The sequence below is a fragment of the Mesocricetus auratus genome, unplaced genomic scaffold (assembly GCF_017639785.1).
Source record: "Mesocricetus auratus isolate SY011 unplaced genomic scaffold, BCM_Maur_2.0 Super-Scaffold_100676, whole genome shotgun sequence".
Lineage (NCBI taxonomy): Eukaryota > Metazoa > Chordata > Mammalia > Rodentia > Cricetidae > Mesocricetus > Mesocricetus auratus.
This window is the reverse complement of record NW_024429266.1, coordinates 182,991,845-183,060,728: the sequence shown is the minus strand read 5'-3', so window position 1 is coordinate 183,060,728 and position 68,884 is coordinate 182,991,845. Positions and strand designations below refer to the sequence as shown.

At 47.8% G+C, this 68,884-nt stretch overlaps 3 protein-coding genes and 1 long non-coding RNA gene across 4 annotated transcripts in view; 2 read left to right on the top strand and 2 right to left on the bottom strand.

Annotated features, from left to right (window-relative positions):
• Positions 1 to 9,063: 9,063 nt before the first annotated feature.
• On the top strand, positions 9,064 to 19,988 carry C1s (complement C1s; the record flags this gene model as incomplete). The annotated part of the gene is given in 12 exon segments (NM_001281660.1): positions 9,064 to 9,208; positions 10,012 to 10,155; positions 10,525 to 10,732; positions 10,980 to 11,157; positions 11,853 to 11,978; positions 12,802 to 13,001; positions 14,039 to 14,192; positions 14,959 to 15,074; positions 16,323 to 16,401; positions 16,897 to 17,028; positions 17,697 to 17,771; positions 18,849 to 19,988. Coding segments are annotated over 11 exon segments (2,088 nt in total). The 3' UTR covers positions 19,646 to 19,988.
• Positions 19,989 to 30,669: 10,681 nt separating this feature from the next.
• Positions 30,670 to 41,142, bottom strand: C1r (complement C1r). Its single transcript, XM_021224708.2, is given in 12 exon segments — positions 30,670 to 31,460; positions 31,462 to 31,571; positions 32,286 to 32,360; positions 34,371 to 34,526; positions 34,841 to 34,919; positions 36,413 to 36,534; positions 36,738 to 36,885; positions 37,188 to 37,384; positions 37,483 to 37,629; positions 37,971 to 38,163; positions 40,090 to 40,318; positions 40,978 to 41,142. Coding segments are annotated over 12 exon segments (2,118 nt in total). The 5' UTR covers positions 40,980 to 41,142; the 3' UTR covers positions 30,670 to 30,800.
• A 1,433-nt stretch (positions 41,143 to 42,575) lies between these two features.
• C1rl (complement C1r subcomponent like) lies at positions 42,576 to 61,377 on the bottom strand. Its single transcript, XM_005066023.4, is given in 7 exon segments — positions 42,576 to 44,388; positions 45,524 to 45,598; positions 45,742 to 45,849; positions 47,673 to 47,862; positions 60,529 to 60,760; positions 61,299 to 61,344; positions 61,347 to 61,377. Coding segments are annotated over 7 exon segments (1,455 nt in total). The 3' UTR covers positions 42,576 to 43,615.
• Positions 61,378 to 65,764: 4,387 nt separating this feature from the next.
• The window catches only part of LOC121137110, a 9,456-nt gene continuing 6,336 nt past the window's right edge, over positions 65,765 to 68,884 (top strand). Inside the window, exon 1 of the long non-coding RNA XR_005874335.1 lies at positions 65,765 to 65,924. This is a non-coding gene — a long non-coding RNA (uncharacterized LOC121137110). The remainder of the gene's footprint in view (positions 65,925 to 68,884) is intronic.

The following is a 68,884-nucleotide window of genomic DNA, read 5'->3' as shown; positions in this document are numbered from 1 at the left end:
ATTTGGAGAGACGGCTACCCGTGATCTGATTCTGAGAACAGACTTTCAGAGACAGACTTGGACTGCCGACAAGGAAGATGCATTTTCAGCTGGGCGTTGGTGGCGCACGCCTTTAATCCCAGCACTCAGTAGGCAGAGGTAGGCAGATCTCTGCGAGTTCGAGGCCATCCTGGTCTAGAGAGTGAGTTCCAGGACAGCCTCCAAAACAGTAGAGAAACCCTGTCTGGAAAAAACAACAACAACAAAACAACAACAACAACAACAAAAAAGGAGATGCATTTTTCATCTGGTGTAGGATAAACCCAGGGATGATGAGAGAGGAACACGGGACAAGTTTGGGTCTGGGAAGGCGAGCATGAGGAGGTAACAGAGGGTTTGGTTCATCACTGAAACGCTGGCCGTTCTAAGTCCCTTACATTCTTTAGGGAGGTGGGAACCAGATACACCGGATAAGCAGCTTATAACTTTTGGCTCCTTGTCTCAGACTTCCGTCCACAGCCACGTCCTCCTGTTGCTTCTCACCAGTGACAGCACAGACCATAATGGCTACAGTGTGTGGTGCCAGAGGCAGCTCACTCCACGGGAAGCAAAGAAAGGAAGAGCAAGCCCCATGATCCAACTTTCTCTCGCAAGGTTCAGTCTAAAGGATGCAGTACCTCATAGCAGTGCTGTAATTTAGGAAAAGCAGCACTCGAGAGAAAGATGCCATGAGACAGGGTTCAAGCTGAGTTTCTTTTGGGGGGAAGGGATCATAAAGGGGGAAAGAGGAGGGGGAGATTGGCCTCCGGGGATGGAAGCAGCAGGAGAAAGGAAAGGGGCAACCAGGGGTGGACAGACAGAGGAAGAGAGAGGATGGGAGGTGGGCAGGGCTCTTTTAACAGGGAACAGTGAATGTGCACAGAAGGTGCTCTTAGTGACTGCAGCCGAGGGCATACCCTGTCAGTACCCCAAGGACAGGCCAGTACACATGCCTGCATACTAACAGGTAGTGCCATGGGCTGGTGACCAAGCCTGGAACAATGTTTAATTATAGAACTTAAACCTCCTGCGAGGTATCACGTGAGCATCGGAATCCTGGGGAGAGTCCAGCTTTACTCTGTGAGGACATGGCTTAAGTAGGGAGCGCTGGGATGGCAAATTCCATTCTATGCTCGGGACCTCGAAAGAAACTGTAGATGTTCTGACCTTGGATCCAAGTGACTTGTTCCTGAGTTTGAGTTTGGGAAATTCCAAATTCCTGGACACATTTCAAGATTACAGAGTTATTAGAGCTGGGTTTGCTGTTGTCAAAAAGAGTGAAAGTTGCTGGGCGTTGGTGGCACACGCCTTTAATCCCAGCACTTGGGAGGCAGAGGCAGCCGGATCTCTGTGAGTTAGAGACCAGCTTCTACAAGAGCTAGTTCCAGGACAGCCTCCAAAGCCACAGAGAAACCCTATCTCCAAAAACAAAACAAAAAAGAGTAAAAGTTAAGAAGTGGAAGAGAGACCAGTGTGATCCCAGCGATACCTGTGATCCTTGGAGGTGGAGGTAGGAGGATTAGGAGTTTGCTGCTATTGTTTTGGAGGCTGTCGGTCCAGCCCAGCCTCGAACTCACAGAGATCCGACTGCCTCTGCCTCCTGAGTGCTGGGATGAAAGGTGTGTGCCGCCACCGCCTAGCTAGGAGTTTGAGGCTAGCCTTTGCTACAAGTTGAAGTTAGCCAGGAATACATGTGAACGTGTCTCAGAACAGAACTAAAAAGTACCTGTTTGGTGACTTTTTGTATCAAAGCAAAAGAAAAACCTGGCCGGGCCTGGAGAGATGGCTCAGAGGCTGGGAGTGCTGGCTGCTTTTCCAGAGGACCCAGGTTTGATTCCCAGCACCCACCTGGCAGCTCACAATTGTCTGTAATCCTAAGATCTGACACCCTTGCATGGACATACATGCAGGTGAAACACTAAAGTGCATAAAATAAGAATAAATAAGTTATTAGCAGGCGTTGGTGGCGCACGCCTTTAATCCCAGCACTCGGGAGGCAGAGGCAGGTGGATCTCTGTGAGTTCGAGGCCAGCCTGGTCTACAGAGCCGATTCCAGGACAGCCTCCAAAACAATACAGAGAAACCCTGTCTCGAAAAAACCAAAAAAAAAAAAAAAAAGAATAAATAAATTATTAAAAGAAAGAGAAACCCGACCTCAGAGGAAAATATTTTGAAACAGTGATTTCGTGAAAGTCAGTAATAGGAGGCATAAAAGAGATGCATATCTGAAAACACCTGGAGAGATTTGAGGAAATACCTATCCAGGAGGCTGGAGAGATGTCTCAGCTGCTAAGAACACTGATTTCCCTACCAGAGGATCCGGGTTCAATTCCCAGCACCCACAAAGAGGTTCACAGTTGTCTGTAACTCTAGTCCCCAGGGATCTGATGTCCCCTTCTGGCATCTTCAGGCACTGCATGCACTTGGTGACTAGACATAATGCAGGCAGAACTATACATAAACAAAATAAAAAGATTTTTAAAAGTCAGTTTCTTTTTGTAGAGCTCATCCACCAACACAGCACTGGGATTCTGGAAGCTTGGGCTCCAGGGAGAAATAGGAACTAAAAAATTCCACAGAAGAGTGGCAGTGGAGGCAGGAATGGAGGTGCAACCCCCCCCAGGAGGAAAAGAATTTCAAAACAACATGGAACAGAGCTAGAGTTTTTAATTTTTTAATTTTTTAAAAGACAATCGAGGGGGCTGGAGAGATGGCTCAGAGGTTAAGAGCACTGACTGCTCTTCCAGGGGTCCTGAGTTCAATTCCCAGCAACCACATGGTGGCTCACAACCATCTACAATTCAATCTGGTGTCCTCTTCTGGCATGTAGGCAGAACACTGTATATGTAATAAATAAATAAATCTTAAAAAAAAGACAATTGAGGTTACACCCATAAACCCTATCTTGAAAAACCAAAAACCAAACCCAAACAAACAAAAAACCCCTGGTGTTGGTGGCACACACCTTTAATCCCAGCACTTGGGAGGAAGAGGCAGGTGGATCTCTGTGAGTTCAAGGCCAGCCTGGTCTACAGAGTGAGTGCCAAGGATAGCCAGGGCTTCATAGACAACCCTGTCTTGAAAACAACAATCCCCTAAAGGAAAAACAAAGATTATACACTTTTTAAACATAGATTTTTTTTTAAGTACAAGAGGCAGTGGGGAAGAAAATAAGACCTGCTGAGAGAATGGTGTGGGCTTCTCAAAGACGAGGCCCTGCTGAGCGTCTACAGCAGCTACCTCTGCTGTGCGTGGGGATAAGGACCTCAAATGAGGCACAGGGTTACAAAGGACCACAAACGAGACCATAGGGTGACTCCTATATACCGGGTAGAACTAGGGTGTGTGTGGCAAAACCCCGAGTCGCTAGGGCTGCAAGGGGACGCTAAGACGTTCTTCAGATTCTTTTTTAAAAACATGTTTTCATTTTCAACACTAGATGGCTACCTAGGGGCAGGAATATGCTTCCAGCCGTGAGGGAGGTGGGGCAAGTACTGGACTCTGTGGGTGGGGAAATGAAAATGTACCAACCCTGGCACTTTCACAGCAAAGAGAGCATCCCTCTATGTGCAGTGGGCTCCCAAAGTCCATTCGCGTACCAAGAATAAATACTGATCCACTGCCAGAGGCCCCATAGATTAACCAGACCTCCAAACTGAAACCCACATTCAGGGAGTCTGGGTCAGTCCTATGCTGGCCTCTCAGCCATCAGTCTGGGGTCCATGAGCTCCCCCTTGCTCAGGTCAGCTGTTTCTGTGGGTTTCTCTGGCCTGGTCTTAACCCCTTTGCTCATCACTCCTCCCTCTCTCTGCAATGGATTCCAAGAGTTCAGTTCAGTATTTAGCTGGGGGTGTTTGCTTCTGCTTCCATCAGCTACTGGATGAAGGCTCTAGGATGACATATAAGGTAGTCATCAATCTCATTATCAGGGAAAGGCATTTAAGTTAGCTTCTCCACTATTGCTTAGATTCCTAGTTGGGGGTCATCCTTGTAGATCTCTGGACATTTCCCTAGTGCCAGATTTTTCTTTAAACCTATAACGGCTCCCTCTATTACTTTGTGTAGCTTTGGAGGCTGTCCTGGAACTTGCTCCTTAGACCAGGCTGGCCTGCAACTCACAGAGATCCACCTGCTTCTGTTTCCCAAGCGCTGGGTTAGAGGTGTGCACCACCACTGCCCGGCTATTTTTCTTCCTGAGTAGTGGGATTAAAAGCGTGGGCCATTCCCATCTTAAGGTAATCTTTTAAAGTTAATGAATTTCCTTATTAGTGTGATGTGTGTGCATGTCCCTGTGTGAGTTTTTGTGGACCGTGTGTGTGAAGGAACCCTCAGAGGCCAGAGAAAGGCATTGGTTCCCCTGAACTAAAGTTACAGGAGATTATGAGCCCCTATGTGAGTGCTGGGAACAGAACCCTGGTTCTCTGGAAAAGCAGTCAGTGTTCTTGACCTCTTAGCCATCTCTCCAGCCCCAAGGTATTCTTACTATAAACAAAGGTTTGGAGTTGCCTTTGAGGTTTCCAGAAATGTACTCTGGGGGAGGAATGAGGCCATGCATTCAGGTCATACAGGCTTAGACCTGAAAGCAAGGTTCCTAGGCTGGCATGGTGGCACACAGCACTTGGGAAGTAGAGGCAGGCAGTCTCTGTGGGTCCAAGGTCAGCCGGGACGACACAGAAAGTTCTAGGTCAGCCATGGCTACACAGTGAGACCCAGTTGCAAAGAAGAGAGGAGGGGGTGCAAGAGGAAGGGGCTGGGCGGAGGAGGAAGAGCGTGCGTGGTTCATTTCCATTCAAACAATTTTTAAGATTTACTTATTTTATTTTATGTGTGTGGGTGTTTTCCCTGCATATGTGTATAAGCACCACATGCCTGCCTGGTGCTCATAGAGGCCAGAAGAAGGGGTCAAATCCCCTGGAACCAGAGTTACATGGAAGGTTGTGAGCCACTGTGTGGGTGCTGGGAATTGAACTGGGGTCCTCCGCAAGAACAACAAGAACTCCTTAACTGCTGAGCAACCACAGGCTCATGTGTTTAAATGCTTGGTCCCCAGCAAGTTTTGAGAGGATTAGGAGGGGTGACATTTTTGAAGGAAGTGTGTCACTGGAGGTAGACTTGATGTTTCAAAAGCCCACAACAAGCCCAGTCTCCCCAGCTCCCCAGTCTCTCTCTCTCTCTCTCTCTCTCTCTCTCTCTCTCTCTCTCTCTCTCTCTCTCTCTCTGTCTCTCTCTGTTTATGTCTCTGTCTCTCTGTCTGTCTCTATCTCTCTCTGTGTTTCTGTTTCTGTCTCTGTCTCTCTCTCTCTGTTTCTGTCTCTGTCTGTCTGTCTGTCTCTGTCTGTCTCTGTCTCTCTCTGCCTGTTGCCTGTGGATCAGGGTATAAAACTCTCAGCTACTGCTCCAGAGCCATTCCTGTCTGCTTCCCACCATGGTGTCCATGATCTAACCCTCTAACCCTGAAAGCAAGTCCCCAATCAAATGCTTCCTTTTAGATGAGTTGCCTTGGCTGTGTTGTTTCTTCACAGCAAGAGAACAGACAAATCTGTATGTCAGCAACTGTCACAACAGATGGTAATTGTGCTAGAGTTGTTAATTTCCAGTGGTCAAGAAGTTTCACTAGACTCTTGGGGGGTTAGGGTTTTCTTTTCCTTCCCATATTCCCATAATTTCTCCCGTTTCTATCCTACCCAATTTCTTCTAATTGTGATGAAATTCATAGCACATGGATCCTGAATAGCTGGCATAAACCGTAGTATCAAGGTGACTAGTGTTTGTTTTCTTTTTTTGGTTCCTTAATCTTTTTTTTAAAAGATTTTTTATTTTTGTTTTACATGTGTGTTGCCTGCATGTATGTCTGTGAACCTTGTGCATGCAGTTCCCAAGGAGGCCAGAAGAGGGCACTGGATTCCCCGGAACTGGAGTTACAGGTGGTTGTGAGCCACCATGTGGGTGCTGAGAATCTAACCTTGGTCCCCTGGAGAAGCAGCCAGTGCTCTTAGCCTCTGAGCCATCTTCTCTTCAGGTTCTTGTTAATAAAAGAATTTGGAAATGGACTCAGAAGGAAGCGTGATGGCAGTTTCATTAGAGTTTGAGAGAAAACAAGACCGGTAAGCCATAAACCCTGGCAGCTGCTGGGAGCAGAGAGAGGGAGAAGTGGGAAAGAGTCAGGGCCCAGGAAAGCTGGCATGCAGAGTAATGGGGGCCAGTAAGCAGCCTCATGTCCAAAAGAAGGCTGCGGTGGTTTGAATGAGAACAGACCTCGTAGGCTCATATATTTGAATACTTACTCAGCAGCTGGTGGAACTGTCTGGGAAGGAGTAGGAGGCGTGGCCTTCCTGGAGGAGGTGTGTCACTGGGGGTGGGCTTTGAGCTTTCATAAGCCTTCCCCAAGTAGCACTTTCTGCCTTGTGGTCGTGTCTCAAGATGTGAGCTCTCAACTACTGCTCCAGAGCCCTGCCTGCTTGCCTGCTGCCATGCTCTCCACCATGATAGTCATGGACTCTAACCCTCTGAAACTGTAAGCCCTAAATAAACTTTCTTCTATATGTTGCCTTGGTCTTTATGTCTTATCACAGTAATAGAAAAGTAACCAAGACAAGAGTCTTCAGAAAAAGGGAAAACAGCCAGGGGGTGGTGGCACATGCCTTTAATCCCAGCACTTGGGAGGCAGAGGCAGGCAGATCTCTGAGTTCCAGACCAGCCTGGTCTACAAGAGCGAGTTCCAGGACAGCCTCCAAAGTCACAGAGAAACCCTGTCTCAAAAGCAAAACAAAACAAAAAGGAAAAGAAGAAAAAGTGAAAACACCCAGATGGTCATGGGGAAAGGTAATTTATTAATGAAGGGAAAGGCACTCCCAAGCATAGTGTAGGCTAGTGAGCCAGGGACAAAGTTCAAAAAGAAAAAAAAACCCTATATAATACAGCCCTCTTCGTTGTTGCTTCCTTTTTACAACACGTTTGACCGTGTGTGTGTGTGTGTGTGTGTGTGTGTGTGTGTGTGTGTGTGTGTGTGTGTGTCACTTGGGGAAATAACTTGCAGGCTTTTCTTATGCATGCTCTCTTAGTTACATGAAGCCCAGGTGAAGTCAGGCTTCCAGTCTTTCTCCTATTTGCTTGTGAGCTGTTGACATGGGTGCTGGGAACCAAACTTGTCTCCTCTGGAAGAGCGGTGCACTCTCTTAACCACTGAGCCACGTTTGCAGCCCACGGCTTGTTTCGTTTTTATTCATGCGCAGGCGCACAACTGTGCGTGTGCCACAGGGATATCGGATCTCCTGGGGCTGGGGTGACAGGCAGTTCTGAGCCACCCGGCGTGGGGCTGGGGACTGAACTCTGGTTAAGTGCTGGGCCGTCTCAGTCCTATTCTTTTCTGAGAGCTTGTCTTCCACATCTATTCTTGTTGGTGTGTGAGCCAGGTCACTGTGTGTGGCCCTGGATGGGCTGACACTTGGGAGCCTGTGTCTCCCAGCTCTTCGGCATACACCACAGCCAGGTTCCCCTTCACTGCCAGCTGACGCCCTGTCTTGCCATCTGTTCTGTAATTCCAGAAGGGAAAAGGACCCCATGTGGGGCAAAACCTGGTAACACTAAGCTTGAGCTTGCCTTATAACTCCAGGTCTAGCTCTGGGTAACTGGAGGTAAGCCTTGTGCACAGATCCCTTGCTTCTTCGGGTCCCCATCTTACCACCCTGATGGAAGTGAGGACCAATGTGTTCAGAAATATTAAATCTTGATAGTAGGCTGTTATCTCAGCCCCCCTCCTGGGGGGAGCAGTACTACTTTGTGGTCCCTGTAGCTGTGTTACCTTTGTAAAATCATGCATCTGACCCAAGGGTTGTAGCTTAGTGACACTGGGTTGTATCTCTTTAGTAGCTGGACTTGAAATGGAATTTTTCTTTTTCCTCCCCCTTCTTTCTCTCCTGCCTCTCTCCCTCCCTGCTTCCTCTCTCCCTTGCTTTTTTAGTCCTGGGTAGCCCAGGCTGACCTTTTTTAATCCCACGCAGTCCAGGCAGACCTCCACATGACTATGTCAGGAAAGACTGGTTTGAACTTCTGATAGCTCCCGGCTTCACTTCCTAACTACCAGGATCACAGCTGTGCGTCAGATTGAACAAGAAACAAATGCATTATGATTTATTATGTAGCGCTAGTTGGCCAGCCACCTTGTCCAGCTTCGAGATAGTATTTTTAGGGCAAAGAAAATTCATGAGTCCACACCACCTGTGTTCTAAGTGTAAATTGTCATTCAACCACTAAATTTGTCTCTAAGGCAGGATAAGAATAAGGAGTTGCACCTATTTTTTGTTTGTTTGTTTGTTTGTTTTGTTTTTCGAGGCAGGGTTTTTCTGTGGCTTTGGAGGCTGTCCTGGAAACTAGCTCTTGTAGACCAGGCTGGCCTCGAACTCACAGAGATCCGCCTGCCTCTGCCTCACAAATGCTGGGATTAAAGGTGTGCACCACCACTGCCTGGCTGCACCTATTTTTTAATTTACAAACATTAATTGCATTTATACTGTCTCAGAGGACATCTTGCAGGAGTAGGTTTTCTCCTGATTCGGGCCCCAGAGAGGGTAGAACTCAGAGGCAGGCACCTTCTCACGCTGAGCCAACTTGCCTCCCGTTGCCTTCAGACAATGACTTCCCCTTACTTGGGATGACTCCCCATATTTGTGACTCACACTGACAGGGGGCTGGACTTTGTGAGTTTAGCTTTCCCCTCCTATCAACCCTGGGGCTGGACTTTGTGAGTTGAGCTTTCCCTCTCCTATCAACCCCTCCCCGCTTTTAAAATAAACCACCTGACTTCGCCGAAAGCTCCGAAACACACCCTTTGGCTGGAAGAGAGAATTGGGCAATGTCAGAATTCCCCACTGCTCCTTTCTCAGGAGAGCTGGGGATAGCGGGATCCCTCAGCCCAGGGAGGCCAATGCAGTTCTTTCTTGAAAGGCAGGGGGAGCTCTAAGATCAAGGCTGAGTCGCTCTGTCCTACATCGTGGTCTCCCAGCCCCCCTCTGTTTTGGAACAGGGAATTTCGGACATGCACACTAGGGTAGGGAATCTTAGGAGCCGTCAGGACAGGGAGGTCGGGCGGAGGTTCCTGCAGAGGCTGACTCCTCTGCAGTGGCAGGGTCTTCCCAGCATGACCAGTGGCGGGAGAGGAGACTGACCCGCTTGTTCCCATCAGCTCCTGAAGGTAACAACTTTGAAAGCCAACCTTGGAGAGCAAAGCTTTGATGGAGGAGCAGGGAAGGACAGGGAGCCGTGTAGAGCAAGGCTTGGAACACGGGGGCAGAGACGGAGGGTTGGAAGGAACTCAGAATAAGGACTGAACATTAGATGGTTTCTCATATGTTGAACTCCCATCCCAACACCAGCTTCGTCTTTCCACATAGCAGTGTTTTCAGGGCTGAAGGCAGCTTGTGAAAGACTTTTCGGGGAGCTAGGGGAAGACATCTTGCTTTTTAAAAAGGACAAAACAAACCAACCTCAGAAAATTAAAATAAGATATATCCGCTTGTCCTGACGTTTCTCAGTCAGCTGTCCTTTTCTCCCTTACTGGTGTCACCCTGTCACAGCAGGGCAACACTTTCCTTCTGATTGGGCTCCCCCCAAGGTCCCTTCCTGTCCCTATGGAAAGCAGTTCTTTCCTCCCTCAATGGCTACCGAGGCATCCACAGAAACACCTGCAATGAGCCTGTCAAAGAGGCCGGCTTGAAGGGTGGGGGTTGTCCTGAGAGAGGATGGGAGCTGTCCCAGGTGGGTGTGCAGGATGGACAGACCTGAGTGGGATACAGAGTGACTGAAGCTAGGTGGAGGACAACACAAAGGGTGGGAGAGGCTCCTCATTCGTCTGTAGAACAATTGGCAGATGCTCTTGGCAACAAAGGGAGTGCGTAAGATGCGCGGTCCAGGAGTTGAAATCGCACCAGGAGGGTGTGAGAGGCCAGGTGGTGACGGTTACTGACAGGAACTTATCTGTCTGGTATTCTTTCACAGGTGACACTGAGCCCTGGGTGGCCCCTCACCACCAAAACAGGTGCCTGTATTTGTTGGATAAAGACAACCAGGCCAGCCGCCCTTTAGTTCCAAGGTCAGAGGTCCTGAGAGCCAGAGAGCCATGGGCAAATCATCAGAGGCATGGTAAGTGGTCAGGTGTCTACAGGAATGTGCAGAACACCGTCCCCAGTTTCTTTCGCTCTTCCCTATTTTTGAGACAGGGTCTTACTTTGTAGCCCAGGCTGGTATGGAACTCATTTTATCCTTCCTCTGCCCCTAGAGGCTTACACACAGGCCTACCGTTTAAGTGCCTTCTCACTTTCTCAAGATAGAGCTGGGATCTGAAGCCCGAGTTTTAACTTTGTATATGTTTATTCCAAGCTTAGTCTATATCATGGCACATCAGCTGCCTATTCCTTTCCCTTTGGCCTCCTGCTGACAGGTGCCAGGCTTCTGCACGAAGCCACCGGTACCTGTGTTCCCCACTTCTCTGTGGTTTCCCCCCCCTTCCAGGTGCATTGTCTTGTTTTCTGTTTTCGCATCATTTTCTGCTGAGCCTACCATGCATGGGGAGATCCTGTCCCCTAACTATCCTCAGGCATACCCCAATGAGATGGAGAAAACGTGGGACATAGAAGTCCCAGAAGGGTTTGGGGTTCGCCTCTACTTCACCCATCTGGACATGGAGCTGTCAGAGAACTGCGAATATGACTCAGTGCAGGTATTTTCCAAGCATGGGAGAAAGAGAGCTGGAGGGTAGAGGGATGGAGGAATGAGGAGGATGTTGGGGGCAGTGCGGTATCAAGCTGTCCGCTGGGTTGGGGGCGTGACTCAGTGGTAGAGCACCTGCCTTACATGGGTTTGATGCACAGCACTGGGGGGTAGGGTGAGGGGTTGACACGGAGATTGGGAATAAAGATTCTATTCTCTCTGTACATTTTTACTTCTAAATTTGACTGTTCTCTTAGATAATCTCAGGAGGCGTCGAGGAAGGGAGACTCTGTGGGCAGAGGACCAGCAAGAATGCCAACTCCCCCATTGTGGAAGAGTTTCAAATCCCATACAATAAACTCCAGGTCATCTTTAGGTCAGACTTCTCCAACGAAGAGCGGTTTACTGGCTTTGCTGCATATTACGCTGCCATTGGTAAGACATCAACCTCAGGATATGACATATCTCTTTCCTCCAGCAACGAATTAGTTGTCTACAAATCCTCAGGGAGGGGTGGGGCCTCATAAGTTCCTCCCACTCCATGACAAATATTGACAGGCATGGTCTTATGCAGGTAACAATAGCTGTGGTGAGTCTAAGTGCAATGGCCCTGCCATGCGTGCAAAACAGCACCCAACAACATGTCCATCGCTTCCCCTGGCTCCTCCATTCTTTCTGCCTCCTCTTCCACGATGCTCTCTGAGCATTAGAGTCTTCCTTCATCCCCCCTCCCTCCTCACTCTCTCCCTTCCTCCTTCTCTCCCTCCCTCCTTCTCTCCCTCCCTCTCTCCCTCTCTCCCTCCCTCTCTCCTTCCATCCCTTCCTCCTTCTCTCCCTCCCTTACTCCCTCCCTCCATCCCTCCCTCCCTCTCTCCCACCCTCCCTCCCTCCCTCCTTCCCTCCCTCTTTCCTTCCCCTCTCTATCTTTATACACTGTAGCCCAGGCTGAACTTGAGTCAGTCCTCTGCTTCAGCCACCTGAATACTGGCATTACATGTCTGAGCAAGCATGCCTGGCTTTGAGAACATTTAAGTAACAAACCTTTTCCTCATCCTTATAGATTTGGCCTTAACATCATTCTTCCTTCTAGGTCTTTGTTTTTGACCTTGTATTTTCTCTCCTTTTTGCAGATGTAAATGAATGCACAGATTTTACAGATGTCCCTTGCAGCCACTTCTGCAACAATTTCATTGGTGGTTATTTCTGTTCCTGCCCCCCAGAATACTTCCTCCATGATGATATGAGGAATTGCGGAGGTGAGCTTGGCATCAGGAGGTCTTCATGTTCCCAAGGATCTGGAATGGATTGAGGGCTTAGTCCATCTTTCCAATTATTAGGCTTTCCCTTCAAAGGCTCCTTGATTTTCCCTATCCATAAATTGAGTGGGAGCTCAGGGGTGGGGTGGGAGTGGAGAGAAGATAAGGTGTATTAGCTTTACATTGCTGTAAAAGGTGAGAGAACAAAAGGAGGGAATGTTCATTTTGGTTCATGATTCGAGCAGTTTCAGTCTCTGGTCAGTTGGATCCATTGTTCTGGGGTCTGTGGCAGGGCGCCATGCCGTAGAGCAAAGCGGCTCACCTCGAGGCGGCTGGGAAGGGAAGAGGAAGGGGCAGGGGTACCAGAGGAAGGGCAGGGGTACCAGTTTCCTTTCCAAGGTCATATCCCAGCGTCCTACCTTCCTCCTATTAGGCCCTACCTTCTGAAGATTCCATTAATTCCCAACAGTGCCACAGGCCAGCGACTGAGTCTTAGGATGTGTAGCTCTGGGAAACATTTAAGATCCAAACCACAAGTCTTCAGGGTAAAGTTAGCTAAATGGAAAAGAGAGAGAGAGACTGCCTGAGGCTGTTCATAACTATGGAAAGTTCCATGACAAGCTGAACGACACTGTATAGGCATTGACTAACTCTCCCCATAAGCACTGTGGCTAATTGTTCTATGGAGGCTTCATTCAGGGACCAGATCTCTGGCTAATCCGAATCGAGGACTCTGAGCTTATGACGAGAGGAACAGAGGAGAGCAGGGACCTCTTGTTTGTCCCTATATTTGATTGGTCCTTTCTCCCTTTTTCTCCTATAGTCAATTGCAGTGGGAATGTATTCACTGCCCTGATTGGGGAGATTTCAAGCCCCAATTACCCCAATCCATACCCCGAGAACTCAAGGTGTGAGTACCAGATTTTGTTGGAGGAGGGGTTCCAAGTGGTGGTGACCATCCAGAGAGAAGATTTTGATGTGGAACCAGCTGATTCGCAGGGGAACTGCCAGGACAGCTTACTGGTGCGTAGTAGATGAGAATTTGGCTCCCACTCTAGCCCATTTAGATTGCTGAGACTTCTCTTGCAGCCTCCTTCTCTGTGGTTCTGCACATGAATGCAGGGTCTTCACACGTTAGGCAAGCATCCTACCACAGACCTACATCCTCTTAGTTCACTTCTTTCTCTCCCTCTCACTTCATACTTATCCTGCTCCTTCCCTAAGGCGAGTTGGTTTTGTTTTTTGTTTTTGGATTTTTGAGACGCAGTTTCTCTGTGTAGCCCTGCTGTCCTGGTTCTTACTCTGTAGATCAGGCTAGCCTTGAACTCAGAGATTCACCCACATTTGTCTCCCAAGGGCTAGGCTCAAAGGCATGTGCCACCACCTCCCAGTTTAAGGCAGGGTTTTATGTAACCCAGGCTGGCCCCCAAAACCCCTCCCACCCCAGCCTCTTGAGTGCTAGGATTGCAGATGTTAGCACCGCACCCAGGGGTAGGTTTCCCCTTCCTTCTTTTCTTTTTTCCCCCCTTCTTGTTCCTTCCTGAACTGGGGACTGAACCCTTGGCCTCATGCGTGCTAGACAATGCTCTACAACTGGCTTACGCTTGCAGCCCCTTTCTATAACCCCCTTTTATATTTTAGCACAGATTCTCATTAAATTGCCCAATCTGGCCTTAACTTGTATTCTTCCAGTCCCAATCTTCTAAGAAGCAGTGCTTACAGGCCTGCAAAACCAGGGTCTGCTTTTAGAATTAAATTCTCTTTCCTCTGCCTGTCTTTTTGTTTGTTTGTTTGTTTTTTTTTTTTTTTTTTTTTTTTACGAGACAGGGTTTCTCTGTATTGTTTTGGAGGCTGTCGGTCCAGCCCGGCCTCGAACTCACAGAGATGCGCCTGCCTCTGCCTCCTGAGTGCTGGGATTAAAGGCGTGTGCCACCACCGCCCGGCTGTTTGCTTGTTTCTTATTTTATATTGCACCAATCATTTATCTCATTTTCATCCCCCCCCCACTTAATTCCTTCCTTTAGATTTTTCTTCTGATTTTACTATATGATTCCTTTCAGTTTGCTGCAAAAAATCGACAATTTGGTCCTTTCTGTGGCAATGGATTCCCTGGGCCACTAACTATCGAAACCCACAGTAACACTCTTGATATTGTCTTTCAAACCGACCTAACAGAGCAAAAAAAGGGCTGGAAGCTTCGTTACCATGGAGACCGTGAGTAACTAAAAGTGCCTTTTTGATGGGTGTTACTAAATTCTTTGGACGTGTAGAATCAAAACAAATAGCCTGCTGTTAGGTTAGTAATCTTTTTAACTACTCTTCTAAGTGCAGACGCCAGGGAGGGGCAGCTAATTAGTGGCGTCATATTCATTTACACATCTGCCCTATTGAAACAATAGATATTAGAACTGAGGACAACGGGAGAGTGTAGGAAGCAGGAGGACGGGGCAGGGGAGATGGGTCAGCGTGGGAGAGCCTTTGCTGCGCAGGCATGAGGCTTTGAGTTTGGATCCTTGTACCACAACAAAATCTGGGCATAACCATGTGCGTTTGTAACTCCGTGTTTGGGAGTGGGTGGGCAGAGAAAGGGGAATCACGGGTCTTGGTGGTCAGCTAGCCTAGGCAGAAATGGCAAGCTCCAGGTGTGGTGGGATACCCGTCTCAGGAGGGTAAGGCAGAGAGCGATAGAGCAGGCACCAGGGGTCCTGCACTGGCCTCCGCGTTGGTATGCCAGCCCCTCCCCCCGTTCACAGAAAGTGTGAGAATGTCTGGGAATGGTATTGCTCAGCTGTAATTCCAGCACTGGAGAAGGAGAGGCAGGAGAATTACTGCAAGTCTGAGAACAGCCTGAGCTACGTAGCAAGTTCCAGTCTAGCCTAGGCTACACAGAGAGAGACTGTCTCAAAAAAAAAAAAGTGGGAATTATGTAAACTAGCAGTTTCCAACTGTTTAGTAAAATCTCATTTCTGTCCTCCCCAAGCAATCCCTTGTCCCAAGGAAATCACCGCCAACTCTGTTTGGGCGCCTGAAAAGGCAAAATACGTGTTTAAAGATGTGGTGAAGATATCCTGTGTGGACGGGTTTGAGGCTGTAGAGGTAAAGTACTGTTTAGACTGCTCCATAGTCTCTGGTTCCAGATGAGACACCCGAGCCGGTGAGGTTGTTGCTGCCTGACCAAGACACTAACACTAACACCATGATGGGATGGCTCAAGGCTCTCCATCCTTCCTGTGAGGTCTGGTTGTCCGTCCTTCCCATTAGGTCTGGCTAGCCACGCTTCCTGTGAGGTCTGGAGCTCCTCGGCCACCTTGCCTTCGCAGTCCTCAGTTTTCCTGGGGAAGGACACTGAGAGGCTGGGGTAGAGCTGTAAGGATTCAGGCATCATGCTGGCCTGCCCCTGTCACCTGGCAGAATGCACTCTGGCAGTTCCCTGGTCAGCCCAGGGTTCCAAGATTGCATAGTCTGCACGCAGGTGCAAAAGACCCCTTTAAAGACAGACCCCTCCCTGCCCACTTACGCTCCCCCTCTCCGCGCTCTCCTTCCTGCAGTTCCCCTGGGGCAGACAGGACTTTTCCTCTCTCCCTCTTCTCTTCTGTCCTCTCTCTGTCTCTGTCTCTAACCTCTTTTCTCTTTCCTTCCCCCCTCTTCCTTGCTAATAAAAGTTCTCTCTAGCTCTGTCTGCCTGGCATGTTTGTCTACCAATGTTTCCCCTCTTTACCATAACAAGAGCGGTTTTCCAGCCTCAGCTCCCGGGTGCCCAGGGTTACTCCTCCTCCTCCTCCTCCTCCTCCTCCTCCTCCTCCTCCTCCTCCTCCTCCTCCTCCTCCTCCTCCTTCTTCTTCTTCTTCTTCTTCTCTTCCTCCTCCTCCTCTTCCTCCTCCTCCTTCTTCTTCTTCATGCAATAATTTTTATTAACTCTTTGAGATTTACAATTCTTACAATGTAGTTAGATCATATACATAATGTAATTTTACATTTTTAACATTTAAAAAATTTATCTTATAAGCACTCCTTTTTTATTTTATTTTTAAATTTAAATTTAAATTAGAAACAAGGTTGCTTCACATGTCAATTCCAGGTCCCTCTCTCTTTCCCTCCCCTCCTCCTGCGCCCTCCCACCAACCCTTCTAATATCCCCTCATTTCCCCAGGGAGTGAATGTGGGTGTCAGTGAGGAGTAATCTATTGATCCTTGGGTAGTAGATCAGGGTTACTCTTCTAAAGATGCCTCAAGCCTCTTTTGATGAGGACTTCTCATTGATCCAAGGCCAGAGATCAATTTTATTATTGGATTTGATTTTCCATATGCTTTTATAAATTAATGTTGACATCTGTTTTTCTTCAGGGAAATGTTGGCTCAACATTCTTCTATTCTACTTGTCAAAGCAATGGACAGTGGAGCAATTCCAGGCTACGGTGTCAGCGTAGGTGTCTCCTTCCTCTCCCAAAGGGAACTGAATAATTGACACTTCAGAATTCAAATGCCTGGTTTCCTTTTAGGCTTGAGATAGAATGAATGGCTTGTGGTTGCTGAAGGAAAGCCTGCTATGGAGGACTGTCTAGCCCTTGTCTAGTCCTAGGCTAGTTAGACTACAATGTTTCTTCTAAAGAAGGGGGCAATGGAATATATGGAGTCGACAGCTCTAAGGGAGGTATTCTGGGCTCACACAGGGGCCTCTGCCAACCAGAGAACTAGCTTCCTCCTCTAAAGACGGCCTCTTTCAAGGCCCATCTGGATTGGCAGGTCTCAGTGGGTGGAGAGCTGGGTTAGAGACGATGCCACGAAAGAGCTGGTATTGAAAGACTTATCGTGGGCCACTTCTGAATGTGCCTGAGGAAGAGTGAGGTTGGAAGGGGTCCCTAACTCTTCCTGGGAGGAAGTGATTGTCCTGACTATCCATTTCCCTGCTTCCTCCTAGCTGTGGACTGTGGCATTCCGGAACCCATTCAGAACGGTAAAGTTGATGATCCAGAAAATACTCTGTTTGGCTCTGTCATTCACTACTCGTGTGAGGAGCCGTATTACTACATGGAACATGCAGAACACGGCGGTAGGTTTCTTCTACTGGAAGAAGAGAGAGAGAAGGAGTGGGAATGAGTTGGAGGGTGATTACCACTATCTCTCTGGTTGGAGAGTTTGTAGAGAATCGAGAAAGAATATGCATTGTCATCCTTTTGTCTTAGTCTAATGACACAGATGGCATGCTCTCAGGGATCATTCATGGGGGATCACAGAGGTCACTAGCTTAGTTTTACAGCTGCAACAGGAATTCCTTTACAACACCCACTTCATGTGGTTATCTGACTTTGGATAACTTATTTCATATGAAATCCACAGGAGGCCAGGCATGGTGATGGAGGTTTGTAATCCTAGCACTTGAAAGGCAGGAGTTGCTCAAGTGAGCCTGGGCTATTCTCCTCTCCTTCCTCCCTTCTCCTCTTCCTCCCCACTTCATTGTTTTTAAATTTGAAATAGAGTTTCACATAGCCCAGGGTGGCTTTGCCTTTTCTATGTAGCAAAGGCTGGCCTAGATCTTCCTGCTTCTACCTCCTAATTGCCAGGATTTCAGGCCAGTGCCATCATTCCTGGGAAAAGCTTCTCTTCTAGCTGGTTTGACATGGTTCCCTCTTCAGTGTCCAGAGGCGCTGAAGTTTTGCGTAGACAGAGAATGGAGGAGCGATGTGCTGAGTGTGACCTGTGTTCCTTGTGTTCTTCCAGGGGAGTATCGCTGTGCTGCTAATGGGAGCTGGGTGAATGACGAGCTGGGCATAGAGCTCCCAAAATGTGTTCCAGGTAATCTGGGCTGTGATGCGGGTAGAAACCATAGTTGTACACACTGGGAGCAGTTATCACACAGAAATAGCTACAATCTTCCCAGGAAAGGACTTAATCCTGGCATCCTGGAGTTCAGCACAGTCGAGTGGTAGTAACCCTGGGCTGTGGAATCCTTCAACTGTACCAGTTCAGGCTGATTTGAAGGGAAATAGGAATGTCTGCCAACATCAACAGTTGGCATCACATTGGGCATTAGGGGAATTCAGAACAAACCACACTAGCAGAGCTAGGCTTGTGGTGTGCACCTGTGATCCCAGCACTCTGGATGCTGATTGGGTTGTGAGACCAATGTGAGCTACATAGTGGGACACTCCTCACACCCTCTAGATAAGCGCTTCATCTGAATACCATTTGGAGGTAGAAAGCCTGCTTCCACAGTCTGTGTGAGCATTAGCTTCTTGTCGGGTTTCTGGCCTGGGCATGAAGTGTGCCTCAGAGGGCTGTGAGTCAAGCTGTGGACAGTGTAAAATATTAGCTATCTGGATTCAGTTGTTCACATAAACCTTATGCCAATCTTGACCATAAGCCTGCTGGGCTCTGGCAAAGGAGATGTGTTAGGCGAGGCACGGTGTCTTAGGTTTTCTATTGCTGTGAAGAGAACCACGGTCATGGCAACTCTTATAAAGGTAAACATTTAATTGGGGTTGGCTTACAGTTCAGAAGTTTTTATCATCATGGCGGGACATGGCGGCATGCAGGCAGACATAGTGCTGGAGAAGAAGCTGAGAGTCCTACATCTTGATCCATTCCAGAAGAAATAACTTGAGCACAGGAGACCTCAAAGCCCACTCCCACAGTGACACACTTGCTCCAACAAGGCCACAGCCCCGGATAGAGCTGCTCCCTATGAGCTTATGGGGCTAATGACATTCAAACTCCCACACTAGGATAAGTCAGCTGTAGAGGTAGTTGACCAAATGACATTGATTAGGACATTCTGCAGCCGCCCACTGGGTTCAGTATTTGAATGACTGTGTTTTCTAGAGGCCGGCATCGGCTTCTGCATCTCTCTGTCTTGTTCTTGTTTTTTTCTAGTCTGTGGGGTACCCACTGAGCCCTTTAGAATACAGCAGAGGATATTCGGAGGATTTCCTGCGAAGATCCAGAGTTTTCCTTGGCAAGTCTTCTTTGAGTTCCCGAGGGCCGGTGGGGCTCTTATTGGCGAGCACTGGGTGCTGACGGCAGCTCACGTTGTGGAAGGGAACTCCGACCCATCGATGTATGTGGGGTCCACGTCTGTGAGAATGGAAAACCTGGCAAACGTTCAGAAGCTCACCACCGACCGTGTGATCATCCATCCGGGCTGGAAACCAGGGGATGACCTAAGCACACGGACAAATTTTGACAATGACATCGCACTGGTGCGGCTGAAAGACCCTGTGAAAATGGGGCCCACTGTTTCCCCCATCTGCCTGCCAGGCACCTCCTCAGAGTACGAACCCTCAGAGGGTGATCTGGGACTGATCTCAGGGTGGGGCCGAACAGAGAGGAGAAATATTGTTATCCAGCTCAGAGGGGCAAAGTTACCCGTGACCTCTTTAGAGAAGTGCCGACAGGTGAAAGAGGAGAACCCCAAAGCGAGGGCGGATGACTACGTTTTCACCAGCAACATGATCTGTGCTGGAGAGAAGGGCGTTGACAGCTGTCAGGGGGACAGCGGTGGGGCTTTCGCTTTGCCGGTCCCCAATGTAAGGGACCCCAAATTCTACGTGGCAGGCCTAGTGTCCTGGGGGAAAAAGTGTGGGACCTATGGAATCTACACGAAGGTAAAGAACTACAAGGACTGGATACTGCAAACTATGCAGGAGAATAGTGTCCCCAGTCAGGACTAACCCATTCATACCGCCAGCCCCTCCCCCCAGGACACAGCAACGCATTGCTCTCAGACCCTGTGGTAGTCCCATTATCTCGCAGTGATGGAGAGAAGATGCAGGAGTGCCGTTAACACTGAACTTGATTGTCAAGACACCTGAATGGATGGAGGGTCTGATCACAGGCCTGTGTTGATTACTCAGGTGTGAATTCCCTCCTGTTATTGGTAACAACATGGCAGAGACTCCTCTGTCTTGCACCATTCTGCAGGGTATCTTAACCTCCGTTTCTTTCACCTGCTTGATTCCATTTATAATCCTTGGAGTCCTTTATTTACTTACAATAAAGCATATTTCTAACCTGATTCTGGCTGACTTCAGGGGAGGGAAATGACAGGGCACCTTGTCATGGATGGGACTCAGGCATCAATGGCTTGTCTTTAACCATCATGTAAACAGGAAACTCAGTCTTTCTTCTAACTGAGATTTACTGAATACCGTGAAGTTAGGATTGACTATTTTACTTTCCTTTGTTAGTTGTCTCAGTATGTCTCCTAAAAATTAATTTTCTTATAATTTGTATTCCTTTCTATCATGGAATGTAATGACAGTTAAAAAAAATTGAACATTCTTGGCCTGCTTTTTGGGGGGTAGTTTTGGTCAATTTGTCAGTTAGGTGGGAAATTGGATTGAACTCTGTGACAAAATATGACTGCCAAGAGTTCTGAGAGAGCTTCCCTGACTCTCTCTTGGGAAGAAAACTGGAAACAATATGAAATCTCCCCCCCCCAAGAATGCTTTGATGACAAAGGACCATCGAATAAGGACTTTGTGTGTGATAAGATCTCACTATGTAGTCTACACTGGCTTAACTCACTATAAGGCTGGAATTTATTGTTCCCTGGCCTCAGTCTCCCCAAGAGCTAGGATTACAGGTCTGTGCCAAACATCTAGCATATATGTGTTGACTTGCTGTGCTGAGATATGAGATATGCTCCAGCCCTGAAACACAGCAAAAAGAACAAAGATAGGACAGCTATTCTCAACTTGTGGGTCACCACCATGGGAAAACACATTTCTGGTGATCTTAGGAACCCCCAACCATACATTTAATTTCGTTTTCTTCAAATTTCATTTCATTACATTCATAACTGTAATTTTGCTACTGAGTGATATCTTAGTTCCTAAGACAGGTTGGGGACAGTGGTGACAGGGTCTTACACAGCCCAGGTTGGCCTTAGATGAACTATGTAGCAAAGGATGACCTTGAACTTCTTATCCTCCTGCCTCCACTCTCTGAGCGCTGGATTACCAGTGTACTATACCAGGCCTGGTCTATGTGGTGCTGAGGATAGAACTCAAGGCTTCATGAACGCTAGGCAAACACGCTGAGCTACATACCCAGCAGAAATACAGCAGTCTGAAAGCTGAAAACGTGAGCTCTGCTGTTTTCAAGAGGGTTAAGGTTTGAGAATAAGAGTCTAGGGCTGGAGAGTGAAAGCTCTGAGTTCCAGCCCCAGATCTGTGGAAACAAGAGCTGATTTCTCAACATTGTTCTCTGACCTCCACACACAGTGCGCATATATGTGGCCACTTACACACACACACACACACACACACACACTCATACACACACACACACACTCACACACACATAAGTAATAATAAATGGGGGGGCTCGATATGGTAGTGTGTGCCTATGACCTAGCACGTGGGGAGGCAGAGGCAGGTGTATATCTGAGAGTTTGAGGCCAGCCTGGTCCGCATAGTAAACTCCAGGCCAGTCAGAACTACCTAATGGGACCCTGTCTCAAAACAAAATAGAAATAATGATAATAATAATAAAAAATTAAAAAGAAGGGTCTGTGGGATAGCTAGGAGGGTAAAGGCCCTTGCCAAGCCTGACAACCTGAGTTTGATCCCCAAGACCCACATGGTGGAAGGAGAGAACTAACTCCCACAAAGTTGTCCTTTGACTTTCACCTGACGGCACAGTGTGCGTATGTGTGGCTAATTACACACACACACACACACACACACACACTCACTCACACACACTCACACACACACTCACTCACACACACACACACTCACTCACACACACTCACACACACACACACAATGTAATTTAAAATGATAATATGGATTGAGTTTGCCTCAGCATTATAGTGCTTGCCTAACATGCACAAGGTTCTGAATCCAATTCCCAGCCCCACAAAAATGAAAATGAAACAAACAAAAAAGCCAAAAAGAAAAAGAACTTGGGGGTGGGGGCAGAGCTCTGCCTGTCTGCTGTGAGAGGCAGCTTTTGGAACAGTTTGCCAGAGGGAGCAGGAGTGTGGAGCTTATCAAGAAAGGACTCTGATCTTGTGGAGAGAAAAATAAAGTTCATAAGTTCACTTCCTTTCAAGGGTAAACACATCACCAGTTAACCAGAACTGCAAAACAACTTGCTGGGCCTGGTGGCCTGTCAACCCCTGTTACTTAGGGAGCTGAAGCAGGGGGATTTTGAGCCTGTGTCCCAGCAGGCCTACAGAGTGATTTCTAGCTTAGACTCTAGACTTTGTCTCACAAAGTAAAACAGAACACAATAAACAAACAAATAAGCAGCAATAACAAATCCATGATAAACAGGGCTGGAGAGATGTCTCAGAGGTTAAGAGCACTGGCTGCTCTTCCAAGGATCAGGGTTCAATTCCCAGCACCTACATGGCAGCTCACAACTGTCTTTAATTCCTGTTCCAGGGAATCTGATGATCTCTTCTGATTTCCTCCAGCACTAGGCACTCACATGAGGCACAGTCATGTATGCAGACAAAACATCCATACATATAAAATATAAATGAAATAAAAACCATTGGATTCTGCTCTATAAAAACAACTGAGGAGAGTGATCTGCGATAGAGCCTTTCCTTTCTTTTGATATTGGAGATAACAGCAAACAATGAACTATAACTCTGATACAGTTTCTTTGAGACAGGGTCTCATGTAGTCTATGATGGCCTCTGACTTCCTATATAGCCAAGGACACTGAGCTTCTGGTCCTCTTACCTCAGTCTCCCAGGTGTGTGTGTGACCACATCTGGCATTAAGACTGACAAGTGAACAGAAGAAGTTGACGTGCTCCCAGTGACAAACTCCAGCTTGGGCTTTTAACTCTTGCTCCTGAACTGAGGCACCTGTGAGAGAATTCCCTTCTTGCTGGAAAGAGTGGTGGTGTATGCTTATCACCCCAGCCACTCAGGAGGCTGGGGTCGAAGGATCCCAAGTTCAAAGTCAGCCTGGGCTACAACGTAAGTTCAAATCCAGCCCAAGCTTAGTGAGACCACATCAAAATAAAAGCCAAATAAGGGGCTTCCAGGGAGAGGACAGACACATAGTCACATGGTCTGAATACCTGAGTTCAATCCCCAGGGTGCAGAAGATCATTTACTTCTATAAATCATTCTCTGTCGCTTGGCACTTTGAATGTAATTGGCCCCATAATCTCATAGGGAGTGACATTAGTAGGAGGTGTGATTTTGTTGGAGTGAGTATGGCCTTGTTGGAGGAAGTGTGGTGCTGTGGGTGGGCTTTGAGGTTTCCTTCTGGGGAATGAATAGTCCTTCTGTACACTGTGAAAATGTGTTGCTCTGATTGTTGACAAGAAGCTGATTGGCTAATAGCTAGGCAGGATTTTGGGGCAGAGAGCATGCTGGGAAGAAGAAGGACAGAGTCTGAGGAGTCTTGAGCCAGACTTAGAAGAAGCAACATGGGAGTTCATAGATGAGGTAAATGATCCTTGGGGCAGCACATAGAGTAATAAAGATGAGGTTTAGGATTAAGTTGTAGGAGCTGGCTGGAAACAAGCCTAAGCTACTGGCTGAGCATTTATGATTAATATCAAGTCTCTGTGTGGTTATTTGGGGAGATGGCTTGCAGGACACAAAATTCCACCTACAGATGGCATTCCAATATGGAGACTAGGCCATGCATTTCCATTTATAAAACCTAAAAAAAACTACCAAACACACAAAAAACGGAGCCATACGTGGCTTCCTAGCCTCATGTCTTACATGCCCAGCTATTACCTGTGGGCTTGAGCTGCCAGAGTGAGGCCCACCAGCATGCCATGAACTAAGTAAGCCACATGGTGGGTTTAAGTTTTGCTCTCACACACAGAAAAGATTACAGATAGTGCAGTAAAGACAGAATCTATACAGAAAAAGAAACCTCTCTAAATGGGTTGCAGTGTGTTTAAAAATGTACATAGGTCTGGGAGAGAAAAGAAAATTGTCTAGGCAGTCACGGAAAAACTAGTGTAAAAATAATAAAGTCCTTAAAATAGGAATAAAGTAATAAAAACATAATAAGCTACATAAAGATGGGAAATACACTGCGAGCCTGGATCCTGTATGTTTCTGAGTTTGTCGTCTGAATTTTCTGATTGCTGGTGAAGGAATGACAGCTGCTAAAACTCATTGGATTACGGAAACTGCTGGATTAAACCAACCTATATATTTTTAAAATGTCTTAATTTCAAAATCCAAGTCAAAGGTATGTTGCTTTGGGGAAGAGATCATGCTTTTGTTCCACAGAAAATGAAAGGCTGTGGATTTGTTCAAGGTTGAAGATGATTAGGTTTGACTGGTTACAGACATAAAGAAACAAACCTTTAAAAAAACTGCAAAACATGTAACGTATATTTTACCTGCTTAAAAATAAAATGAAAAATTGTCTTTGGCTAACTTGTGTACAACACAGTTTATACTTGTATGAATACAGACATGTATGTTACTTTTAAAGGTTTATGCATTTTCAGACCAAGGAGACCAGACACTAATGGAAAGGAATGGCCTAGGTGGTCCAGCATCTCATATGCCTCTGTTGCAGGTTCCTCAGAGTTCTGCATCCCAAACGGCTTCAAGACTGCTGGCTGAGATGGTCCAGCCTCACACTCCTCTAGCCAAGACTTAATCATTATCCTGACTTTCTCAAGTTCCCCCAAAGATGTCAGTGCTCCCAAACAACAGGAAGCAATCTAGAAAAAAGAAATCAGCAGTCAGAATCCCAAAAGATGGGTTATGGATGTTTGTTATTGTTTAAAGGGGGGGTTGGTTACAAGTTGTTAATGGTTATAGTAAAATGAAAAGCTAAATAAAAGAGTTAAATCCAAAGATCTCTTTTTGAAAGAAAAAAAGGATATATAATGTAGAAGTGATGAGATAAAAGGATATATTATTGAATATGCTTTAATTAAAAAAACTACTAATATCAAGCTGGTCATTGGTGGCACATGCCTTTAATTCCAGCACTCAGGAGGCAGAGGCAAGTGGATCTCTGTGAGTTCGAGACCAGCCTGGTCTACAGAGTGAGTTCCAGGACAGCCTCCAAAACAATACAGAGAAACCCTGTCTCGAAAAACAAAAAACAAACAAACAAACAAACAAACAGAAAAAGAAAAACTAAACCAAACCAAAACCAAAACCAAAACTACTAATATCAAAATATTTTATATTGATATAGATTTTGGTTTATTTAAACAAATTAAAAGTTAATTTTGTTATACTGTACATATGTTTCTACTCTTGTTTGGGGTATTGTATTTATGCAACTCATTAAAAATGTAATGTATGCCGGGCGTTGGTGGCGCAGGCCTTTAATCCTAGCACTTGGGAGGCAGAGGCAGGTGGATCTCTGTGAGTTCGAGACCAGCTTGGACTACCAAGCGAGTTCCAGTCATTTATGATAGTCAAACTTGTTATAATAGTCAAGCTTATTGCCATGTTAGGTATGTTTTCAAGGTCATTCATAGATATGTTTACATAGATAGGTGGTCTTCAAACACTTCAAAGACCTACAGAATATGGCATTTAATATGTTTAATAAACCTAATAAGGCTTTTCTTGACAGTGAGACACATCTGCTCCTGACAGCACCAATTTGCTTCAAAAGAGGATGATGGGCATCAAAGAAACTCCGAATGGAGTTGTTTTCTTTATGGAGGCAAAAGCTAGCCAACTTGGCGAAGAAACTGCTCAATTGCTGATAGTATACTGTCCAAACTGAACCAAAAGGATGCAAAAGAAGCGACTGCCAAACTTTGTTAAGACAAGGTAGAATATTCCTTCAAAATTCCCTGATTCTTAGAAATGTCTGTCAGATCTACTCAGCCTGTAGGCCAAAGATGGATGCCCCAAAGTTACAGAAGAACCCAGGGTGACTGTCCAGGCAGCCAGATGTCCCTGGTGTTAGGTAACATTGCACCGTGCTGGGGTCTTTGATGGAGTTAAGACTAAATAATTAGACTTAAAGTTTTCCTTAGTCATGATAAAAGGTAAATTAGGTATAAAACTTTAGACTCACAAAGATAAATAATAGAGCATTTTCTCTAAAAATTTGCCAAATGCAAATGAACTGGATATTGTAACTGTAATTCTTACTTGATACTGTTTTGTTGTATATAATTGTACTATGCTAAAACTAAAACCTTCCTTTTTATTTATACAAAAGGGAGAAACGCTGTGGAATAATCCTCTGTACACTGTGAAGCTGTGTTGCTCTCATTGTTGACAAAAAGCTGCCTGGCTGATAGCTAGGCAGGATTTTGGGGCAGAGAGAATACTGGGAAGAAGGGCAGAGTCTGAGGAGTTTCCAGCCAGACTCAGAGAAGCATTATGGGGAGTTCATAGATGAAGTAAATGGACCTTGGGGCAGAAAATAGATTAATAAAAATGGGTTAATTTAATAGTAGTAGTAAGAGCTGACTGGAGACAAGCCTAAGCCATCACTGAGTATTCATACTTAGTCTCTGTGTGGTTACTTGGGGAGCAGGCTGGTGGGACAGAAAAACTCCACCTGCGGTTTCCTATGGTTAGGACACTGCCCTGTGAAGGCATGGAAATCAGGATTCACCAGACCCAGTATAAATGAAGTGGAATTTATTTGGGGAAAAAAACTCACACAGAAAACAAGTGACTGTCACGGCGCTCCCTCTCCAAGGATGCAAACCCTGCCACCCTGATGCTCTCTGGGAACCAAAGGGCCTCCTAAGTCCTGAACCTTTCCTTTTAACCAGTCTCTCCACACCTGTAACCACGCGCAAAATGTTTGGTCACTGTTACAGGATATCGCTATATAGCCCAGTGTTCGAACGCACTTCCTGTTACCTTCTGATAAAGATGTAGCCAGTTCCATGTCTGCCTGCAAGCCGCCATGCTCCCTGCCATGATGATAATGGACTGAACCTCTGAAACTGTAAGTGAGCAACCCCAATGAAATGTTTTCCTTATAGGAGTTGCTGTGGTCATGGTGTCTCTTCACAGCAATAGAAACTCCAAGAGTCTGCCACACCTGTGCCATGGTGCTTCTCCCCAATACACGCCTACATATACATGAAATAACAAAGGAAAGCAGTGCACTTCTCCCTTCTGCAACTCCATAGCCAACAGAAAGGGGCTCCTAGGCAGCGTGGTAAGGAGATCAGGCAGCACGAGGCCCTGTCAGTGTCCATCAGCTCAAGAGCATGGAAACAGCTCCCGGCTCCTTTAATCCCAGCACTTGGGAAGCAGAGGCAGAAGAATCTCCACAGTGAGTTCCTGGTCTACATCATGAGTGCCAGGACAACCAAGGCTGCATAGTGAGACCGTGTCTGAAAAAAAACCAAACGACACCAACCAACGAAGAACACAAAGACGCAATTTTTAAAAAGACGGCTTAGGGGCTGAAGAAGTGTCTCAGTGGTTAGAGTGCTGGCTGCTCTTGCAGAAGACTGGGTTTGATTCCTAGCACCCATACGGCAGCTGACAACCACTTGTAAGCCCAGTCCCAGGGCATCTAATGGTCTCTTCTGGCCAACTTGGTCACATGGTACACACCAAGCACACACGGTACACAGACACACATGAAGGCAAAACCACCATACACATGTAACAACAATTAAAACGTTTGTTTCTTCTTGTAGCTTTGGCCATCTTGGAGCTCAGTTTGTAGGCCAGTCTGGCCTTGAACTCACAGAGATCCACCTGCCTCTGCTTCCCAAGTGCTGGGATTAGAGGTGTGCACCACCACTGCTCAGCTCCTAAAAAGCTTTTAAAATGACTTAAAATTACTCCCTTATTATGAAATAAATTAAGTAATTTATTCTGTTTACAAAACAAGAAGGTAAAATGGAACAAATTTGGGTTCAGCAAGATAGGTTAGTGGTAAAAAGAGCCTGCTGCCAAGCCTGAGGACCAGAGTTCAAATCCTGGAAGCCACACAGTGGAAGGAGCTAAGTCCTGCAAGTTGTGCTTTGACTTCTGCACATGTGCCATGGTGAATGAACACACACACACATACACACACACACACACACACATATACACACACACACTAAATAAATGTAAAAAGAAAAGGCAAAGTTAGTCCAAGCCACCGGTATACTGTCCTTTTTAAAATTAACTTTTGAAAAAGATGTATTCACTTTTGTTTTATGTGTATGAGTGTTTAAATGTTGTCTGTGTATCACATGCCTGCCTGGTGCCTGCAGAGGCCAGAAGAGGGTATCAGATCCTCTAGAACCGGAGGAACTGGAGTTACAGGTGGTTGTGAGCCACCACTTGGGTGCTGAGAACTGAGCTCAGGTCCTCTGCAAGAGCAACAAGAGAGCTCTTTACCCCTGAACCATCTCTTTGTACTGTTTGTTCTTAGGTATGGGCTTGGGGTCTTTCTAAGTGGGGAGACATTTAGGAAGGAAGGAACTTGTGTGATACTAACATTTACTCTCCCTAGATAGGGAATTAATGATAGACAAAAGTCAGGGTATCCTCCAAGTTTAATTGTGAACTAATGAGCTGTTTAGTGGGGTTACTTATAGGAGCATGGGCCTGGGGTTGCTTACAGGAAAAGGAATGACTGAAAAGCAACCACACTGTTGAAAGTTTACCTCAGCACGAGTGACAGCCCATGAAAGACAGAGCCCTGGAAATCACTGCAGGACTTGCAGGCAACTCTGCTCATCTGAGCCTCTTCAGGCAGCTTGGCTCGTCTGAGTGGCCTCCGTTGTCCCCATTGCTTGTATAAGGGGGGTGGAGGGGGGAGGAGAAAGGAGAAGGCTGGTTCCGCTGGCCAATTTCAGGGACTTCCTGAGACTTTTGAGTTGCTTACTTCCTGAATTTTAAAGAGCCTCCCTTTAGAACTTTTCCTTTTCCTTTTCTTCCCCCCTTTCTTGAAACAGGTTTTATGTGGCTTACCTGGTCTCAAACTAGCTATGCAGCCAAGAATAACCTTGGATTTGTGCTCCTCCCACCTGTTTGAGAGGGCAGGGAGCCAGACCAGAGCCATGACAGGTTTCTAACAGCCCCCACCGGGGACCAGGACTTAGTTTCACTTTGCTGGAGGTGACTGGAGCTGAGCAAGCCATTCTCAGAACCACAACTCAGGGACAACCAATCAGCAGGCCACACAGCTGTCTGCTAGCTTAAGATAGCGTTCTCTACTCTGTCCCTGAAAAGTCCCTAACCAATTGGATCACCTACCAATCCTATGAACTTTTTGCTTAACCCCACTAATCAGTTCCCAGACTAATCTCTCTTCCCTGGAATTCCCCTAACCCTGCTTAAAAGGAGCTTGTGAGCTTCTCTGGGGTCTCCATTTGCCACTTTGTCAGATGTCTGGACCCCGACATGTTAATGTTAATAAATACTCTTGCTGATTGCACATGTGACTGGTGGTTTTCACAGGCCTTCTCATGGACCCTAACTGGGTCCAGCAGCTCACTCCCGCTGGATGCAGAAAGCCCCACCCCTCTCTCTAAACCCAGCTCTCTCAGAGAACCTCCAACAACAACAACGAAAAGGCACCAAAAACCCAGTTCTGCCTCTTTTGGTGGCTGCAGCGGCTCCTCCCCTAAGTTTCCGGTAGCCCCAGACCCTGCCCAAAGTGGCCAGCTCTCCAACATACTTGGGCACAAACCCAGATTGCAGAGCACACATCATCACCCCTCGCCTACAGGGTATGTAAGCTCCCTGCTTTAGTTCGGTCCTGTGACTTCTCCGGCCCCAATCTCTGGGGCTGAGGGGCTTGCCCTGGAGTAGCTTTGCTCAAACAAACCTGCTTTCACTTTTTCAGTTCGGCTTGATCCGGCTGCATCTTCAGAGAACCCTATTATTATCGAGTTACAGAAAACCTGTTGCTGCCTCTACTTCTTGAATGCCGGCCTTACAGACATGAACCACACCCAGTGACTCATCAATTTTCTTTAGTCAGAGGAACCTATTTTCTTATTCCAGTGAGTAAGCACATTAGTCAGCTTCTCATTATTGTAACAAAATGCATGAAACAATGGCCATAAGAAGGGAAAGGTTGGGCTGGAGAGATGGCCCGTGGTTACGAGCACTGGCTGCTGGTTGGTTCCAGCACCCACACCGCAGCTCACCATCACATGTAACTCTAGCCTCAAGGGATCAAGGGCCCTCTGCACGAATGTGGCACATAGCCAAAACACCCGCACATAATAAATAAAGATAAAAACTTAAAAGAAAGAACACTGTTTATTTCTAGTAAATCATGCATGGTGCCGCACAGCTGTAGCCTCAGCTCTCGGACGCTGGGGATGGAGAACTGCTGGGCCTCCGAATTTGAGACCAGCCTGGACAATAGAGTAAGAACTTGTCTCAGATGATTAGTGACTCAACTTGGAGACACAAGTTCACACTCTTCCTCCCTCGAGGAAAATGTATCGAGAAGAAGGTGATGTGTTTAAGAAGCTTCTAATTTACAAGCATGCACAAGAAAAACCAGGACTGTCTTCACATCATACAATGAAGACAAAACACAGTATACGCATAGTACTTACTATGTATGTGTGTGTGGCGTGTGCAGGTGTCGGAAGAGGCCGAAGACCTTGGGTCACCGTGGAGCCGGAGTTCCAGGCAGTTGTGAGCCGTGTGACATGGGTGCTGGAAATCAAACTATGTTGTCTGCAAAACAGTCCGTCTTTCCAGCCCCACACTAGGATTGCAAATTTTAGGCTAGCCTGGGCTACATAGTCAAACTATGTTGAAAACAAAACACCAGAATGTTGATGGGATTATAGAAAAGAGAGTTTATTCTATGTACTGTGATTTTACTATGGAATCATAGTGGTTATCAACAATCGGTTAGATAATTTGTTTTGTATACTACACACTGGATTCTGACCTAGTGCACCCCGGGGTCAGTCCTCCTCTCCCATCTCTTTCTTGATCCAGTCAACATAATTGAGTAACTTGGTGTAAAAGCCGTATCCCTCCCCACACTCAATGCCCCAGGACACAATGCCTGTGGCAATCCAGATTTTACGGTCTCGATCCCTGACTGCGAACACACTTCCACTGTCCCCCTGGCAGGCATCGTGCCTTTGAGTTGGGTCCCCAGAACAGAACATATTCTGAGAAAAGACGTCAGTGCTCTTTTTAGTGTGGAGCCATCTCTGGCATGCCTCTCGATCAGCTACAGGCAGGCGCACAAACCTGAGGTTAAAAGCAATTTTATCTTCTGTTATCCCAAAGCCACTGACGTAACCCATGAGGCCTTTGTCATAGAAGGTCTCATTGTCAGGGAGACAGATAGGGAGGAGGTCGGGACCCAGCGTGACCCTGTTTTCCAGTTCCAGCAGGGCTATGTCTCCTTCAAAACTGTTAGGTTCGTCTTGGCGGTAGTCAGGATGGATGATGACCCTGCGGACTGGGTGATGTCCCAATTTTTTAATCTCTTCCACATTTATGTGACCCAGGAAAACATCTTTACTGGCGTTGCTTTGTTTGTCCTGTTCCTTGGGGAGGATGGTGTGGGCCGCAGTGAGGACCCAGCGGTCTCCCAGCAGGGCCCCGCCCCCCTCGCCCATGGATGTTGGTGAATGCCTGCCAGGGGAAGTTGCCCGGTTTGGCTTCCTGCCCTCCGATGATACGCTGCTTCTGTGTCACAGGGTTGACAGGCTTCCCACACACTGAAGAGAGACAGGAGACAGGGATGAGGACCTGTCAGTCCCAGGTCCCGCCCTCCCAGGTCCCGCCCTCCCTTCTTCTTTCTTTGGTTCAGTTTCACTCTCTTTGTTACTCCTTTTTTTTAAAATTTAATTTTATTTTCTACATAGTGAGTTTTTTAGATTTATTTATTTATTATGAATACAACATTCTGCCTCCATGTATGTCTGCACACCAGAAGAGGGCACCAGATCTCATCATGGATGGTTGTGAGCCACCATGTGGTTTCTGGGAATTGAACTCAGGACCTCTGGAAGAGCAGTCAGTGCTCTTAACCTCTGAGCCATCTCTCCAGCCCCTCTTTGCTACTCTTGACTCTCTCTCTCCCTCCCTCCCCCTCTCCCTCCCTCCCTCCCTCCTTACCTCCCTCCCTCCCTCCCTCCCTCCCTCCCTCCCTCCGTCTCTCTTCCTGTTCCATAGTCCCTCCTATAGTCCATTCTTGGATAATTCCCCTGGTTCTTATTTATTCCTTCCCGGAATTTCTCTGACTTTACCCTCCGATTCCTTGTCTGTTGAGCACTAGACCATCCAGACTGATTTAGATTTTCTGCCTGTCTCCTGGGACCCTCATTCTCCTCCTCACCGGGTTTTCACTTTGAGCTACGGCATGACCTCACTTGACTTCCCTTCTGTGTACCACGCTTCTCCTAAGGCCCCACCAACACTGCAAGCCACACCTGGCAGACACCGGGGCATCTTCTCCCCTTCCTCTTCATTCTTCCAAATGCCCTGGGCTGTGCAGGTATATATCCCTGCAGATAGAAGGAGTTAGAATCAAGGCTGGAGGTGACGGCCTAGAAAGCAGGCAGCAGAGGTCATTGAACACTGAGGGTGTTACACAGGGAGTGGAGAAAAGAGACACCACAGCATGGATCAACGTTAACTGGTTCAAATCTGTGTGGACGTATAAACTTGTTAACAGACTCCACACACACATTTTTGTCGTATTGTAGAGTGAAAAAAGAAGTCAGAATACTTAACTATATGTATCTGGGGTGACACCCATTTGTGAAAGTTGACCCACATACTGGAAGGAAGCTAGCCAAAGCTTACAGTGTAGCCTCTGGGAAGCAGGATTATAGACAATAATGCCATGTCTTCCTGTATCTCTCTCTTCAGGGTTCATTGTTTAGCGCAGGCTGGCCTTGAATTTGCTATGAACTCAAGCTGGCCTTGAACTCTCCATTCTTCTGCCACAGTCACCCAGTGCCAGCGTTCCAGGGGCGCAGCGCACACCCAGCCGTAGCTACATTTTCTGATTGCTGGTACTCTGCCGTGTTTGTTACTAGTATTCTATCTGCATTATCCCATTTTAACACAGTGACACTTTCAAGTATGTATTATCTTCATGTTAAAATGAGGAAACTGAGATTAAGCCCCCCCCTTCCTTCCTTCCTGATGGGGAATGCCTTTCTGTATGCTGTGAATACATGTTTTTCCTATTGGTTGATGAATAAAGCTGTTTTGGTCAATGGACAGGCAGGATTTGGCCAGTTGGAAAATCCAAACAGGGATAGAGAAAAGGTAGTAGGCAGAGTCAGGAGATGCCACGTAGCTTCTGAGGAAACAAGAGGTCCAGGCGTGACCAGTAAGCCAAGACCATGTGGAGATACACGGATTAATAGAAATGGGTTAATAATTAAGAAAGAGCTAGCCAAATATGAAGCCTAAGCCATCGCTAAACAGTATATAATTAATATAAGCCTCTGTGTGTTTACTTGGGACTAAACTGCTGTAGGACTGGGCAGGACAGAAACTTCCTTTACTCCTTCCTTCCTTCCTTCCTTCCTTCCTTCCTTCCTTCCTCCCTCCCTTCCTCCCTCCTTCCCTCCCTCCCTTTCTTCCTTCCTTCTTTCCAGTTTTGAAGATGTAGCTCAGGGACTCTCACATGGTAGGCAAGTGCATTACCCCTGAGCAATATCCTCATCTTGGATTTTTTAAAGAGAAATTTTTGTTAGGTGTGGTGGCATATACCTGTAATCCTAGCTCTTGGGATATAAAAGGAGGAAAATTAGGTGTTTAAAATCATCCTTGAGAAGGGGGAAGAGAGCATATTAACCAATAGGGCAGGCTGGGACTATAGCTCAATGGTAAGAGTGCATAAGAGATGCCCCAGGTTCAATCTCTATGACTACAATAAACCCATCAACACACAGATGAGTTTAGAAGCAGTAAGTAAACGTAAATACGACACAACACGACAGCCCAAGAGAGGGAGACTAGAGAGTGCGTTGCACTGTAAGTGTGGTGGTGGTGATGGTGATGGCTGTCTTGCTGGTGTAGTGTTGTTATTAATGGTAGAGTTGGTGGCAGTGACCTTATTGGTATTGCTAATGAAAGATATGGTGGAGACTGTTGATGTGGTGATGATAATAGTGATTGCAGTGATTGGTGATAATAGTGGTGGTGATGGTGGTGTTGCCTATGGTGTTGGTGGTGCTGGCGTTGGTATGATGGAAGTGACAATGGTGAGGTTGGTATTGGTGGTGTGTCGATGGTGGCTATGGTGGTGATTCTGCTGGTGGTGGTGCTATTGGTGGATGATGGCATTGTTACTGGTAGAGGTAGTATTGGTAATCGTTGTGGTGGTGAGAGGGAGCTGATGGCTTATTACAATCTTTGTTTTCCATCAGCTTGAGTGTTCATTTCTTCAAATCTATTAGACTTTTTTGGCATTGTAATTTAGGGTCCTCCAGCCAGCACCCAGGACTCTCCCGAAGCTGTAAAGGACACTGAGGACTGAGAGGGGCATCAGTTCCTACCTTGCACAGACTCGATACTGCCAGCTCTGGTCTTCATCTTGTAATATGGTTCATGGCAGTGATATTGGATCTTGGCTTCATAGGTGTTCACACCTTTTGTGGTGATGTAGTGGAAGTCCCCATTAGACAGGCTTCGGGGCTGCCCACAGTCCTTGACTTAGAGAGAACACAAGGTTGTAAGGGAGTGGAGACCACCTGCGTGGAGACTTTGGTGGCAATGTGAGCTGCCTCAGAGAAGTGCGGTCAGTAGGGGGGAAGCGTGCAATGGATGGAGGGACGTTCAGTTCTGTCAGAGCCCATCAGGCCTGAGATGAGCACTTAGCTTTCTGAGGTGGGCCGTAAACTTCAAAGGGCAAGCCGAGAGTCAGGACCCTACAGGAAAGTCTGGATTCTCTCTCCCGCCCAGCTCGAGTCTCAAGACTGAGGGATGGCAGGTCCTTAGGGGCAGACACATCTAGTTTGTGACTTACTCTTGCACCTGGGCATGGCACGATGCCATGTGCCATCATCCTGGCAAACAGCTGTGAAGGAGAGCAGTGCCTGGTTTCCCTGTCAGAGTGGAAATTAGCGTCAGCACACAGCTCCCCGCTTCCATGCTGCCCATGGAGCGGAGGGAATGTGGTGACAGGTGTGGTGTCCAGCTCTTGGACCGCAGGCACTGAGAGATGTGGCTCCTCCCTCCTTCCCAGCTAGTGCTCTCGGGCCAGGGCTGCAGATGGGGTGCTGAGTCCAGAGCAGAGCCACACAGCAAGGATAACTGCTGGACTCAATAACCTTCTTTTAGGCTCTTGTCTGTTTCCGCTAGACCCTCCACCCCCAACCTGTAATAAATAGCAAAGAAGTCGGATTGAGCTTTGAATCACAACAAAGACCATTTTCTGGAGCACACCCCGGCCTTTCCCTCTCTGGCCCTGAAATGCCCTCCCAGTCAATGTCTGTACCACATTCTCTCCTAGCCTGCAGTTTTCTGAAAGTCAAGGGCTTTCCCTCAAATACTAGTGCTACCTGGCCGCCTTCATAGGTGTTCAGCACGATGATGTAGCAGGTGAGTGGACATCTGGCACAAGGCCCCAAGGCAGCTTTCTCTTGATAATATTGGAAAATATGATTCTTTTGAGACAGGGCCTTGGTATACAACAGCCTAGGCTGGCCTGGAACTAGCTGCACAGCCCAGGCTGGCCTCAAACTCACGGCTTTCCTGCTTTAGCCCCCTGAGTGCATGTAACAGGTGTGTCACTGCCACACCTGGCTATGAGTAACTTGTTAAGAGCAAGAAGGGGCCTCAGGGCAAACACTTGTAATCCCAGGACTCAGGAAGGGGAGGCAGGAGGATAAGGAGTTTGAATCTAGCCAATCTACTAGTGAGACTGACTGTCACCAACAACCAGCCAACTGTCCTCCCCCCCACCTACTTAACCACACTTCTTCGTCAGTCTGCAAAGCTGGGCCAGGGCAGTGGGCTGTGACGAGACTACCGATGCGTATCAGAGAGCCCCAGAGGGTTGGGTACTCGTCCCTTCCATACAGCAGCCACTGTGTGATGTTGGAGTCCACCCTGACTTTTGAGTTCTTGTTCCTACAGTGAGTAATGAAGGTGGTCCTGTAATGCATTCAGACCCCAGGGGGTAATTTTAAATAGTGCTCAGGTTGCCCTCCAGCCTGATGGAAGCAGGGAACCTGGACATCGGTTTCTTAAGAACCCTCCGAGTGTTTCCAGCGTGCAGACAAAGTTGAGTCTTCTCTTCTCCACGGTACCAGGCATTGAACTAGGGCCGCCTGCACGTAGACAGACACTCTACTGTTGAGCTGTGTCCCCGGCCCTCTTTTTCACGTTTGACTTTCAGACAAGCTCTCATTGAGTCACCCAGGCTGGCCTTGAACCTCAGCCCCTTTTCTGTGTAGTCAGATTGGACAATAGGCAGACGGGTGCTTGCAGCTCTGCCCTCAACAGCCCGCTTTGAGTCTACGGTACTGCCCACCAGACTATCTCAGCTCTCCCTGGGGCACCGGGAGCCTCTGTCCTGCCAGCCCCAGCCTCTTACCTCCACGAGCTGGTAGCCTTGCTTGCAGGTGACGATGAAGTAATCACGGAACTGGTACTGAGGCTGTGGTTCCTGGATGATGGTGAACTCATCTAGGGCCTTGGGTTGGGGGCACTTGATGACTGTGGGCGAGGCCAGACGGAGTGTTCACATCAGAGCCATTTGTCATTCCTTCTCCCCGAGCTTCCCTCATAATTGGCAGGCAAGGGAGGCGCCAACAAGATAGCTTGTTTTAGTTTGGGGGGGCTGGAGATTGAACCCAAGGTCTCATGCATGCTGAACATGAGTTTTACCAGTAAGCCACACTCCACCCTGAACCTCTTACTTTCAGTGGTGTAGTGCAGCTTCCAGCCTCGACTGTCCCCAGACTCATCCGTGAAGAACACCAGATCCACTGCGTTGCTGCTGGTGTCAAGGTCTGGAGGCTTTTGATTGCCACAGAATTCACCCAGGGTCTTCCCATTAGCATAGATCTGGTGGGAAGAACGGGAACTGATGTTATATCTCCAGAGGGTACATTTTTACCCATGGCCTCTTGGGTATCAGCCTCATGGCCAATAGTGGTGGTAGAGATGGAATCCTACCTGGTGTATGTTTTCAGCTGCAGGGTAGATGAGGACACCCCGCCCCCCAGGACCCACTGACTGTTGTGTGGGGGCTGTGATGCTGGCCAGCAATGTGTGGCCCTGTCCCATTCGCTCAGAGAGCCCAGGAAGAAGCAGGGACCCGGAGAGCCATGTGGATACGGGAAGGAGAGTGTAGAGCATGGCTGTACCTGGAGCTGGTCATAGGGACAGTGCACTTGCTGGTGGTCGTCAATTTCAAAGGGGTCCAGGAACTTGAGGTGCAGAGTGAGGCCCCGCTCCACCCGGATGCTGTAGTTGCAGCGAAGGTCTGGTGGGTAGGGCTGAGGGTATTCGAGGCTAGAGATATACCCCGAGGGCTCTGTGTACAGCCCGCTGCTACACTCAGCTATGGGAGACGAACCAGGCAGGTCATTAGGGCTCTCAGGCTGGCCCAGCAAGTCCCTGCTCAGTCCTTGCCACCCCCTCACGCCCACTCTGCCTCACCCTGACAGGACTGTCCGTTTTTCTGAAGCTCATAGCCCGGATGGCAGGAACAGAAGTAGCCTCCAACATAGTTGTGACACAGGTGTTGGCACCGGGGCTGGTAGTCACCTTCCACTAAGTTGGACTGGGGCGCGCATTCGTCAAGGTCTGGAAGGACAGAGGAAGGGTTAAGTTCCTACCCAGAGACTTCTGGGGCCAGACACAACTATTGTTGTGCATGACATGGGGGCCTCTTTCCAGAGACTGCTGTGTGGCTCTTTCTCAAAGAGTCACATGCCAGAAACCAGGAGACAATGTCCACTTCTGGCCTCCACACCTCCCTAGCGCTCTCTGGGAACTGCTGGGTGTCAGCAGATCCCAGGTTGTCAGTCCCCATCTTGCTGAGAGAAATAAGGAGAGCCTTATTTGGCATCTTTGGGTGCAAGCTTGTCCCCTACCCACTCCTGTGACTGAGGCCAGAAAGAGGGTTGGCCGCAGGGACCACTCACCCACAGCCTGGTAGTAGGCCTTGAAGCCTTTGTAGAACATGATGGTCCCATTCTCTTCGTTGGAGAAGTCTGTGTGGAAGGTCAACAGCATCTTGTTCCCCTGGGACGTGAATTCCTTCTCTCCCGGGGGGTTGCCCATGGGAGAGCCCAGCTGCCCACAGAACCGCCCCAGAGTTTGCTTATCAGCAGAAATCTGTTGGAGGAAGGACAGGAGAGAGCCCTGCTGAGGAGCCTGGTCCCATGTGGCAGGCCAGTGAAGGCCCGCTCTCTCTTGCCCCCGACTGAATCATGATCTAATGCTACTATCTGTCAGATCTGGATGCTACGGACGTCTCTACGTGATGCTTCCCTGTCCATCCCAGCCATGCACTAATTTTTTTTTTGAGTAGGAGCTTACTGTGTAGCCTAGGCTGGCCTTGATATTTATTAATCTCTTTGTGCAAACATGTGTGTGTGCACACCCATGCATGTGTGTATGCATGCCTGTGAGTGTGTGCGCATGTGTGTGCGCACGTGCATGTGTGTACATGCCTGCAAGTGTGCGCACACGTGCGTGTGTGCATGCATGTGTGCGCTTGTGTATGCGTGTGTGAGTGTGTATGCGTGAGTGTGTGCGGGTGCACATGCGTGTGTGCATGCGCGTGTGAGTGTGCATGCGCGTGTGAGTGTGTATGCGTGAGTGTGTGCATGCGTGTGTGCATGCACGTGTGAGTGTATATGCGTGTGTGCATGCGTGTGTGCATGCATGTGTGTGAGTGTGTATGCGTGAGTGTGCGTGTGTGCATGCGTGTGTGATACATGTGGAGCACAGAGGCCTGCGTCTGGAGTCAGTTCTTTCCCTCCTTCATGTGCATCCTTGGGACTGAACTCAGGGTTGTCACACTTGAGGCTGGTGCCTCTACCCACTGAGCCATCTTGCCAGCCCTAGACTGTGACTGACTTGCAGTTCTTCTGCCTTCCTGCCCCGACTGCTGACTGACTCTTCACCTGCTATCCTCTGCTTGGTCACCTATCCCGCTTTCTGCCCCCACCCCAAGGCTCCGATCTCACTCATTCCCACCGCTTCCTGTACCCTCCTCTCCCAGGAATCCTTGTCTCTGGGTGCCTTTATTACTCCTTCATCCCTAGAGCTTGGGCTGGCCATCTTTGGTCTCTGTCACTGTCCTGCTCCTCTTCTTTCTCTCCACCCCCCCTCTCACTTTCCTTTCCTCCTTGGTGTTTTTGGGAGAGTGGCTAGCCTTGAACTTGCTATGTAGCCCAGGATGGTCTGAAACATTCCAAGTCTCCCTAGTATTGGGATCACAGGAGTACGCTACCGCGCCTAGGTTTTTGTTTTGCTTTCCATTTCATCGTTTGAAAACCACACTCAGCCCTGCCTCCTGATAGACCCAACTGAACACGATAGTACGCTTGGTGGCCGGCAGCCTTGGCACTGGCCGGCATTGCCTGGCATCTCGACTGCTTTTCTTCTCAGACTCCTGAGTCTCTCAAAAGCTGAAGACATCTTCCCACTAACTTCACCAGATGCCGCCCCCCCCCCACTGAGGACTTTTCATCCTCTTTGTTGGAAAGATGTGCAGTCTTCACGATCTTCTCTCAGCCTCCGAGCTGATGCCTGAGAATGACAGTGCGGCAGGGCGCAGGCTCTGCTTAATTCCCGCCCTTTATTTTTTCTGGACACAGAAAGATGAGGCCGAGAAAGAAACCCTTTGAGGCGTACAGAGCAGAGGGGACCAAGATCTTTGTTCTCCTGGAAGGTCGTGTGCCACCTGCTGCATGTTTAATTTCTTCATATTACTGATGAGGTAGGTAGCCATACAGGGAAACTGAGGCACAGCTATTTTCCAGCGTCTTACAGTTAACCATCTCCTGACTCCTATCCATAGTGAGATCTCCTGGAAACAAAACAAAACAAAAACCCTCCTTCCCTCTATGATTCTCACCAAGGGCCTCAAAACTCAGAGGGCCCCATCTACGGCACAAGAGGCCCAAGGCCAGCATTTCTACAGAGCTGCACAGCGACGGGGCGCAGGCGTATCGTCCAGGGTGTTTAGAGCACAGACTTGCAGCTTCTCTCGTGGTCCAGCCTTCTCTCCCTTGCTTCCCACCTGGCTCCTACCTTGACATAGTCATAGAAACAGCCTTCAGAGGGCTCCACGTCAAAATGCCAGAAGACGAGCTTCACCCTGTACCCCCTGGGAACCATGATCACCATGGTTGTCTCAATGTCACTGGGGTAAGGCTTGGGATACAGAGGGGAGGTCACCTCTCCATAGAGCTTCTGAGGGATGTAGATGGAGCCCCCCACCCTGCAGAGCAGGGTCACCAGAAGGAGGGCGAAGAGTTGCCTGTTAAGGAGAGGGGGGGTGTTTGTGAGGCCGGAGGGCGCAGCACCCTTGCCATTGTGAGCCAGGGGTGGGGTGGCTGAACTGCCCATCCCTCCTCTCTGCCCATTTAGACTGCGTAGGGGTCCTGAACAGGGCAGCGGCGGCCTCGGTGTCTCTCCAGGTCACTGTCCAGTCCAGGGGTCACCATGCTCCCATCATGTTCCCCCACCCTAAGCTGCCTCCTCTGCCCTCCTCTTTCATCTCATTTTCTTCCTGGAATAGGACTGGCTTGGGACCAGCTCACTGAGGGTGAAGATATCTCTGCAAGGGTTCCTAACGCTTCAACAAAGGCGTCTGGGAGGAACCCTTCACGGAGTCTGGGAAACACACACAGGGGATTCTCTCTTCACTCAGAGGGTTCTTCCCCTCGCTGTTGCCCCGCTATGAGCCCAGAGCCAAGGAAAGAGAGGCCTTCGCAGCTCATGTCTAAGGGTCTGGTCGCTGGGAGGGGTGCTGAGGAGGGCGGTGTGTCCCTGTGTGTGAGTGTGCACAGCAGATGGGAATACGGGAAGGAGAGAGTTGTGTGCTGCCATTTTCTTCTTTTTTTAATGATGTGGGGACATGCTTGCCCCCAATCCCAGCTCCTCCCTCCTCCCCTGGTGCCCATCAGCCTTACTCACATATCTCTAGGCCACTTTGCTTTGGGTCCTCAGCTCTCCTGACAGTCTTCAGGCACTGTAAGTTGAGATAGGGATTGGGCATGCAGAGGAGGGAAGGGGGAGGGAAGGACTGTGGAGTGGAGGGGTGACCATTCCCGGAGGAATGTTGTAGGGAATGAACTATTTGCATAAACAAAAAATTTCTGAGTTTAGTTTTGGTTTTGAAATCCCTGTTGCTGGTGCCACCTGGTGGCCTATATGGGGAAGGGCGGAGGAAATGGGATCTGAATTTTTAGGGGCCGGAAACATTTGGTTGGAGTTTCTAGATCTGATTAGCATTTTCTCGGAGACTTACCTGGAGGCTGCTGGTTGGAACTTATTCACAGCTCCCCGGCAAAGGCATCACAGCTGTGCAGGCTGTTTTCAGGCTATGCTTTTCTGTTGATCCCATTCTTGCTATTCCTACTCAACCTAGCAGTGGTGGTGCAGGAATGGTTAGCTGGAGGAGGAGGATGGGTTTAGTTGCCACAGGGCCCTGGCCTGCAATGCTCACGAATGACATTTATCCCTGGATGGGAAATTGCTATGTCTCAGGATTCTAAAACAATACCAGGCTTTGGGCCCCTCCCCCCCACAGGCCCCATCATTTTAGCATGATAAGAGCCACTGTCTTGCTAGGTCAGAAAAGACAAATGATGAGGAAGAAGGAAATGGACTAGATCAGAAGACAGAAGGAAGAGGGACTCTTGTCTAGTGAGTTGCATGCTAGTATCCTAAGAGCTGTGTGTGTTACATGAGCACAATGGAGGCAGAGGAGATAGGTGGAGAGGAGGTGGTCCAATAAAGCAAGTCAGCTGAAGCAATCCCATCGTAGGGATTCTGAATTCTGTCGCGATATCACGTGACTTGGCTAAAAATTGCCAAATCTGGATTTGACCAAAAGTTGCCAAATCTGGACTTTACCACCTCAGGTCCAAACCACTTCAACTCTGCTCAAACTTCCAAATAAAATTGAAATCTGTGCCTGCATATAGAGATAAAAAAATTACATAGATCTAGACAAATATATGTAAGTATTTTGCTTTGTCAATAAGAAAATATATAATTTTTATAAAAACTTCAGTCATAAGGATGACATATGCTTATTGCATAAGACTTAGGCAGTAGAAAACAAGAGAAAATTAGTCAAAACCACTCCACCTGAAGCAACTTTCTCTTCAGTATTTTTTAGAATACTTTTACTTTAAACCTATTTACTTGTTTGTAAAGATTTATTTGTATTTTACACGTATGCATGTTCTGCCTGCATGTGTGTATGTGTTCCACGTGTGTGCGTGCAGAGCCTGTGAAGGCTGGAAGAGCAGGGTGCCCAGGAACCGAGTCACAGACGGCTGTGAGCAGCCATGTGGGTGTTGGGAACAGAACCTGGGTCCTCTGGAAGAACAGTCAGGGCTCTTAACCACTGAGTCATCTCTCCAGCCCCCCTTTTTTTAAACTTTAAGATGAGATCAAGACTGGTCTGATCCTTCTTCCTCAGCCTCCCAAGTGCCTGGGACTTTAGGTGTGTGTCACATACTCAGTTTGGATCCTGCTGTTTTTCAAAGGTAAACTTAGCCCTCGACCATAGAACATCTTTATTCTCAGCACGTCTTTCTTTCTCTTTTATGGTATCCGTTCGGAACTGTTGTGTTTTATTTTTGTCTTTCACTGTAAATTACTCCAAATCTTTCCTACAAATTAAAGAGTTTAACTTCTCAGGCTGGCAGTACCCTTGGTGATGAGGACCAATAGGAACATGTGGACACTTCTTCCCGGGGAAGGAGTTTGTAAAACTGGGGGCCCAGAGAGGTAGGTCTTGAGGGCAGCCGAGAGTTATCTCCGAGAGCATGCGGGGAGGAATGCAGCCTCAGGAACCAGCTGTGGGACTTTCACAAACCACTGTCTGTATCTTTCCCAGCTTCCTCATTGTGAGCCCCGGATGGAGGCTCACACACCCTTTGCCAGCACGGTGCCACATTAGGTGAGGTAACAGGTGATGGTCTTGGCTCCCAGTAGATGCAGGATGAAAGAGGAAGCCTTACTGCAACTGCATGCAGGAGCTGTGATAGGTGGTGAAGCCAACTGCTTCGCACATTTGAAGGTCAACAGAAGGGTTTCAGAGACACAGTGCAGGTAAAACCCCTTCCTCCACAGTCTATCTGAATGAGGTGATAGCTGTTCCACAAGTAAATGCAGAAAAAACTGTCAATAGATGAGGTAGGGGGTTCAGAAAGACCCACATGGTGACACTGCCAGATTTAATTGTGCATATTTATAATCCCAGTGTTTGGGTGGCTGAAGCAGGATCGGTGCCCTGCGTTTGAGGCCAGCCTGGGCTGCAGAGTGAGATCCTGCCTTGAACAAGAAAAAAGATGTTCTAAGCAAGGGTTGCCTAGACGTCCAGGGCTTCCCTGGAGAGATGACAGCGAGAAAGGGACAGTGGGTGCTGCTTCCGATTTGGGATGGCGTAGGTTCGGGGGAGGGGGCTTTCTCTTGGGCAGTAGGTTGATGAAGCAATGACTTAAATAGGGTTCCCCGACCCCAAGCGCACCAACCCTCACTCCTGGTCCTCCTTGCCTGGGACCTCCACAGTGCTGGTCTGCCGCTCAGGACCCTGGGGTCAGTCTTTACCTTCCATCACCCTCTTGATCCAATCCACATAGCTGAGTACTTTGGTGTAGAAGCCGTATCCCTTGCCACACCCGATGCCCCAGGATACAATTCCTGTGGCCACCCAGTGAAGAGTACGATTGTCCCACACCACGTAGACGCTGCCACTGTCCCCCTGGCAGACGCTATTCATCTGAATCTCATCCCCAACACAGAACATGTTGTCAGAAAACACCTCAGTCCGTTGCCTCTGGTGGAGCCAGGCTTCACAGGCCTCCCGGGGAGCTACCGGCAGCTGTGAGTATTTCAACTTTGTCGTTAACCAGCCCATCTCTACACCAAACCCACTGACATAGCCCCACAGACCGCTGTGGTAGAGGGTCTCATTGTCGGGCAGGCAGACTGGGAGGAGGCTGGGACCCAGAGAGACTCTGTGCTGGAGCTCAAGGAGGGCGATGTCCCCGTTGAAATTGTGGGATTCGTGCTGGCGGTAGTCTGGGTGAACCACGACTCTCCGGACAGGATGGTTCCCCAGTTTCAGCAGCTCGTCTACATCTGTGTGACCGAGAAACACCTCCACGCTCTGGTTCTTCCTGAGATAGAGGCTGTCCTTGGGGTGGATGGTATGGGCAGCGGTCAGGATCCATCTGTCACCAAGCAGGGCTCCACCACCACGACCATAGATACTGGTGAAGGCTTGCCAAGGGAAGTTTCCCAGCTTAGCTGGGGATGAACCGAAGGCCTTTGGATTCTGGACAATGGGGATGACTGGTCTTCCACAGACTGCAGGAGAGACGGAAGGAGAGCAGTCAGAAGCTGCGGGAGATTAGAGACCTGTGAGGTGCTGGGGTGGGTGCCCGGAGGCCCCAGGTGTGACTCTGCAGAGGGCCAGGACCTTCCCAGTACTGATGGGAGCAGTGAGTCAATCTTACAACACCGGGTACAACACCTGGGCAGGACGGTGGTGCCTTCCCGTCTGCTGCCTCAGCCATCTTTGAGCCATTCCTCAGCTCTGATAGGGCTGTCTCCGGTTTGGAGTTTGTCTTTAGTGCTTTTTGACTGTTTTCTGTGTCACTCCCTCTTTTGTAACATCTCCCATGCCACCCTTCCCCAACCCAGGCTGCCCTTAGAGTGCTCTGTGGGTCACGTTTGGTTAGGGACACAGTGCTTTCATTAGAAAATATGGATCTCACCAGGCATGTGGGCATAGGCTTGTGAGCCCAGAATTTGGGAAACAGGCAAAAAATGAGGAGTTCAAGGACATTTTTGGCTATATATTCTGGGGAGTTTAAGACCATTCTGGGCTTTATGAGGTTGTCTAAAACAAAACAAAAAACAAAACCAGCAGCAGCAGCAGCAGCAGCAATACCCACCACCACGACAAAAACAAAACACAAAAAGAATGATGAGTTGTTACAATGTGAATGACCTTGAAAGGGTTAGGCTAAGGGGAGAAGCCAGTCTCAAAGTGTGGCTCCATTTGTACGGAATGTCCAGAAAAGACAGATCCATAGAGGTAGAAAGTAGGCTAGTGGTTAAGTGGTTAACAGGCATGGTGTGTGTGTGTGTGTGTGTGTGTGTGTGTGTGTGTGTGTGTGTGTGTGTGTGTGTGTGTTTGCTGGGGATTGAACTCAAGACCTTATGTATCTACAAGACCTTATGTATCTCAGGCAGGTGGTCTACCACAGAGCTACCCAGCCATCTCTCTGAGCCATATCTTGACCCTTGGAGGATGAGGGACGAGCTCCTTGCCTCTTCTTTTCTGGGCCCTCTTTACACCCTCTTCTTACAAGGTGAAGCCTTCTGCCTTCCCCTCCATTTTCTATCCCAATGCTTTCCTTCCACCCCACATCCCAGCCCTCCCAGAGGCCTGCTGGCAGCTGGCCCCTGCAACAGTACTAGGCGGGTAGCTACTCACCTGGCACACATTGAGGAACCTCTTCCCTATCCTGTCTGTCCTTCCAAGTCCCCAAGGATGGGCAGCTGAATGTCCCTGTGGAACAGAATGAGGGACAGCAAAGAAGTAAGCCCAGAATTGGGGGTGTCCAGCTAATAGGATGGGCACTCAGGAGGCCTCGGGCCTTTTTGTAGGAGCAAGACAGATGGGAACTACTTCCTCAGCAGGCAGGGACTCACCGGTCTGTCTGACCTCATAGTAGGGATCTTGACAGTGGCTCTGAATCCTGGGAAGGTCAGCTCCAGGTGTGGTGACAGCCTCAGAGTCCCCGTTGGGCTGGCTCACAGCTGTAGGGGATTGGTGGTTCTTAGGGTCTCACAGAGACTTGCAAATTGGCAAATTGGGGGATGATTCTGACCGTGTCTGTATGGTCAGTGCATAAGACTCAGCCATGTCTGTATGGTCAGTGCACAAGACTGACTCAGCAAAATCCATGCTGGTTTCCACTGATCAGGGTTTTAATACTCCAACAGCTTGAAAGCAACTGTGAAGAGTAAGTTGTTGCAGAATATTTGTTTAATTATGCAAAGATGCACTGCATTTCTTTGACTATGTAAAGCAGCATTGTATTGTTCACATTATGGAATATTAGCTCAATATATAAAGATGTGTTGCATCTGTTTAATTATGTAAAGATGTATTGCTGTTTTACATCACCTGCCTAAGGTACCTGATTGGTTTAATAAAGAATGGCCAATAGCGAGGAAGAAGGTATAGGTAGGACTTCCAGGCAGGGAGAGTAAGTAGGAGGAGGAATTTAGGCTCAGGGAAGAAAGAAAAAGAGATGCCAGGGAGACACCAGGGACCAGTCAGATAGACAGAGAGGAAGTAGGAACGTAGGACATACAGAATGAAAGAAAGCTAAATAGTCCTAGGCGAAACATAGATGAAGAGAAACCAGTTGATTAAGTTGGAAGAGCTAGCGGGACAAGCCTAAGCTAAAGGTGGAACATTCTTATTAATGATAAGTCTCCGTGTCTTTATTTGGGAGCTGGTTGGAGACACAAAGAAAATTCCAACTACCGCTAGTTGTGGAGAAACTGGTCTTTCCAAATATAGATGATGGGTGTATTAATTAGCCAAACTTCTTTGGAAGGAAGTTAAGTAACTTCAAAATTTTAAAATGCAAATGTGTTATAGCCTAGCATATAAATTTATAAGAATTTACCATAAAGAAATTCTCACACCTGTGCTCAAAGATGTGTGTATAAGAATATACACAGCCTCATTGTTGGTGGCAAGAAAGCATCTATGAATTCACTAAATATACATTACAGCAATCGAGAGAATATTATGTGTTACTAAAAACATAAAGTGTCAACGCTCGCCATATGCATGAGAGATGGCCTTTAAGATGAACTGAATTTGGGGCTGGAGAGATGGCTCAGCAGTAAAAAAAAATTGCTGTTCTAGAGGACCCAGGTTCAGTTCCCAGCACCCACATGGCAGCTTACGACTCTAGCTTTAGGTGATGTTTTATCCTGTTTTGACCTCTGCAGCTACATGGTGCACAGATATACATGCAAGCAAAACACTCATACATATAATAAAAATGAATAAATCTAAAAAACAAATAAGTCCTCAAAAAAGGACATACTGAACGTAAAAAGTGGTAGCCCCAGGGCATTCTGTACACTACACAGCAAACAGGTACAATGTGTCTTCAAGGATGTGGAATGCCTTTGGAAACATATTTAGCAGATGAAAATGGGGCTGTTTCTGGAAATTGTGACAGAGGCAATGGCCAGAGATCAGAGGAAGTCTTACTTTTCACACCTTAATTGAAAAATTATTTATTATGTGTAAATATTATCTTCCAAAAAAAGTGAGTCACTGTTTGAAAATCTAGAATTTCACTTACTACCATGGCTTTCTGATTTCCTTATATCTACACACAGGGTCTGTATATTTCCCTGGAATTAATGGCTGCAGCCAGGCAATGACTGCCTCATCGCCAGGCTGCTCATTATGAAGGTCAGCCCTGGGACAAGGATAGAGTCAGTCCAGGAATCCCCAATCCCTGAGCCTCCCATCACTCATGCTTCCACTTGGCCCTTCAAGGGCCAGGGACCAGGGGTGGGCTCTGCCTGCACTCCAGAGGGACCCTCACCTATGGCTTGATAGAGAGCCAGGAAGCCTTTGTGGACGTGTGTGATCTTGTTCTGGGAAGGAGAGTGTGCCCGGAAGGTCAGCCGCAAACTCCTCCCAGAGGACACAAACTCCCTGTGCCCAGGAGAACTCTCCAGAGAGGAAGTGTGCTGCCCACACAGCCGGACTGCATCTGTCCCTCTGGTTGAAATCTGAAAGAAGAAAGAGAGGACAGGTAGTGGGGGGCTAGCCTGCACCACTGGCCACAGGATGCAGCCCTCCCTGGAAGCAGTGCACTCCTGAGGAGCTCAGAGGCTCAGGTCTGCCTAAATGAGCTTTCTGTCTTGTTGTCGACTCCCAAGTTTCCCAGAGTGACCATGTATTTGACTCTGTCTTACATCTACTCTAAGTACCTTCTAAAACTCACTCAGCTTTCCTTCTTCCAGAAGATTCCTTGGGAACCCTGGGCTTTCTGCACTTCTCACTGGATTATAAATCCTAAGAAAAGACTACATCTGCTTCGCGCAAAATTGAATCCCACAGTTCTGGGAAGTCTCTAATGTAGTGACCTTGCTTTCTGGCTTCTGTGGTTCCACTTCTGGTTGACTGCTCCTGTTAACAGAAGTCTGTCAACCCAGGGTGGTATGTTTTCTTCTGTGTGCTTAAAGCTCACCCTGAGAAAGGCTTGGGGTTACACTGTGACACTGGCTGGCTAAAAAAGACTCCCTCCCTCCCTCTTCCTCCCTCCCTCCCTCCCTCCCTCCCTCCCTCCCTCCCTCCCTCCCTCCCTCCCTCCCTCTCTCTCTCTCTCTCTCTCTCTCTCCAGGCTTTCTCTATGTAGCCCTGGCTGTTTTGGGGCTCACTCTGTAGACCAGGCTGGCTTCGAACTCACAGAGATCTGCCTGCCTCTGCCTCCTGCTTGCTGGGATTAAAGGTGTGTGTTCTCTTGTCTTAAGCCCATATCTGAGCAGTCTTTTCTGGTGGACACCCCACAGCATTTCTGGAGGTTCCACCGAGACCCCTAGAGTCCAGACCTCAAGACACAGGGGTTCTCAGATCCCCTCGGAACAGATGATCCAGGGGCTCTTCAGGGGTGGGCAACTGGAGATGTTCCAGGTCCCCAGGACTCCCTTTGACCAATGGCTACCTAAGGATGCTTCAGTGGAGTCTGACACCTCCACCCCCAAAGGAAACAAATTAGAAAGCTGTCTGGTTTGTCACTTCCAGAGGCAGTCTAGGTAAGGTGTCTTCTGCTTGCACACATAGGAGAGGTTGGACATGATCCTGATTCAGTGTTCGGAATCCACTCGAGATGCCACTGGATCCCCCTGTCCAGGTATATGAATGTGTAGTGGCCACCCCTGACTGTTTTTACTCTATGTGTTTCTCTCTACATTTCTGTCAGTTATTTCCCTGTATTGACCAGTGGCTTTGTCTGGTGTGACCCCCCCCCACCTGGGAGGGCTTAAGGGTCATGCCTCTTGGCCTCTTGTTGGGGACCTGAATCCTTTTGGCTCTGCCGGGCCACCCAGAGGAACCAAAACATCTTTCACTTGTCCCACTCCTGGAGTGCCTGTTTTGTTACTCGGCTCCCACTAACGGCCTGGGTCGGTCTGGACTCTGTGGAGGTGGGGATGGGCCGGGTCTCTGTCATTCAGGACTCCCTGTCATCTAAGCAGAATGCACACAGGGAAGGAGGAATAGGTCCCCAAGGTGAGCAACCCCTCAGCTCCCTGCCTGCTCTAAGCAGCCCTAGGAAAGGGGAAACGTAAGTTCTATTCCTCTGTCGTTCATGGCTCATGCGTTCTTCTCAATCAGCTGGAAAACTAAAAACAACTGGCCCTGGGCCTGGCAAGCGGACCACTGCTAGTCAGTGCAGCCTATGTAGAATGGAGTTTTCCTTCTGTTCAACGCAGACCAAGGAGACTTCATTCAATTCTCACTAGGTCCTTTTGAGAAGTATTAAAAACAGCTGCTAAGGAGATTTCCTTTGTCACCCAGTCGTCCCCAGATATTAGAAAAAAAAAACTTTAAAGTTAAAAAAAGTCTAAATGTATTAATAGGTCCCAGTTGCTGGAGTTAGCTCAAAAGGTGTTTAACAACAAAAAACTGACTGAGAGATGAGCCCTTTCTCATACACTGAAAGCCACCAGCACGTGTCTTGTGTTGGGACATAATTACTTACAGATACCCTGAAACATTTTGCTGTCTTGCCCTCTGTCAGAAGACTATCTCCTAGCTGAAAGTGTTGCCCCTCATCAAAAGATACAGTAGGACTATCTCTCAGATTTACAGCAAAGATTCCAAGGGGTAAGGGCAGAAACCAACTTCTCAGGATTGGCTCAACACCAAATTCCTATAATAGTCGAACTAACCAGTTCAGCTACCCTTGTCCAGATTAAATAATACTCAATAATCTTGGAAATAAAAAGTGAAATCGCAGTCCATATTGCCTGGCTCAGACAGACAGGCATCCTGGTGCCCCGCCAGTCACCCTGGGATACACCTCTCCTGCCTGTGAAGAAACCTGGGACCTTTTTTTTTTCCATGAGTCTGATTCTTCCAGAGAAACAGGTACTCACTGTCTTAGACTGAAAGATGCATTCTTCAGCCTCCCACTGGCAGAGGTGGGTCAACCATTATGGCTTTTAAACCCAGAGGGAAGTTACAGAGGGCAACTTACCTGAGCCAGGTTGCATCAGAGATATAAAAATTCTCCAACCCTATTTTATGAGACACTAAACACTGACCTCCTGCCCTTACTGTCAGAGGTTTCTTAGGGCCGTATTCTTAGAATAAATATTCTTTTTATTTCCAAGGTTATTGAGTAAATGACCTCATCCTAGCCTCTAAAACTAGAATTATAAAAGGTCTAAGGAGGTGTGGTAGAGTATTATTTTAAGGTGTGTGACTTTTGTTTATGCTGCATTTGTTTAACTCTGTGAAGCTGTGTTACTTTTCTTAATGAACTAATAGAGAGCTGAATGGACAATAGCGAGGCAGGAGCAGGGAGAGGCAGGACTGGCAGGCAGAGAGGAGAAATAGAAGGAGAAACAAGGAAGGAGAGACAGAGAGAATGAGGAGAGGAGGATGTCAGAGGCCAGCCAGCCAAGCTCGGAGTAAGAGTGAAAGTAAGATTTACAGAAGAGATAAAAGCCCAGAGGAAAAGGTTAATTTAAGATAAAAGCTGGCTAGAAACAAGCCAAGCTAAGGCCAGGCACTCATAGCTAAGAATAAGCCTCTGTGTGTGATTCATTTTTGGGAGCTGAGTGGAGGGACCCCCAAAGAGTATAAAGAAGGCAAGAGAGTGTAAAACAACATTGGGAGCCAATTTGTTGTTTTCTTTTTAAATTGTTGCTACCTCTTAAGCTACAGCTCTCCTATTTAACAACTGCAACCCTGCCTTTTAAGCTATAGCTCTCCTATTTAACAACTGCAACCCTGCCTTTCCCAGAAGCAGCCAAGCCACAAGAGCAGAAGCCTGAGGGGATTCTGTTTCCTCAGGCACCGACTCTTTCAAAGCTACCAAGGAAACTTATTTAAATCTCTGTTCCGCTAAAGAACGCAAGATCCAAAGGTTGAGGTAGAATCCTGCTTTCCAGAGAGGCCGAATAGCAAGCAGCTCGCCTAGCTACCCTCTTCACATCTCCCAAGAAGGTCTTGTGCTTTTTCTCACCCCTCCTTATAAACCCTTCTCCACCTGGCTCCTTCCTATACCTTCCTTTCAGCTACTTGCTGACCCAGCTTCCTGACTGCAGGTGAGTTTTATTTAATCAAACACATTAAACAAATGTTCTGGAGCATAAACAAAAGCAACACATTTTAAAATAACATTCTATAACACCGAGGGACTGCTGTCAGAGTTACAGACCCTGGGCTGTATCTGTCAGCTAAGAAAGTCCGTAGAATGTCAGTTAAGAAAGTCCAACTTTGCAGAGGCTACCTATCTTGGCTACCAGCTGAGCGGAGGCAAAAGGAGCCTGTCTCAGTAAGACTGCTGCCATCGTCCTTCAGAACCCAACTCCGAAGACTAAGAGACATTTCCTAGGCGTGGCTAGGTATTGCCACCTCTGTATACCAGAGGCCTCTCTACACCAGCACAAGGTGAGACGCTGGCTCCTTAGTCCAGACTGAGACTAAGCAAAAGGCGTTCGAGGCTTTAAAAACAGCTCCAACTTCTGCCCCAGCCCTAGCACGTCCAGATGTCCCCAAACCTTTTAATCTGTTTGTACATGAAACAAAAGATGTGACAAAAGGGGTTGTAACTCAAACTTCGGGGCCATGGAACTGCCCTGTGCCATACCTGTCCAAAAAAATGGACCCTGTAGTTACCGAATGGCCCACCTGTCTGGCAGCTGTGGCAGCTACCTCTAGTCTAACGAAAACAAACAAGTTAACTCTGGGTCAGGCTCTTATAACCCACAGCACACCATGCTGTTGAAGCATGCTGTTCATGACATTCATCCTATGAGGAGTGCCAGAACGCTGGCTGTCCAATGCCTGTGTGACCCCGTACCAGGCCCTTCTCCTGGACCACTCTCCCAGTCCAGTTTGAGAACCCCACCACCATCAAATCTCTCTACCCTCTTGCCTGATGATGGACTTTAGATGCTCATCCTTGACTGTAATGGATGAAAGGTGAAACCAGGTGTGGGAGTTGCAGTAGTTACTTTAACTGAAATAATTTGAGCCCAAACCGGGTGCCTCAGTCCAGAGAGAAGAACTGATCTTTCTGACCCAGGCTCTCAAATGGAGGAAGAGAAAGTCCATCACTGTATACCCGGTCAGTTGTTAGGCATTTTCTACTGTGCACCACACAGTATGGTCTTTAGAGAAACGGGCCTTCTCACCATTGGGGAAAAGGATAGGCCCTCCTGGAGGTTATTTGGGTTCCCCAAAAGTTGATATTTTCCACTGAAATGACCTATAAAGATGACTTCCCCGAGGCCAGAGTAACCGGGCTGTTGACCTAACTGCCCAACAAGTGACTGTAAGGCCAGTGGGGTCTATTGATATTCTCATGACATACCCCGATTCAGTGCTGCCTAGTACTCCATGGTACAACCAAGAGGAGATAGAGAATGGCAAAGAATGAACATCTAGAACCCACAGGTTTATGGAGGACACCAGAGGGAAAGATCATTCTCCCAGAAACAAATGGGAGGACTCTGGTCCTCATCTGGGGTTCACAATACTTTCTGAGTTGCTCAGACCAAAACATACTATACATAGATTGGACAGCCTGGCAAGGGATATCTCAGCCAGATGCCAGGTTTGTGCTCAGGTTAAAAACAAAAACAAAAACAAGACAAAACAAAAACAACAACAAAAAATCAGAGTGCCCTATGCAGGAAGAGGTCTGAATGAGAGGCCAACACCCAGGTGAACTCTGGGAAAATTGACTTCCCCGAGATCCAGTCGGCCACAGGAGGATACAAACATTTGCTAGTTTTTATAGATACCTTTTCCCGGTGGGAAGAAACATTCCTTCCCGGACTGAAACTACTCAAATAGTGGCTTAAAAGCTCCTCCAGGAACTGGTTTCTTGATTTGGCCTTGACTCTAGAAATGGGGTCCAACAGCAGCCTAGCTTTCATAGTCAAAATATCTCAATAGTAAAAGCCTTAGGTATGGATTGGAAACTTGATTGTATATATAGATCTCAGAGTTCTGGGCAGATAGAATAAACAGGATGTTAAAAGAAACACTGAAAAAAAACCCTATTTCAGTCCTGTGAAGGTGGGATAGACCTCCTTCCCTTTGCTTTCGTTTGGGTCTGCTCATGTGTGGAGACCTCCCCCACTGCTTCCCAGGCTCAGAGACCAGCAGTTGGCAGAACTCTGTAATGATTCCTTTCTCCAGTCACTACAGGCCCTCCAGTTCTCCACAAATGCTATTCACTGGACTATCCAAAAGACCCAGCCAACCTGAGTCCACCACAAGTTTCGTCTTGTTTCGGTCTGGTGATACTGTCTGGGCCAAGCATGTAGCCAAAGGGATGCTGGAACCAACTCCAAAAGGATGCTTCAGGGTGACTTTCCCAGCTCCTATTGCTGTGAAGGTGGTGGTCATTATACTATGGATCCAGCACACCCAGGCCGAGAAAGTGGAGCTACAGCCATGGCTGCTGCCACAACTGCCAAAAGAACCGACTCCAGACTGTGGACCCATGACAATTAAGGTTACACCAGGTCCCGGGCCCCTCCACTCCCTGCCCCTTCACTTCCTCCTGAGTCTCATTCTGGTATGAATTGGTCAGGGTCCAGTGCTCACTGCCCGCAGGTCTGGACCTGGGCACTGAGGAAGAGAGATACAGGGGAAGCATTGGAAGCAACCACACACCAGCAACCTGCATTCATATTGACTTTTGCTCACTGATGCCCACTTTAAAAGTCTGGTTCATCGGAAAAAAAGAGAAACAGTGTGGGAGTTAATCTTTTGAGATAGGAACCCAGAGTTTATAACTCTATGCATGCCCCGCAGCTGGGACCCCTAGTTGCCAAGAACAAGGGAGTTTCCATTGCAAAAACTGGGGTTGTGAAACATAGGCTTCCTGGAAGATTCCTTTAGAAAAGATTCTGGCCTTCGGGAGACAGGGAAAAGTTGGGAAATCAGACTCTGCCACAGGAAGGGGCCCCAGGGATGGATTTAAACTGCCCCTTAATAAACAACAGTTGGATTCCCTTGCAGAAGTAGTACTACAGAATCAGAGAGGTTTAGACTTTCTCCTCATGAGCTAAGGGGGGGACTGTGTATGGCTTTAGGAGAAACCTGTTGTTTCTGTGCTAATCAGTCAGGAGTAATTAAAACAATCTTGTCATGGTTGACCAAAAACCTCAAAAACTTCAAAGCTATAGATCAAATAGTTGACAGCAGTTGTCTGTTCTCTTGGTCCTGCTGCTAGCTACTCTGCTATCAGCACTGGCTGGGCCTTTGATTCTTATTCTGATTGGATTAAACTATATGACCAATTATGTATCAATTCAGTAAAAATTAATGATCATTAGGACCAACTATGTCACTTTAGAGCAGGATCAGTCAATATCTGACTCGTTCACAAAGACCAGTGGTGAATGTAACAGGCCCCAGACCCCAGATGTTAGCACAACTGACTCCATGATGGAAATACTATCCAAGCTGTAAAACTTAGCACAGAGACAATACCACTTGCCAGAATGAAAACAAAGACTGAATCCAACAAAGTCCATAGTTGTGGGAAAGTCTCTCATGTAGTAACCTTGCTTTTTGGCTTCTGTAGTTCTGCTTCTGGCTAACTGTTCCTGTTAACCAAAGTGTGTCAACCTAGGATATGTTGTTGTGCTTGCCCTGAGAAAGACTTGGGGGTACACTGAGATCCTGATCACCCAGTGTAGTCTCCTGCTCGTTAATAAATTTTCTGAGCAGTCTCCTCTAGTGGATACCCCACAACAGTGCTCACCATGGTGCCTTGAGCGCCACCGCTTTGGATCAGATTGTACACACACTGAGTCCCAACCTGTCACCTTCCACTTTTCTGAGTAACTTTCTACAGCCAACATCTGTGAAGCAATAGACCCTCTGTGAAGACATCCTGGGCTTCATGCCCTTTCTAGTTTCCTCCTGGGTATCCTTCCTCTTGTTCTATTCACTCTACACAAAATCCTTAGAGTCTGTGGGAACCCAGGGTCATAAAATGTGCACGACGCGGGCGTACTGGGGACTGGATGATCTTGCTTATGATGGAATCCAGGTCCTTGTGTATCCCAGGCAAGTGTGACACTCCAGCCCTTGGTTGTTGGAAATAGGGTCTGCCTACATAGCCTGCGGTGACCTCCAACTCCGTATTAACCCACATTTCTTGGATGATGCTCTGCCCTGCCATGTCCCTCTCTTCCTCCTCTCCTTTCTCATTTTCTTCTTTGACACTGTAAGACTGGCCTCAAATTTGTGATCCCCCTGTCTCAACCTTCTGAGTGCTGGGATTACAGATGTACACTACATCCGATTTATTCTTGGTGGTTTTGTTTTAGGCAGACCAACCTGGACTATATCATGGAAATCTGCCTGGATTTAGTCTAGGGAAGAATTAGTCTAGGATTAAAATTGTCCATGATTAAAGAGGAACTGGGCTCATAGGAGGTGCCCAATAGACACAGGCTGAATTGAATGTGGTCGTGGCCAGTTAATACATGTATTTAAGGGCTGAGGATTTTGCTTAGTGGTAGAGGTCTTGCCAAGCATGTGAGAAGCCTTGGATTAGAGTCCCAGGGCTGCTGTTGCCCCAAGGATTTAGCACTGGACCCAGTGTTTGCCATGCATTTATGCTGTGGAATAATACTGTACACTGCAAAAATGTGTTGCTCTCATTGTTAATAAAAAGATAGACTGGCCAGTATCCAGACAACCAAACTAAGGGCTGGGAGGAAAGAGGGGCGGGGTCGGGGAGACACCATCAGAGGCAGAGGAAGCAGGATGTTTAGAAAATGAGGTAACAAGCCATGAATCATATGGCAGAGTGTAGATAAGGAATATGGGTTAACTTAAAATGTAAGAGTTGGCGGCCGGGCGGTGGTGGCGCACGCCTTTAATCCCAGCACTCGGGAGGCAGAGGCAGGCGGATCTCTGTGAGTTCGAGACTACCGAGCGAGTTCCTGGTCTACCGAGCGAGTTCCAGGACAGGCTCCAAAACAATACAGAGAAACCCTGTCTCGAAAAAGAAAAACCAAAAAAAAAAAAAAAAAAAAAAAAAAAAAGAGTTGGCTAGTAACTACCCTGAGCTATTGGCCGAGCATTTATAATTAATATTAGACTCTGAATGGTTATTCAGGAAGTGACTGCCAGGATGGAAAAACTCCACCTACACATTTACCTCTTTCCTGTTTCAAGGCCCACGAAGGTGACACAAAAGATATACCAAGGTGTTTCTGGTTTTTCTTTCCAGTTTGGTCTCATAGCTGATTTGCTCCAAAGAAGCACACAAAGACTTATACTATTAAAATGTTAACCAATGGCTAGGGTTTCTTATTGGCTAGCTCTGTCTTAATTATTAACCCATTTCTATAAACCTATGTATTTCCATGTGGTCTTGTCTTACTGGAGAATGCCAGGACCTCCTTTGGCGGCTACATGGCATCTCCTGGCGCTTCTCTGCCTCTCTTCCCAGAAGCCTCGTCTCCTAGCCCCGCCTATCTTCCTGCTTCTACTGACCAAACAGTGTTTTATCCATCAACCAATAAGAGAAACATACACAGAAGGGCATCCCCCGTCACAATGGCATGCACAGCCAAGGGCAGAAAGAGTAAGAGAAAGAGACTAATAACAGGTGAAAGCCAGGATGTCGATGGCAGAGTGGATAACTGAATTTGCAAAGGTGGAGGCCAACACAAAGCCAGTAGGGTTTTCACCACTGAGCCGTCTCTTTCAGGGTTCAGCAGAACCAAGAACCTTTCAGGAAACAAGATGAGGGAAGGCTGATGAGAGGCCAATAGACAGGAAGTCTGCATGGGAAGACCTCAGGATACTGTATCCTGGTTCCCACCCTATGACCTTGGTAGAAGATGCGAACGTGAACAAGAAACCCTGGGTTGAGGTCCCAGGAACACTTGACAGAGAAGGTAAAGGCCAGTACCCAAAACAAAGGAATGAAATGAGGGCCTACCAACCACTGAGAAGCATCCTATTCCTTGATCCCTGGTCCCAGCTTGTTTCCAGAATGATGGGAGCTTTGAGCAGGAGACTGGAAGGGATCTTTCTGGGGAAAGGTACTGCCCCAAACAAAAGAAAGCTACGGACTGAACTTCAGGAGGCTTCCAAGACACCTCTATGTCACCATGTTAAGGCTGTCTGCTGTGATCTGGCTATTTCAAAGAGATAGTGCTAGGGGGCGGGTCTCTTAAGAGGTAATTAATAGTCGTGCCTTTATTATGGGGAGTGGGTTAGTTATTGTCCCCAGTGGAAGGGATGAATTGTGCCCTATTTTTCCTTGTCCCTTGATGCTTGCTTGCCATCCCACCACATTACGACAGCACGAAGCCCTCTCCTCACCGGTACTTCCCCCGTCTCCAGACCATGAGCAAAATAAACTCCTATTCTTTATAAGCTACCCAGCCTATGGCATTTTGTTACAGCAGCAGAAAACGAACTGAGATACCGTTCTCAAACCCATCATTTGACACATTTTAGCTATTCATGCAGAACCTTAAATCAGCAGCTTCGTGATTTAATCCTAAATGAAAATGGTCAGGTAAATACTATTAGACGTCGCAAGAAAGTCTCTCAGCTAAAGAGCGGAGGTGGAGACCAGCAAGCAGTGAAGAAAGACGCTGGATAAGACAGGGTTAGTTAGGAAACAAGAAGCATTTAAAACTGATCCCCACGAGAGGGGAACAAGCAGATATTGCACATGTGCGATAAGAACCACAAGTTTAGAAAGAATGAGTCCTTATGAAGAAACCATCAACTAAGCGGTTTGGATATAAAGATGAGGACACTGGAGCTGAAAGCGTAGTTCAGAGGCAGAGTGTTTGTCAGGATGTGTGAGGTCCTGCGCCAGTTCCTGGCATCACAAAAAAAGAAAGACAAAGAAATATCCTAGAAGGTGGAGCAAAATGACAGAGTTAGGAAACAGAAGAGAACAGGGAACTAAACTCGAGACTCAGCCCACAACGTACGGTAGCTGAAGCACAGGGGAGGCGGGTGGCTCACAACCACCTGGTGTGCTCTTTTGACCTCTGCTGTCACCTGCCAGCACATGTACACACAGGCACATGTACACGCATGCATACATATGCATGCACACATATATGCACACACATACACATACACACACAACACACATTGGCACACACATGCATGACACCCATGCTAACACACACACACACAAACTAAAGAGGAACAAGAAAGGAAGCAGCTGTCTATAAATTATTAAATAAATAAAGCAAGAGCATACCCAGGCTGGGCTGTGGTGGCGCACACCTTTAATCCCAACACTCGGGAGGCAGAGGCAGGCCTATCTCTGTGAGTACAAGGCCAGCCTGGTCTACAGAGTGAGTTCCAGGACAGGCTCCAAAGCTACGCAGAGAAACTGTTTCAAAAACAAACAAACAAACAAAAAATGAACGCTCCCAGAGCTAAAGGACTAGGCTAACCCCATACAGTGTGTGAAGATCCATCCATATTACGGCACATCAAATGAAAGTTCAGAAATGGAATAAGCAAAATATTCACAAAATTCTCCATAGAAAAATGGAAGATTAAGAACAATCGATCAGCCGGGTGTTGGTGGTGCACGCCTTTAATCCCAGCACTTGGGAGGCAGAGGCAGGCGGATCTCTGTGAGTTCGAGACCAGCCTGGTCTACAGAGTGAGTTCCAGGGCAGCCTCCAAAGCCACAGAGAAACCCTGTCTCGAAAAACCAAAAAAAAAAAAAAAAAAAAACAATTGATCATAGCTTTAGACTTTTAAACAATACTAGCGATAGAAGACAATGTCATTAAAACTCTGAAAGAAAACTACTTCAAATCTGGAGTGCTATACCCAGGTAAACTGTCTACTCACAGTGAGGACAGAGCTAAGCTGCTATCTGGGACTTACATACCCTTTCTAAGGAAGTTATTAGAGAATGACTCCCGGGAAACCCGCAAGTTGGAGAAGAAAGGAAATGCAATTGCCATGTACTATGTGCTCAGACCTGAGTGTTTAAAATCCTAATAATGTGAATAATAAGTACTGTTCTTAAACTGATAATACAGGGAAATGGGAAGAGGGGTGAGGGGTGGGTGGTGAAGGTCTTATGGCTGGAGTCAGAACTCACCTTCTATGAGTGGAAGTTTAGAGAGAAATGAAAATGAAACAAGCATTCAAACCTGTGCACAGGACAAGCATGCCATCTGTGTATATGAAGGAAGACAAGCATATCGTTTGTACATATGAAGGAAGACACCAGTGGAGACAGCTAGGTGGAAAATGATTGCCCCCGGGGTAGACTGAGACTACTCTTCCCATTATAATCCTTGAAGGACTCATTCCCTCTGCCCCTTCCCCTCCTCCTTTCTCTACACAGGGAATTGGATCTAAGATCTTGGCAGGCCTCTACCAATGAGCTGTATTCCTAACTAGAAAAAAATGTTTTAATCAGATTATAGCCAAAGTACTCAGAATGCTGGGACAGGGAGACTGTGAGATCAAAGCTAGCCTGAGTAACTTATTTTTTGTTTTTGAGACAGGGTCTCCCTATATAGCCCAGGCTGGCCATGAACTTGCTCTGTAGTCTAGGCAGGTCTTGAACTTTTGATCTTTCTGCCCCAGCCTTTTAAGTTCTGGGATAACAGGCTCAAACCACCAAATCTGGCTGTGATTTTTTGACTTAAAAATTGTATGCATGTCTTATTTTGACATAAATAAAATTTAGCCCCAAAGATAATAAACTATGATTTCCAAATACTCTTATTTGAACAGTGCTCTTGCTGTAATTTTATGACATCTCCTCCCGGGTGAACTTGGTCTTCACTTGATACTCCAATTATTTGTCATTAATTACAAGCAGTTTTCTATCCAATAGAGCAGGCATTCAACAATACCTAGAGATCATGAGGCCCCAGACCTTTGACTAGATAGTAGACCAGCAATATTTATGTGTCTCTTTGTAAGTCCTCAAGACCCAGGGCCTGCCCTGCAGCCCCCCCCCCCATTTTGCTGGGTGGATCTCAGTGGGTTGTCAAGGATGGAGAAGGTGATGGGAGGTTGTGTACTGTGTGGACAGGCTGTTGCTTCCCAGGTGAGCTAGGTCCCAGGACCTCTGACTCAGACACTCAACCCCTTCTTTAGATGGGTGATTCAGGGCAGAGCTACATCCCACTGCTCATGGGAGACGCCCTCCCCAGAGCCCCTTGCCAGCTCACGGTGACAGAGTCTCCTTCACAGTCTGGGGATGGCTCCATATCAAAGTCCTGGAAGACCAGTCTCACGACAAACCCTTCTGGAGCCTCGATATCAGTGTGGCTCTCCTGGCCTTTGAGATATGGCTCTGGATATCCAGGGGATGTCACTTGCTGTGGTAGCTGCTGGGCCAAGAGCACAGAGGCCTGTGTAGGGCAAGTATGGAGGATTCCCCAAAGGAACAACAGCCGGCACCTGTGAGTGAGGGGGGGCGACAAGGTGAGGTGATGTAACTCTGCCACAGGCCTATGGATATATTGGGTTGTAGCAAGTGATGGTAAGGGATCAAGAGGCTTAGGCCCCAGAGCGTGGTCACTTCCTGATGCCACTTTACTCCCCCGAGGCTGGGTAGGTTCCTCTGCAGCCTGGCCTCCAAGACTGCAGGGTCTCTAGCCTGTGAAGACATCGCTATGGCCAGTCTCACCTAAGCCAGGTGGCCCCCTGCCTCAGTCAGGCCTGATCCCATGCTGGAGGACAAGTTAGGGGACATTAAACATGATTCCTGGCTCAGCGCATTGAACAGAACACTTTCAGGTGAATTCAGTTCTCTGGGGCATTCCCATCCCCCCTCCCCACCCATCCTTCCCACCGCACGCGTGCGTGCGTGCGTGCGTGTGTGCGTGCCTGTGTGTGTGTGTGTGTGTGTGTGTGTGTGTACATATGCAACCCTGTGTCCTGCCTTCCTCTCTCCCTGCCCCTTTCCTCCTTCAGTGCCCTCTATGGGAGAACTCACATCTTGCCCAGGCAGTTTGTGGAGGGAGAACTCCACAGGTGGTTTCCAGCTTTGGGACCCGGCCTCTGGAACCAGACATCTGGAACCAACTAGAGTGTTTGGCACAGACCAGGGAAAAGGAGGAGGTGGGGCTAGAGGAGGCCCTTGGGGAGAAGGCGGAAGTTACTGGAAATGAGTAAAGCTACTGTGGGTTCAGTGCCACCTGCTGGCAGACGTAGGAATAGCTCTTACCGGAATTGAAAGGAAAACATCTTCAGAACCAAGCGGGGACAGAGCAGAGTGGGAGAGAGTTGACTCTTGACTCTTGTGTTTTTTGGGGGGGAGAGGGCGGTGTTGAAATAGAGTTTTACTTAACTCAGGCTGGTGTCAAACTTGGTGTGTAATGGAGGCTAGTCTTGAGCTCCTGTTCCTTCTGCCTCTTCTCCAGCGCTAGAATTACAGGTGTGTGCCACCATACACAGATCTTGTTTGTGCATTTGAAACAGGGTTTGTCTCACTTTGTAGTCCAGGATGGCATGGGACTCACTGTGCTGTCCACAATGACCCCCAAACTCATGGCAATCCTGCTGCCAAAGCCTCTGGAGTGCTGGAATTAGAGGCACATATTCCCATATCCTGCTCTTCTGTAGTATTTAGTACAAGTTTCTGATGATTCAGCTGCAGCCTTTAATGGCCTAATTTGTCCTTCCCCCTCACTTACGTTACCTGTCTGCCTCTTGGAGAACATGAAGTCTGTGACCCATGAACTTGAGCTTTCTTTTCCTGGGTCAAGAATGGGTGAGTTCATGCACTTATTCAACTGAATCCCACCCACAACACCTGGAGGCTCTTTTTCTAGCAAAATCAGGGCTGTGGTCCAGCCCAGGTATCTTGGAATCCCTAGAGACTCAACTCAGTAGGTAACTCACGCCTTGAGGCCAACATCAGGAGGCACACAGCTTGAGTTGGACCGCCTCTCCCTGTGCCCAACAAGGAAGACAGCTCACTCCTGGCTTGGTGAGAGTGAGACGGAGGGAAAGCACGGGCAGAGGTGGGCTGTCCTGTCCTGGGAGGAAGCAGGTGTGCATAAAGGTTTGCACTCCAGTGTTCGTTGCTCCTTCCATTTGACATGTGGTTATTCAGCTTCTCACAAAAGCAACACATCACAAACCGGGGAAGTATTGTGGTGGTTTGAATGGGGGTGGTCCCTGTAGGCTGGGGGTGGTCCCTGTAGGCTAGGGATGGTCCTTGTAGGCTGGGCATGGTCCCTGTAGGTTGGGCATGGTCCCTGTAGGTTGGGCATGGTCCCTGTATGCTGGGCGTGGTCCCTGTAGGCTGGGGATGGTTCCTGTAGGCTGGGGGTGGTCACTGTAGGCTGGGCATGGCCCCTGTAGGCTGGGCATGGTCCCTGTAGGCTGGGCATGGTCCCTGTAGGTTGGGCATGGTCACTGTAGGCTGGGGATGGTTCCTGTAGGCTGGGCATGGTCCCTGTAGGCTGGGGGTGGTCCCTGTGGGCTGGGCATGGTCCCTGTATGCTGGGGATGGTTCCTGTAGGCTGGGCATGGTCCCTGTATGCTGGGGGTGGTCCCTGTGGGCTGTGCATGGTCCCTGTATGCTGGGGATGGTTCCTGTAGGCTGGGCATGGTCCCTGTATGCTGGGGGTGGTCCCTGTGGGCTGTGCATGGTCCCTGTAGGCTCACATATTTGAATGATTGATCTCCTCCTCACTCCATACCCCATACCAGGCCTAGTCTTGACCTCTTTCTGCCTGCAGCTTGTGGATCAGATGTGCAATCTCAGGTACTTCTCCAATGCCTGCCTGCCTGCCTGCCACCTTGCTCCCCTCCATGACGATAATGGAGCAACCTTTTGAAGCCATCAGTGAGTCCCCAGTTAAAAGCTTTCTTCTGTAGGTTGCCTTGGCCATGGTGTCTCTTCACAGTAATAGAACAGTATCTAAGACAAGTATGTCCAGGGTCTTCGGTTTCTGCAGACTTAAGAAGGTTAGAGAACTACAGTCCATGCCTTTGAGGGAACAGGCAGGGAGTGAGCATCAGGGCACTCAGTTTCCTAGACTCAATATTGAGAAGCGATCTTCCCCCTGTGCCATGTCCCAACCCCATACACATCTGGAGATGATCTCACCCACCCCCTTGTTTCCTGGTTGGTATAGAACCCAGGGCCTTGCACATGCTAAGCAAGTACCCGACTACTGAGCTACTATTTCTGTCTGTTTGTTTTGAGATAGAGTCTCGGTTTGTAGCTCAGGCTAGTTATGGCCTCTTAGTCTCACGGGTGCTGTGATTATAGGTATGTACCTGGTCTGTAGCTATCTTTGGAGGAGTGGGCCCCTCCAGCTGGGCTCCCAGGGACTATTGAAATCTATTTCTAGGATAGGAGCTCACCCATCCCAGGGCAGAGTTTGAGTACTGCAGAAGTCTGGATAATGGGGGGGGGGGGAGGCAGCTACTCTGAGCTTCATTAAAAGATACTCCTACTACCAAAAAAAAAAATAGCACACTAAGTAGCCCTAGTTAGCCTGGAACTCACCATGGAGATCACACTGGCCTTGAACTGATGCGGAATGTCCTTCTGTATGCTGGAAATATGTGCTGCTTGTATTGGTTGATGAATAAAGCTGTTTTGGCCAATAGACAGGCAAAATATAGCTAGGTGGGAATTCCAAACAAAGATGCAGAGAGGGAAGGCAGAGTCAGGAAGATACCAGGTAGCCTCTGGGGAGGCAAGATACCAGGGTATTACCAGTAAGCCACAGTCACGTGGTGCTACTCAGATTAGTAGAAAAGAGTTAGTGTATAAGAGAGAGAGCTAGCCAGTAATAAGCCTAAGCTATTAGCCAAACAATTATAAATATATATTAAGTCTCTAAATGGTTATCTTATAAGCCGCTGTGGGAACCTGGTGGGCAGAGAGAAACGGGTCTAGTGGGACCAGGAACACGGAGAAAAGCCTTCTAACTACAAGCTGGGCACCCAGGGACTACTGAGCCTGTCTCCCCCTTTAACTATTAGGGTCACAGAGTTCCTGGGAGCCAGAGGTGGCTCCTGCCACAGGGAGATCAGTGGCTCATCACCAATCTGTCAGGAAGAAAGCAGCTTGGTTGAGGTGAGGAATTCTTCAACGGCTGACCTTGTCCTTTTGTCCTTGACAGTCTGCTGGGGCCCATCTGCACTCTGTTCCTGAGCTTCTGGTTACTCATTAAGAAAGGCAGGGACCGGAATGCCCCTACTAGCCCCTCAAACAGGATGTCCCAGGAGATCTTCTGGAGAAGCAAAAAAGGCTTTAAAAGAGATTCCTGGTCAGGTGTCAGGGCCACAATCTGTCCCATATGGGACTCAGGGGTACTTTGGGATGCATTGCTATGATTTAAAAGGGAATGAGGGGTTTCCTGGGATAGGGGGCTTTCACTTTTAAAACAGAAGGAATTTTGGGAAACATCAGAACAGATGCTCATTCTAAGCACCCAGGACTTGGAGTACTGGGAGGAGGTTGGTTGGAAAGACACAGGGAGCCAAGAGGGGAAAGAGATGGGGGTCCCCAAGAGAGGGGAGAGATGGTGGTCCCCAAGAGGGGAAAGAGATGGAGGTCCCCAAGAGGGGAAGGAGATGGTGGTCCCCAAGAGGGAAGGAGATGGGGGTCCCCAAGAGGGGAAGGAGATGGGGGTCCAGGGTCACCTTGTGCTGTCCCTGGGGCAGGGAATCTGCCTTTGAATGAGGACCTATTTGCTCCCACAGGTGTTGTGGCTAATGTTTGTATCTGGGTAAAGGGGAGGAAGCCCCCAGGGACTTGGGACTGATGGCTGGTGACCCCGGGCCCCTGTGGTATGAGATAAGCAGCCATGTCCCTGTCCTGGTTTCATCACCATCCCCCTGCTCTGGAGCCTCCTCTCCAGCCAGTAGAGACAGGAATGCAGAGATACTCTACTTTCTAGCAGGGTCAAGAGAAGGATCTGGCTGAATAATTGTGGCACCAACGCAGGCACAGTCTTTTCAGAGCGGACACTGTGGGATGGTGACACTTGGTCATAGCCGGGAGTGGGAAAGTTGATGTAGATTCCGGAACTGTGGGGAGGAGAGCGTGTCGCTACTTCCTTCATCAGAGCCTTTTCACTGTCTTTTGTATGCAGGGTCTCATGTAGCCCAGGGTGGCCTCAAACTCTATGTGGCTGAGGATAACCTTGAACTTGTGATCGTTAGTTTCCACCTTCCAAGTGCCAGAATTAGCAAGCGTACACCACCATGTTCAGTTTATATGGTGCTGGGAACTGAACTCAGAGCCTTGTGCGTGAAGGTAAGTTCTTCATCCACTGGGCTGCATCCCTCGCTCATGGAGGCTTCCCCTCACCATGCTGCCGCGATGGAGTGTAAACTGTTTCATTTCAAGACAAACTACCACTTCTTCTTTAAGTTGCTTTCATCAGCCATTTTAGTACAACAAGGAGGAAATAACTAACACACAATCCAAAGTTAGTCAAAATGCCAGGGAAGAAAAACACAAACTATGCTTGTGAGAAAAGTTAATTTACAGAACGCACTGGCTAGTTCTGTGTCAAGTTGACAGCAGCTAGAGTCATTCTGGAAGAGAGAACTTCAGCTGGAAAAATGTCCCCATGAGGTCTGCCTGTGGGTAAGTCTGTGGTACGTTTTCTTAATTGATGTTTGTGTGGGCTCTCCCAGCTCACTGTGGGCAGGGCCACCAACAGACTGGTGGCCCTGGGTGCTGTGAGGAATCAGGTCGAGCTAGTCAGGAAGCGATACTCCTCCATGCCTCTACATCAGCTCCTGTGCTGACTTCCATGGGGGGCTGGGATGTGGAAGTCTAAGTACAATAAACCCTTTCTTCTCCAAGCTGCTCATGGCCATGGTGTTTCATCGCAGCAATAGAAACCCAAATTAGCTAGGCAGGGGTGATGCAGGTCTTTAACCCCAGCACTCGGGAGGCAGAGGCAGGCGGATCTCTGTGAGTTCGAGGCCAGCCTAGTCTACAAAGTGAGTTTTAAGAAGCTAGGGCTACACAGAGAAACTTTGTCTCAAAAAGAAAAAAGAAAAAGAAGGAAAGAAAGAAAGAAGAAGGAAGGAAGAAACCTGAACTAAGACACAGAGACAATCTTTCAAAATGACACAGATGTTAGAAACAGTAAACATATACAGATGCAAGAAAAATGCGTATACAATAACGGGTGAAAAGGTGGGGACAACATATAAGGAAATTAAAACTTTACAGTAGCCAGAATTAGACAGAAGACATGCCTACTACTGCTCTGGGTCTTCAGCACCAATAAACATCACCATAACCAAATGATTGGTGTCTCCAGAGGAAACACCAACCAATGACACTCAGATATACCTCATCTAGAACTGACTCATTTGGTAAATCAAGTCTTCCCAGATCCTAGAAAGAATGGCACACAGTTTGATTTTGCTATTGTTTGTATTTGTTCCTTTGGTTTCTTTTTGAGACAGGGTCTCATACAACCCTGGATGGCCTTGAGTTGGGTGTATAATAACTGCTTTAGTTAATTTTCCTGTTTTAAAATTCCCCAACAAAAGCAGCTTAGAAGGAAAGTCTATAGGCTCATAGATTGAGGAAACAGTCCCTCATGATAAGGAAGTCAAGGCAGCAACAACTTGAAGCAGTGGGTCACGTTGTGTCTACAGCCATGAAGCAGAGAACATCAAATACTTGGTTCTGCTAACTGCCTTCTTTTTATACAGTCTAGGGCCAAACTCCATTTTTAGTGTGGGTCTGTCCTAATTGATTTTCTAATGCGATATCAACTTTCCATTGATATATCTATGTCAATTTCTAAGTCGGAGCTTACAGTTTCAGACTGTTTGAGTCCACAACCATCACGGCGGGGAGTGCGTCGGCAGTTAGGCAGGTCTGGTGCTGGAGCAGTAGCTGAGAGCTCACATCTTGAGACAGAGGGAGGTAACTGGGAATGGCATGAGCTTCTGAAATTTCAAAGCCTGCCCCCTTCCCCAGTGACAGGAAATGTTTCATCTAAACTGTTCTATTATCAACAAAACCTGGGAGTCAGATATTGGGGTGAAACCCTGATAGACCAGGACAGTAGGGGAAGCCTGGTGGTGGTGACACACACCTTTGATCCCAGCACTCGGGAGGCAGAGGCAAACAGATCTCTGTGAGTTTGAGGTTAGCCTGGTCTACAGTGCTACACAGAGAAACCCTGCCTTAAAAAAAGGCGAGCAAATGAACCAGTTGACCCTCTCTCCACACTTCCCAGATTGAAAGAGCCTGTGAATCTTTTTTTTGGGGGGGGGGTTTCGAGACGGGGTTTCTCTGTGGCTTTGGAGGCTGTCCTGTCCTGGAACTCACTTAGTAGTCCAGGCTGGTCTCGAACTCACAGAGATCCGCCTGCCTCTGCCTCCCGAGTGCTGGGATTAAAGGCGTGTGCCACCAACACCCGGCTGAGCCTGTGAATCTTTTTAAGCCCTTCCCTACTCCTTCCTCTCTATCATAACTTGGGTCTTCCAAAACCTCTATGGCTAATTATGGTCAGGTAGTCGTTGACTTGCTCCCTGATTCAAGGTTAATTTTATTAACAGTCTTGTAGTGTCACAGTGTGATAAAATATCCCACAACAATGACATATCTTCAACAAGACCACACCTCCTAGTCCTTCCCCAACAGTTCCACCAAGTGGGAACTGTTTTAGTTAGGGTTTCAGTTGCTGTGAAGAGACACCATGACCTCAATAACTTTTTTAAAATGTATTTACTTATTTTATATACATTGGTGTCTTGCCTACATGTATGTTTGTGTGCGGGTGTTGGATTCTCTATAACTGGAGTTACAGACAGTTGTGAGCTGCCATGTAGGTGCTGGGAATTGAACCCAGGTCCTATGGAAGAAGCGGCCAGTGCTTTTAACTGCTGAGCCATCTCTCTGGCCACGACTATGGGAACTCTTATAAAGGAAAACAATTAATTGGGGTTGGCTTACAGTTAAGAGATTTGGTAGGTTATCATCATGGAGGGAAGCATGCAGACATCACCAAGTGACCCAGTTATGGGCGTGGACCACAATGCCGAGGCACAGTTATTTTCTACAAGACCTGCCTATCAAGATAAGGAGACTGGTAGCTCCATGTCAAGAGGGACTCTGATTCTGTGACCTGGCAGTCACAGGAGTTCCAAACAGGTGCTTATTTTGACACAGAAAATAAACCATATCCTTCAGGTCATGTGAGACCATATTAATGGTCTCTTGAATTTATTTTCCATCAATTAAGTAATGTAAACTTACTCCTTTTCCTCTAAACAAACTGCAATGTATCTATTTAGGAGTTGGCTGCAATATGGTATGAATATTAATAGAAAGCCTGTATGTTTTAAATCCTTCTGTAAAATATGAACAAACGTACCGTTAGTGTTCTGTGTAAAGCTGTGCTATGTAATGTGTGTTTACACTCCCCAAAAGAAAACCTCGTAGCCACATTTAAATGCTAGTACCGGAGAATGACATGTATGAAGTATAAGAATCGGACACAGCATTTAGGGAACTGAGGCAGGAGGATCAGGAGGTACACAGTGAGACACTGTTTCAAAAAATGAAAACAACAA